The following is a 53,510-nucleotide window of genomic DNA, read 5'->3' on the forward strand; positions in this document are numbered from 1 at the left end:
TCCAACAGATAACATCTCAAGAGATGACAATAAACTGAACAAAAATGTCCTCTGAGCAATTTCCTAAAACCCTGAAAAAGTCATTCTTAGTGAACTTCTTCTACAATGAACTACAGAGAGAAAAATAAAGCTAGAACAGGCAAAATGAAAAACTCAAATCATAATTATAATTATGATTCATTTTCACATTGATTAACACCGGTTACCAGAGCTATTTAATTTTCACCTCATGTCCTTAAATCTGGGGTTTAAAAAGCCACTACTAATGAGGCAGTTATGAAAAATATATAAAAAAAGACCTGTTGGGTAAAATTTGAAGAACTGATAATGCATCTTAACCAATGAAGGAATCTTCCAGACTGATTTAAAATGCCAAAAGTAATCAATGAAAAAAGGGGTTGTGATACAGTGGAGGGGTGGAGTGGTGAGAGTGCAGACGGGGTGAACAGAGACATCAAGAGGAGGGGTTGGGTTTATGAGTGGGTGTGGGGGTGGTAGAGCTACAAATAGTTGCACTCAGTGGCTAGCATTTCTTCACTTAGTTTTCTTCCCAGTTGCCCAGTGGGACAGTTGGGTCTCAGCACCTCAAGCGGTTCCATCAAATCCACAACTCAACCAACAACTAAACCAGCCATGAGCAAGTCCTACGCCTCCTCAGCCCAGAGTGCTTCCTCGTACCGTCGCACCTTTGGCTCTGGTGTTGGGTCAACACCATTGTCATCGATGTTCTCCTCCTCTCTAGGAGGAGCCCACAGCTCCGCTTCCAGCCGTATGTCTAGCAGAGTCTACGAAGTCAAGAGCACCGGCATTCCCTCTTATTCCAGCTTTCAAGTTGTCTTCTGGGGCCGGGCTCGGCTCCTCCACGGCCATGCGCACTTATGCCGGGGAGAAGCTCGACTTCAACCTTGCAGATGCCATGAACCAAGACTTCCTCAACACAAGGACCAATGAGAAGGCCGAGCTTCAGCACCTCAATGACCGCTTTGCTAGCTACATTGAGAAGGTGCGTTTCCTGGAGCAGCAGAATGCCGCGCTGACAGTGGAGATCGAGAAGCTCAGGGGCCGCGAGGGGCCTGGGCGTGTGGCTGAGCTGTATGAGGAGGAAATGAGGGAGCTGAGGAGGCAGATAGAGGCCCTCACCAACCAGCGTGCCAGAGTGGAGGTGGAGAGAGACAACCTGGCCGATGACCTGCAGAAACTTAAGCTCAGGTAAGCTTGGATAAATGGGACTGGGCCAATATGTAGATAAACATCTTCATGAACAAATGATGAGTAAAGAAAAAAAATATATAAAAAACTGACTCATGTAATATGGCTTTAATAAAAGTGAGCTACTGGAAACACATGCACTCACATGTAGGAGTACACAGGAATCTCATGTTAAGTCTAAAAGCCAAACACGAATGGAATAGTTTGAATGAACTGAAACATGGGGGATTTGAGCTTTTCTGCTTAAAGACAAGCTCATTCTGTTACATTTAAAAAAAAAATCATGTGATACAATAAATATTTGTGACCCCACCCCCCACCCCCACCCTCTGGAAGGTGCTATCTCACATGCTGGCAACAGACCAAACCTCTATCAGATGGAACAGAAGGAGAAAATCGGAAGACGGGAAAGCAGAAGGGGGGGAGGAGACTTTAAAACGCTTTATCCAGTGTGTTAAAAATAAAACAAACAAGTGGGATCAAGTACAACTCATTGATTTCTAAAGAGTGTCTCTCCTCTTTTGGGAAAAATGAAAACAACAAAGTAACAAAGGAGAGATTTGAGAATAGGAATGCTTCAGTAATTGTTACAGTCCAATGGCTTTTTACAAAGGTGTTTTATAATTTATTCACGAGAGACACAGCAGAAGAAAATTGAGAGAGAGAGAGAGAGAGAGATCTGCAGGTTCATAGGAATAGAGTTGAGACTCACAGACAGACAGATTAAGTTTCAGCTCGACAGAAAGCAGTCAGACATGAGAGAAGTAGACAGATAAAAATAAGTGAATACACACGCCCTGTTTGTCTGGTAAGTTTAAAGAAGAATAAATCTAAAAAAGAGAAAAAATTTCAAAAGCCAGTCCACCAGATACACATTTCTTCTATGTGCACTGCATATGTGACAGAACGTGAGCATGAGAGAGAGAGAAAAGCACGGGGAGCTGCAGTGTGGGTGTATCTCTGAATAATCTATTTGGAGCGACTAAATCAGCTCTGTGAAATTCTGTCACTGCGAGATGCTGCATGCAGCATCACTTAAATAAAATGTATATCAAAAGACAGGCTCAAACACACACAGCTCTCTGACTCTTCGCTCTCTGTGTATCAGGCCTGCTTAAATGGTTGCCTGAAGCGTTCAGTGAAACTTGTTAAAGCACCAGCTGCTCCTTCTGATATCACATGGAAAGAGCCTGCAAACAGTTGCAACGCATGCACGCTGACATTCTCATTGAACATTCTCACTGAACGTTTCCATGGACGATGACATGATTCAAATCTGCAAAAAATTGCCAATAGCATCTGCTGTGTGTATCTGTGTGGGTAATGATTATGTGTGAGGTGCATGACGGCATTTTTTTCTGCATTTTCCAGTTGTTCAAAGTGCATGGCGAAATGCTAATTCTGGAAACTGCACCAGGACAGGCCTGTGTTGCTCTCACACTGTTACCCTTCTGATTCTGACAGTGTGACAGCTGCAACACAGCTTTAGGACTCAAAGAGCAAGTGCAGAAGTGTGTGTGGACATGGATACAAATAAAAGCTTGAACTTTGATGTTTCATTGTCTATGCCGGTTCTATTCTCATGAATTTACTGACAGACGAAAAGAGCAGAAAGGCTGGAGGACCGAGAGGTGGTAACTAGTTTATCTGTCTAGTAAGTGGTCCCCGGGGGGAAAAGCTGTTCACTCAAACAGTTTGTCTTCACTTTTGTTTCAACTTTCCGCTTTCTTTTTCGCTCTTTTCCTTTTTGTATGTTGCTGTCATTCTGGCAGACTGCAAGAAGAGATTCACCAGAAGGAAGAAGCTGAGAACAACCTGTCTGCTTTCAGAGCTGTAAGTCTTCTATTTCCTTAAATCACTCCTCAAAAGCTCAGTCATTTTCTCTTCAGTCCAAAACAGAGAAACTTTGCACCAGTCTCCCTTGGTTGAGCAGTCATTTTTCTCCTTTAATTTTCTTCTTATTTTAATATTTTTTTAATCTGTTGGTTATTGGTCATTTTCTTTTTTGCCATTCTCTCCTCTTATCTAGGATGTGGACAGTGCCACTCTCGCTAGGCTGGACCTGGAGAGACGTATTGAGAGTCTGCAAGAAGAGATTGCCTTCCTCAAGAAGATTCATGAAGAGGTTTGCTGATTTACCAGTTTTGGTTGGCTGGCTTCACACAATTAGGCGGTGGGAGGGTTGCGTCTGGAATGGCATCTGGCATAAAATCCGATCCATTCGCTGTAGCAACCACTTGGGAAATAAGAGAGCAGTAAAAGCCACCCATCCTCTCTATATCTATTATGTGTGTCACTAGGATGGTGTATAGTGTATCATATAACACCTGTGTGTGTTACTATACTGTGCTGTGATATTAGGTCTGAGTCTCCACAGGCATGCAGCTCTTCATGAGATCAAAGATATCATAATTAAACCCACCTAAAGAAAACTACTGATGTTAAAGCACAGATATTGTTCCCATCCACACAGATTCATGTCTGTAGGAAAATTTAACAATCATTTAATTATTACAGGGCAACAGAAAGATCTAACCTTATTCACTTACAGATGTCAAATGATATTCTGAGCCACACACTCAGACACATGTCTGCACAGCTGAAGTCCCTTCTTCTCATTTTGTCTTCTTTGCTTGAACTTTGACCTGCCAGAAATGCCAAAGTGCTGATTGGTCAAAAGACTATGTCAGCTGTTGTGTGACAGAGAAAAAGAGGGTGTGCCTGTGAACAGATGAAAAGCTATTTATAACTTTCAGTTAGATCAGACAACAACTGAGTGCAATCCAGGCTGGTTAATTTAAAAAAAAAAAACCTGTTGCTAACAGAATGCATCAATTGACAGCCGGGTGAATTTGTAATTTGACATGTTACATTTCTATATGTAAATATTCTGATCTGACATGTTATCACATGTTCAATTATTTTTAACTTGTCAACTGAAGTAGCAGAAATTGTTTAAATGTCCCGATAGCTACTCACATGTTTGCTTATTCATCATTTTGGAACGAGTGGATTTTGACTTTTTCTGGACTCCTTGCAGGAAATCCGTGAGCTGCAGAGCCAGATTCAGGACACTCAGGTGCAGATCCAGATGGATATGTCTAAGCCCGACCTCACTGCTGCTCTGAGAGACATCCGCATGCAGTACGAAGCCATTGCTGCCAAAAACATTGCAGAGGCTGAAGAATGGTACAAGTCTAAGGTAGAGTGGAGGCATGCACATGTAAAATGCAGACAGTATTTCTTAGCTGTTGCACTGTTAATCCTCCTGTCCTCTGTCTTCAGGTGTCTGATCTGAACCAGGCTGTGAACAAGAACAATGATGCACTGCGTCAGGCCAAGCAGGAGACCATGGAATTCAGACACCAGATCCAGTCCTACACCTGCGAGATTGACTCACTGAAGGGCACTGTGAGTATTTGTAGCACTCTTTCTGACTTTATCTTTTTGCTTCTTATTTTAAATTTCTTCTTTCTGATTGATATCATCTTTACATTTCCTTGATAACCATATTTTCAGCCATAAACAGCCATAAACATCTGTTTCTGTTAGGTGCGTTTACTCTCTTTTAAGCTTCTTATCCTTTATTTTCAAGGACTTCATGTCTCTGCTTCTTTTCAGAATGAGTCTCTGCTGCGCCAGATGAGAGACATGGAAGATCGCACGGCCCGCGAGGCTACTGGTTACCAAGATACCATTACACGGCTCGAGGAAGATATTGCTAAGATGAAAGTAATATGCTTAGATATGTCATGCAGAGCTTTTACATTTTACACTGGGTAATAGAAGTAGCAGGATTTTGTGTTTGGTGAGAACTATATTTTAAGCACTTCTTACACACTGATTTCAAGGATGATATGGCCCGCCACCTGAGGGAGTACCAGGACCTCCTCAATGTGAAGATGGCCCTCGATATTGAAATTGCCACCTACCGCAAGCTGCTGGAAGGAGAGGAGAGCAGGTGTGTTTCTGTTCTAAAACTACCTTAATTTTTTGTGATTTTGCATTTATGTCGTACTCATTACCGATTTGTTATGCTCCTCTTTCTGTAGAATCACTACCACCATACCTGTCCAGTCTGCTTATTCTTCCATTGGATTCAGAGGTATGAGAAGTTGCGCCCTTTATTCCTGTCACGCATAAATACCATTAAAATCTATTGGGCGTTCCAGATGAGTCAATAAGGGGGGATGATAAAAGGTCTAATTATAGGCTGTGACTGTATATGGTAGCTGCTATTTTAAGGGCATTACATATAGTGTCTTTGCAGTGACACATTCTGACCACTGTGTGGGGATATATGACTAAAACCTTCATGGCTCTGTGGTTAATGGAGGCAAGAATTAACCGTCATTAATAATCATATGACTTAGCCTCTTCATTTAATGGGTTAACAGTAAGAAGATGCAATTAGTCTCTGTCAGTACCTCCCATCTGAGCACTTTGTGGCAGCTTAAAATTCACACAAGAATGTTGTGTGGATGTTCCATTAATGTTAAAGCCATGTGAAATTGTTCGAAGCTCATTAAACTCATTAAACTAATATCAGTGACTAAATTATCTCAGTGTAGCTGCAGAAAGAATTAAAGCAGTTTATGAAAGAGCTGCATGTGTGAATTTGTTCCTACAGAGACCAGTCCTGAGTCCCAGCATCAGCGCTCATCAGAGGTTCACTCCAAGAAGACTGTTCTCATCAAGACCATTGAGACCCGCGATGGAGAGGTTTGAGCTCACACGTACACGCACACACAGGCATACACACAAATATAATATACCCTAACGAACTATAAAAGAACTAGTAAATTATAACTTGTATTTTTTTCAACCAAACCCTTCTGATTTATTATATTCTCATCCAGATTAAATATTCTATGAGCCAGGGTGCTAATGCCTCATGTGTAAGTCTGGTTTCAGTATCACACCTGCCTTTTGATTATCTGCTCACATCAGCGGGTTGAAACAAGCTACCAGATTTAATAAGAATAATTTCCTTCTTGCATTTATATCGATCACAACCACTACATTTTCATAACTGTCTACACATAAAAGTGTGGCAACACAGTAGCAAAGCTGTTTTAGCTTCTATTCTCTTCGTTATCCCTGAAATCTTGTAGTTTGAATCAATCCGGGTACAGACACTTTCATGAAAGTTACAGCACCGGCTTCCCTGAGCAAGCACCTTCACTGTCAGCGCTCCAGTTGGTCCCAGCACAGTCCTTCACCTTAAGCATAACACCTGCACTGAATGTTAAGCTTAAGTAGAACTTTATTGTCAGACTACCTCGGCAGATGGGATGTTTTCTCATACCGTTTATGCAGACATTTCGCATAGCGAAAATAGATTGTTTCCCTTTCGTATCAATTTACGGTGTTCCCTTTTTTTTCCTTCCACAGGTTGTCAGTGAGTCGACACAGCACCAGCAAGACATCATGTAAACAAGAAGAAAAAACGTTACGTAAAAAAAATAATAGCACCAATTATGAAATCTTTTCCTACTAGAATTACGATGATTAATAAGCTGTGCCTACTTTTAGATACAAAATGCAGTGTCATGGAAGTGAAATTTAACCACTATACATCCGTACATAAATTACTTTAAGCGTCACAGGAAAGATGCAGTAGGCACAATGCCTTTAGCCTTGTTTTAAATGAAGGGCATTCCAGGATGTTTTTCTTTATTTGTGTTACTTTTCACTGCAAACAAAAATAACTTGCATCTATCTTGTCTGCAAAAATATTTTAGTGGTAAGAGTAATGTTTCAAATGAATACAGCTCATACTGCCGAATTATCCCATCATCCACTGTAACAATCAATGGCAGATCAATTTGACTGAAGCACTGCAGTCAGATAAATTTCACTGTGTGTATTCCAGGATTTTTACATGTGTATGCACATCGATTGATTAAGATAGGCTATCTCTGTATACTGATTCAAGGAAAGTGAGATGTTGGTTTTAGACTTGAAAGGGAAACATCTATTGAAAAGGGAACTCAGTTGTGTTTTGACCTTTGAGCTTTCCAGCATGTGCTACATGTCTGATGGTATGTGTATGAGTAACCATGGTATCCTCTTTCGCTCTGACAAAAACTCAAATAAAAGATTTCACTTGCTGGGCAGAAAGTTTATTCAAATTCTGTAACTCATATTTCTAGGCATTAGCATTCCTCAGACAGCATGCGTGCATTTTCATCCAATTCTTTATGAACTTTCTCTTCCTACTGCATGCATCAACTGATGTGGCCCGTTTTAGCTTTCCAAAAGATACTAGCTCCCCCAGCCAAGTGTAACACTCTTCTGTCAACATTTAATTTTCTTCTATACACAAAACACGAGTTGTGGCTTTCTTGAATTTATCAGTAACCAGTCTGATCTTGGTGCAGGGAAAACGAAACAATGGCACATTAACGAGCGGCCCTTGGTCATTCTTTGTCTCCAGCAGAAAGCAGATTAGCAGAGCAACAAGAATTACAGTCTGTGCAGTTTGTTTCTAAAGCCACTGGACTGAAAATGTCATCAGAGATAAAAATTTGTGTGGGTGGAGGAGAGAAAAGGGAAACACAGAAACAATAAATGAGCCTGCAAGAAAGAGCAAGACGGGGAGAAAAGAAAAACAGAGGACAAATGTAATGAAAAGGTTATTCTGAGACAGAGACACAGGGAAGATCTAGAAAGAGATAATTACGCTGAATAACATAAAGAAGCAAGTATGTGACTGCTACTCCAGTAATTAGTGGAGCCATGACGGTGTGCTCTCATCACTGAATCAACAGAAAGGGCAAACTGCTCCTGTGTTCTTTTCCCTCTAAATAAAGTTGCCTCACTTCTGTGAACTCTCCTCTACCAGCTTGTGAGACTACTTTGTTTTTTTGTTTTTTTTTTACAGGGAAGCAAAAAGCTTCAAGCATTGCTGCACTTCTTATTTCTTGATTAGTTTTGCAGTTGTATTTGTCGTTACATAACTGCTGCAGTTTGTTATGAAGCTACACTGCTAATGTACACTGTAAAAAAAAAAACTGTCAAATTTACGGTAAAATACCGGCAGCTGTGGTAGCCAGGAATATACCGTGAAAAAATGTGAATCTGTAAAAGACAATACGGTATACTGGTTTTGTAACCCTAAATTTTAAGGTAGACAACGATTATTTTACCAAAATCATGATAGAAAAAAACAAATATATTTGTCAATTATACAGCAATTTAATGTAAAAATGCAACTTTCCATAGCTTTTACGGATATTTGCAGTAAAAAAAGGTTATGATATAATAATATTTACAGTAATTTGTTGTTAATTTAACAGTAATAGGATAGACCCTATTATTGTAAATAAATGTAAAAATAACAGAAATATGTTAAACCATTAAAACCTTTGACAGTAAAAAACACAGTGAAATTGTATAACAAATTACAGCATTTTATTTTGACCAGATACATTTTACGGTAAATTCCTGGCAACCACAGCTGCCGTGCTAAAAATACAGTACAATATGAGGAACATAATGGTTTACCGTACATTTTACATTTGCAACCGCTAAATATAGAAAAACCTAAAGATGCTCATATATAGCCAAGGTAGTGAATATTACTGATAAACAATGAGAAAATTTGACATACTATTTGAAAACAGAATAAACATATCATTTTCTCTATTCCTACAAAACAGCATAGATCTTGAGAATACAGCATGTGTCCATATATATGGCTGGTAATCCATGGAGGAATGAATAAACATGAAACAAAATATTACCTGCCCCTGACCTATCAACAGTACTCACTGGGTCCTGCCTTGGTGAAGGAAAGGACTCAGTGGAGTTTCTAATGCTGTCGAAGATACAAGCTCTGCAGGAGTACTTCAATGTCCATCAGGAGTTCACTTTGGACTGGCAGGATCCCTCTGCAGCAAAAAAATGGACAAAGTTTGATCAGTGCTTGAGCAAAATGCACAGAAATGAACAAAACGTGCTGCCAAAAACAGATCTAATGATAAATGATTTCTTAAGTGTAAAATATACAGTTCTTAAAGGATAGCTATTGTCAAAATGCAACCTGGGCTGTTTTTTTTTACTGTAAACGAGACAAACATATATCTAAAAGCATAATTACGACAAACAAGCCGCTTTTTGAGATTGACCGTGATTTTGTTTTGTGGTCAATAGCCAGTGAATGGGAATACTAGGGGCCAGGGCATAAATTTGGCGCATCAAAATCGATACAGTAAAAAAAAAAACAGCCCAGGTTGCGTTTTGGCAATAGTTATCCTTTGAATCTACTTATGTAAAAGTGATACATAGACAACGCAGCCCTAATCACAATCATAATTTGTTGGAAAACGTATTAAGTTTCCTATTGATTTATCATAGAACTTGAAGTTAATGGCTGAATGCATGGTGATGAGACCTATCATTCAATCTACATTTTATAGCGTATGAAACTGCTCACCTGGACATGAACCTGAGCTCGGCTGATTAAGATTAGTGTCTCCTGTCCATCTTTCTTTAGCAAAACTTGAATAATACCACTGCTTACCTCTTATTGAATCTTTGGGTGCAGACTTAATTGAAGAGCCTCGTATAAACAGGCAGGGTGTGATGTTTAGGGAAACCAAAGAATACAGGCGCCATCATTTCTGCCAGAAGTCTCATGGGGTGCATTTCTTGTGGACTGGCTAGATACCTTCTGCATTCAGAAAGAAAACAAGAAGGGCATACACCATAAACAATAATAACTGACAAAATAATGAGACAAGAAATTAAAGTAACAAAATAAGTGCAAATCAAGTTTCCTGTGTTGCAGTGTAGCTGAATGTTTTTCAACAATTTGATTTACGGTAAAACACATACCAAATATTTCCAGCCAAGGTTTGTTTCAATCTTCAGCATGTTTTTCCTGCCATTGTCTTGAAACTGTTTCATCTGTCCTCTCATTTGATGCTGTTTACAAAAACAAAACAGCAATATTGTAAAGGAAAAAGGAAAATGAATTTAATGGAAAAAAAAAAAGGAAAAAGATTATGACCTGAAATCTCACCATTTCCTGAGAGTCACAGGTCCTTTGAGTATCCTTATGGTTTCTGCTCAAATTCAGTGTCTGAAAAGGGCAGGAACAAAACAAACCTTTTTAAACATAATAAAGACAAAATAAGATTTAGAGACAGACAACAAAGAAATGTGTATAATATCTTCTTGAATCCGTTTACTTTACTAACCTTGAAAGAGACTCTTGGGTCTTAGCTGTGCCACCACCCTTAAACCTTAAAACACATGCATCAGAAAACCACTGCAACAGAATTTCAGATGTCCTTCACTGACATTTTTATTGTCTTGAACATATTTTGACCTCCACACACTTGCTGCTAGTCAAATATATTGCTTTAAACAAATAAAGGCAAAACAAGCATCTAAAGCTTCTCCTGGCATTATGAAAAAGAAAGCCAAAACTGCTTAAGGTCTACACTTATAGTCAACTAACAAATGTATATTAACCATTTTCAGGAAAACATGAATTTGAACAAGCACATAAGCTTGCGACATCACTTTTGCAGAAACGTACAGTTACAAAATGCTATAATAACAAGTAAAGTCAAGTAATGTTTGCAACAGACATTGCTGTTTAAAGTTCAATGTTAACAGTTCAGTGCAACACTTAACTTGTTTGCTAATTAGGGCAATACAAAATTCAAATAGTTTAAACTCTGTTGTATAGAATATAGAACATCTCTGAAACATCAAAAGTACAGTTCTCAGTAACAATCCCCAGTTAGAGGATTGTTTAAAGATATATGGTCAAAACCTCTGAAAAGCATGCCTGTGATAACAGAAATCAGGTAAGAGCACAGTACTCAATATCAGCTGGGATAACTGAAAACATAAACAACACAGTAGTTCCCAGTCAAGGTACAGTTAAACTGACTGTACCGATCTGTTCAAAATGTCTTTAAACGGTCTCTCGCCACTGTGATCAGAGAGATCGGCGATGAGGGTGAGTACTCTTGGGTTCACATGCAGTGTCTTCTTCTTAGTTTTTTCAACTTTTGTTCCCTCTCTGGGTTAATGTTGAAGAAACACCTTGATAAACACAATAATCCATAATAAAACACTATACAATGAAAAAAAAAAAAAAAGGGAAAGGCAAGGGAAAAGTAAAAGAATTACCTCTGAAGAAATTCAAGTGTGGAGCCAAGTTCCAGGGATAGTGGATGTTCAGGCAGTAGTAGCTACCAAGCATCAGACAGATTGCAGAGATGAAGTCAGTTATTTGGTCATTTACAACTTTGTGGTCAATGCTGAGCATGAACAGTCTCGATGCAAAGCAGGAGGATCCTTGGAATGAAATACAAGTGTAAAAGAATTAACTGTAAAACCCCTTTACCATTCAAATGTGTCTTAAAATAGTGAAAGTGCAGACATTTAATATAGCATAACACTGTACTGATTTTCAACTCACCACAAACAATGATACATGGTGTCACAGGCAGGCTTTCCACTTGGACTTCTTTTGCCAGACATGTTTCATCAACATAGTGGAAGAGGGTCTCCTCTTTTTCATCAAAATAGGAGAGGAGGAGGAGCATCATATCTTTCACGTCTTCTGAGCAGCCCTTCAGCTGTCCCCTCTGCATTCGAAGCTTTATGACAGCCTCCAAGACACGCTTGCTCTTGTCTGCACAAGTGGTTTTCAGAAAGTCCAGAAGCCGTTTTCCTTCTTTTCCAGACTGGTGAGGAAAGTCTCTTTCAGCGGTACCCCAGTAAGTTCTTCAAAATGGACTGTCATTCCAATCGCCTGAAACAAAAAAGGCCACTCTTCTTTGAGGGTTTGCATGTCTGCTCCGCTGTTTATTGCTTTGCGCTGAGAGTAGTAGGTGCATTTCATTAGAGTTTTTACTTCTTCATGACTGAAGCTTGTCTGTTCAATGAGAATCTTCATACGTTCCTTCTTCTCCTGCTGGGTTTCCAGTGTCTCACTGACTGGCAAAACTTCATGTCCCACTTTATGCAGCCATATGTGTCTTGAACAGATGCTCACTTTTCAGGTGTCACTTCATCGGTGTCATCTGATCCTCCCTGTTTGCGCTTCTGTAACACTGGTAAAGTAGACCTCTTCACATTTTCAATTCGTGCCTGAATCTGTTTTACCAAAGAGTGGTACCCCTGTCCTACCACATCCCCCTCTATGACATCCTGCAGTGACTTGGGATACATCGCAACCAGTTTTTTTGCAATTTCAGTCGAGGCTCTTCTACTTGGAGAGGCACAGGCTTTCATCATCTCCTTCACAATGATGCGGATCATCTCCCTCCGCAGTCGAGGCTTTGGTCTTTTCTCTCTCTGAAGACACTGGATCAAGTCTTCTGGAAAATCTTCACTTGAATTTAAAGTTATCTACCCAGTCTAGAGAATATATTGGACTGGGTGAGGGGAGGCAGAAAATGAGGAGCAAGAAGATGGAGACGATATGCTGGCCTGGCTTGAAATTTCCATATTTGGTGCTGTAAAACAATATCACAAACAATAGATTAATTGTACTTTTTGGACCTTGGCAAAGCATAATAGAAAAAAACAGAAAGCCCTTCATGGCTATTGTGCAATGAAATCATAATACTTACTGGTTTGTTTCAGGCAGCCAGCAGTTTTCTTGCCTGAACTGGTCTCAGGACAGAGTTCAGATCAGTCTCACTGATGAACTGCAAGTCCTCAGATGTCTCCACTCCTAATGATTGTAGTGCCTCCAGTACAATTTCAAGGATTGAGACAGACAGGTCCGGCAGCACCTTAGTAATGGAACTTCTTATGCTGTCCCCCATTTCCGAGATGTCTGATAAAAGAATGTAAATAAAGGTCAATATACACCAAGTGGTACCTTTGGTCTTAAAATATGAAGCTGATCTTGCTTGATACTACACTTTTATACAGTGTTTCGTAAGTACCAAACTAACAGCACCATTATTGTGACAGCACACTGTGTTTCAATGGAACCATTTGGTACCCATACTTCATGTAAGATGTTAATGGATAGAAATCAATTAAGTCAATGATGTTCACACACTGCATCTTTTCTTTTCCTTTCTCACTGAGTGCAGATGATACTGAGAATGGTATTCTGTCACGTGCAAAGACACCAGAAAATAAACACTGTCATTCTTAATCAAAATGAGAACTACTTCACCAAACTCAACAGAGTCAGAGCCCCTGTGACAAGGAAGTGTCCTTTCTTGTACTGTGTTCCCTTGTACATCATTTCTACTGTGACCTTTGTATTGGTTTCATTTAAGTCAAACATTTGAACTGCTTCTTGAATGGCTTTACTGTACAGCACTGAGTAAAATGGAGAACCATCTTTGACTTTCAAGACAGACTGACACAATGACCCTGCTGCAAGATAGGCTTGAAACATCTGATGTCTTTCAGAGTGTATGGCAGAGGTTTTTGAAGTTTTTCAGATTTCTGGCACACCTCTTGAAATAACTGTGCTTACTTTCAAAGCGCATTGTCCATAATCTTATCAGTGGGCCAAATTTCAGAATCAGTGCTGGGTAATGGCGTAGAAAATGGTGTTTTGGTCTCAGGTTGCATTCTGGGAACAGAGCTTTTCTTGACTCTAAATATTCTTGAATAAGAATATCAAGATATGCTACCTGAGCCACTGAAATTTTCTGAGCACACACCATGTCTACAATATCTTTCAGCTGCAGAGTTAAGTTCCACACATCATCTGTGGGGTCTGTCACTATGTCACCAACTATGAGAGGCAGCAATCGGAGGAAGTTCCAGTTCTGTATAGCCTGTCCTGAGAGTTTAGCTGCTTGAGGACTGACCTCAGATGGCTTTGTAGAAGCATCAGAGGCATGGTAACTAAACTGTTTGATGCGTCGGTTCAGAGTGGAGTAAGTGAACCATGCTTTTGTCTTTATGAAGTATTTCAGATACAGTGCCACATCGTAAGCCAAAACTCCCTCAAAGATATCATGACCTAGACATGGTGGCAAGCCTGGCATACAAACGTTGAAGTATTTCAGTGAATTGAACACTGACCTGAACTTCACTCCTTCGACGTCTGGTGTGTTGTCAATCTGGAGGCGATCAACAGCAGAGTTGTAGTTCTCTTTGGTACGTTCTGGTCCACACAGATTTGGGTCAGCACCCTGAAATTCAGATTTCGTTATCAGGCAGTACCTGCAGAAGTACTTTGAAGAACTAAAGTTTTCAGTGAAGCCACCAATACAGTGAGAGCCCAGATTATCACCAGCAATGCAAAACAAAGTTCCTTTGACTCTAGTTTCATCTGATGCAACAATCCCACTGTCCTCCAATTTTTCAAGTCTGCCAGTAATTCAGAGAACACATTAGCATGACCAAACTCTTTAAAATCTTTCTCCCTGCACAGTAAGACAAGAGACATGTGATCTGTGTCTGAGCGTACATGAAGTGGCAAGTTTGCCACTGATGCATATACAGCTAATACCTTGTGTTTTGTCCTTGCAGAGCCTAAAGGGTTAACAACTTCAAAGGCATCCTGGTAGAGTACTAGCTTGAGACATGATGGGTTTTGACCAAAAAAATCATTTGATTTAAACAGCTTACTATCACTTATGTCACACAGAACATCAGCAGGAGGCTCAGTAGAGGGCTCTTCTGATTTCTGCCACAGATCAGACTCTAGCAGACATCTCAAAGTCTCTCTTAAAGGCACATAATAGGCAAACCTATCTTTTCTGTTTTCATCTCTCCCTAAAAATATTTTCTTTGGTTCCACATAGTTGAAGGCTTTTTTAAAGGTCTGAGCTCTGGAGTGCACTGTCCTCAATGGCCCGGTATGACATGCAGAAAAAAGATCATAGCTTTTGACAGACTCGCAGACTTTGTTGATGTCCTCCTCTGATAATGATGTGTCATCTTTTAACAGTGATGCAAGTTTACCCAAACTGTATGTCTGTCCCAACTCATGTATGTTCTGCATTTCCTCCACAATGTTTGTATGGTTGAAGCAGGCAGTAGAAACTGACCCTGCAATTTTAAGTAGAATAGTAAAACGTTTCTCAGAAAAAAGATCACAGAATTCAGGGGTATTTCCATGTTATCTTCATCTGTAATAGACTGTGCAGCAGGCTCGGAAATCAAGGGTACAAAGTCATCTGATGTGGTTGGAACAGATGATGATTGACATGCAGACTCTCTATATAAATTACCAATGCTGCTGTCTGAAAACTCTCTGTGTTTACGTGACATGTGAGCAGTAAAAATTTAACTCTAAAGGTATTTGTGCATCCTCTTACTGGACAAGTGACCACGTGTCCTTCCACAATATGGCTTTCAGATGAGCTATTAACTCTTTGGAGTTCTGACACTGACGTTGACACATCGCCATTGCACATGCAAACGAAGAAACCACCGCCACACCAGTGACATGGGTGGGGCAGAGTGTCTTCGGTAAAATGAGCCTTAAACGAGCCATACCTGGTGTATGTCTGCTTGCAGCCTGCTTCAATACACCGAAAGAAACAACGTGGCTCATTCCGATGCAGTTTACAATGAAGCATGTAGCCCCTTGATGACTGAACTACCTTACCACAGAAATTACAGGTTAACATAACTTCATGTACTTTGGTAATTCCTCCCTAGCGAATTAAGCACGCCAAACACAGAAACTAATCCAGAGCAATGTTTCCCATGCGACAGTAATGCTAACTCAACTCACAAATGCTAACTAAATTCACAACCTCACTCATAAAAAAAAAAACGAACTGCTAAAATTATCTATAAACGCTGGGTTGGTGGATTTTTATAACAGAGATAACTTGAAGTTGCATGTACTCACCTCACCTCTAATTGTACAGGATGCTGTGGTCCAAGCCGCAATAAATGGTGCTAATATAAAAGTTCAAAACTGTGTCCGTTAGCAAGCCAACTTGAGTCTCTTGCATGAAAAAAGAGAGCAGCGCGCCGCGCTATTGGTCATTTTCAGGTGACGTCATCCCGCAATGTAATGTCGCTCTTTGTTTCTTTAGGAGTTTCAATTTGATCAGAAGTCATGTCTGCAGACCGCTGCAGCCACGTCTTGCCTTGCGTCCCCTTTTTGGTGAAATGGTTCGCTTATACTGCACAATGTTGCTACAGAATTTTTTTCTCTGCAATTCGAACGTAAAAAGTCTGTACACAGTTTACCAGCAGTTTAGCTACCAATCAACAGCGATCAAACAAATTCGAAATTTAAGGCACCCACTTATGGTCTGATAATATGGCGTGAACACAACAACATAAAGTTGTTTTAAAATAATAATTAAAAAGATTATTGAAATCAATTTTATTCACAACCATGAACTTTATTTTTAACATCTTCTTTTGCTGTTGATTTTTTTTATCAGAAGGTTAACAATGATATACTGCAGGCCTAACTTTTAATCAGTATATCAGTATCTGAATTAAAAAAAAAAAAAAAAATACTATCAATTTTATTGTCTTTCACTGCTGATATTTGCTATTTGCTTTTTTTTTTTTTTAAGGTATTTACTGGTTGTATTATTACAGTGGACCCTATTTTAATATCTTGCTTCTGTAAAATGAATGGTTTTGTTTGCAAAATCCACAGCTTTATACTGTGAATTGCAATGTGCACAACCCCAAAACATGTAGTTTTACTCAAATAATACCGTAAAATCTAAGTTTTTCAGACATTTTCAACATTACAATATTTAATTGTAAATGTATGCATATTTATTTGTTTTCACAGACAATATTTATAATTTCAACATTTTATTACAGTAAAAACAAAGTTTTATCCAGTCTCAAAATTAACGGTTATTCAATCTATTTAATACAGTAAAAGGAAGTTTTTGGTTTTACGCCCATTACCGTTGGAATTTGAGTGTTTTGCTGTATATTTTACTGACTTTTGTTACAGTGTAGCCTGAAACCTATACTGTCAGAGCACATGAGAATGCAACTGACTGGAAATCCAGATGCTTGTTTTTTTTCCCATCATTTATGTTAATGATTCTTAAGCAGCTCTTTATCACGGCCAACACCTGCAGAGTAAAAATGATATTTTGAAGCTGGTATCTGGGTGTTTAAGAAATAATTTTTCTCTTTACTTTGCACAAATACAAGTCCTCTCTAAAAGACTTGAGCCATCCTGCTCATCTTCACATTTTGCTTCCAAGGAGCCAGACTTTCTTGCAATTTCTTTCAAAGACCTTAAAAATGTCTTTTTGAAGGTCTTGCAAAGTTTTGGCTTTTTACACTCATTTTCAAGGCAGTTCCTGTGCATGACCGTTATCAGAGGATTGCAGCTTTTTTGTTTTGTTTGTATGTTAGTTAAGCCACATAACATTGACCAATGAATTATGCAAATATTTAAAAAGGCATCTAACTGAAAGGATGAACCATTGTTGTGGCTACTTTGTTACTTGTAGCCTGTTGCAAAAAACATATACTCTTTTTTCGGTTGAATATATGAAACAAAAAACTGAAGATAACGCAGTTTAACAGGCATAATATAGTATTTTTACACCAGCAAGGTGATTCTTTAAGTGCATATCTCAGCATGATGTGGAGTCTGTCCTCAAAAAAAATCTGAGGAAAACTGAATCAGAGGAGGACAAAAGAAGTATCAGGTCGTAAAAATCTACAGCAGATAAACGGTGTCTGAAAGTCACGTCCTTGAGAAAAGAAATCCAGCAAAGACCTGACAAGTGGATCAGGACCTTCAGTTGATCCATCTACTGTTAACTGACGCCTCATCAGAAATGGTCTCAGTGTGAAGAGTGGCTGTCAAGAAGCTATTCTTTAGAAAGAGGAAAAGGGAAAGAAGGGTGAGGTGTTCCAAATTACACAAAAACCAAATACAGCCAAGGCCAAAGCAGAAATCTGGGGAAATAATCCTGAAGACTATTTCAAGAAATGATAAAAAAGCTTGACTAAGAGAGGTCAGGCTGAGCTGGAGAATAAAAGTAATCAAATATTGACTTTCAAGCTCATTAGAATTGCACAAACTCTGTTTTTGCATGTTTCACTCATTTTCCTAGCAACATATAATAGTAGGTGGTGGGTTAGTGGGTGGCTCAAGACTTTTGCACATCACTGCCTCATCAATAAATATGAAAAAAATATGTAAGAGAATCATCACCTACTGACATATGTGTACAAGCACCAGTTCTGAAACAGGTAAATATCTGTCGATTTATTCTAGGGACTTTGCCGTCTAATTCTAAACTAAACTTATGTAATGCATGTATTTGTGGGAGTGTCAGAGAGAGAGAGATTCAACAAAAAAAGTATTTGATATTTGTGCTCCAACACTTGTGCACACACAAATGACAATGTAAAGAAAACAAGACCACTGAATTATAGAATCACAATGTTTATCATATGTTAGGTCCATAGAAATCCATGCTTAATAACATAATGATAGTAATAATAATAATAATAATGATAATAATAATAATAATAATAATAATAATAATCAGGTGATTTTTACATATTTAAATTGGATGATATGAAAAGGACGAGTCAGAGTCCAGGCTCGTTTTCTTTGCTAAATTTGAACATGAAACACTGAAACACCTGAATGAGAAGTGTATCCACCGCTCAGCCAAATCAAAGCAAACTGGACAGACAGCAGAATCACAATATAACAGGTCTACTCCAGAAAGTAATAGCCTGCATAAATTACATACATGACTGTGGTGCAAACATGAAAATGGAGCCAAACATTTGTACATTTAAAAATTATTTACAGGTCAATATCTACAATCAAAGGTTTTCTCAAAAGAAATATTATATAATAGGCAATCAAAGAAAATATTAGAAATAAGAAAAACAACAACATAAAAGAAAAAGTCAGTGAAAGAATTATTCATTTTCGTCCCCAAATTACAAGCAAGAGGAGGGGCAATGTTTAGTTTAGAATTACACTACAATAAAAACACAAAAGCAGATCAAAGCAGGACTGAAGTTTCGGCATAAAACCAAAAATAACACTTGTACTGCCACAACTGTGAAACAACATTTAATAACAGTAAACAGCAGGTCTGATGTAATAGGCATAATGCATGTGAAAAAGAGGTTAATGCTTCAAATGCCTTTCAAAGCCCTTTACAGACAGAAGAGAACTGGAGATAGAGAGAGAGAGTTTTTTTGTTTTACCTACATCAGCCTGGGACCAGAAAACTAAAGTGTAAATGTCAGAGCTGTGACATGACAACAGCACAATAGAAACATATACACAATGATCAACATGCAGTAATGGGCTTTTCATAAAAATCCCTGGTCCTCGGGTCTAAAAGTACTGTATATTTTGCTGAATCCAGGCACTAACTTACATACCTCAAGTTTTATTTTAGAATTTATGTGCAGTGGGATTGTTTAGTTTTCTTAAACCTCAGAAATAAGAATCTATAATAAAACAATAGTTTAACAAAATTTCCTTTCATACTACCGAGTCTTCCATTTGGTGCTTTTTATAGTAATATTCAACCTAAGTAGGAATTGCAACATTGCTAGCAATAGTGTTCATGGTCTACAGTGTTTTGTTTCCAGAGAGCTTTAATTAAAAAGCAAAAAAAAAAAAAACCCAAAACAAAACAACTTTCTCCTTCTGTACTTAAACATCTCGCATTCAGAGTCCTTCTCCTGTCTCAGTGTTTAGTATAACAATATTAATGTAGGAACTCATTTCAATTTCAAAGCGAGAAACACACAAATGCATGTACACATGAACCATATGCACACACATAGATAGAAAAGCCAGAAAAAAAGGTCCAGAAGTAAACATCAGAGGGCGCCACTTGCAGGTGCATTTATCTTCACATTTTTCTCATCTTAAAAAAAGATGTTGCCTCTTTTTTTAATCACTTAACACTTCACTCAAACATTTGCATACCATTTTTCACTAACTGGTAAAGAAGAGAGAATTTAATGTATGCACAACATGCTGCGCATACATTCCAACGAATCCCCCCTCTCCTTGGCCAGTATTTGGTATGTTCCATCAATTGCCACAGGGCTCATGTGTCCACTCACACACACAAAAATACACTATTTTTTAACATTTTTACTGTTGCCTATTATTCTCAGACTTCATTACATCAATCAAATTCCAGAATGATTAATATCAGGCAGCAGTTATCGGTCTTTAACAGAAGCTTTGTGGAAAAGAGCAAAAAGGGACACAAGAGCACTGTTAATAAATAAAATCACATCGCTTACAGAAATGTTTAATGGAGAGAGGAAAGAAGAGCAGACAGATGAGTATCCTGTTCAGGTCTGTAGTTGGAATGGCTGGCAATAGAATAGAGGATACAAGGAAAGTGATGAGATGTAAAAACAGTCTCCTTGAAAATCACAACAGCGCAGGGAATGACACTTAATTGACAACAGAAATAACACAAACATTGTCTTTGGTGTAAACCGTTTAATCCAGTTCACACCTAAACTTGTCTCTTTCTGCATGTTGAAGCAGTACAGGCCTTGTGCTGCCACGTTTGAATTTACAAGCTGTCAGTGAAGATAAAATGCAGACTTCATGAATGACCTTTTAAATCAGAAGAGCTCCCTTTGAGTTTCAGTGTTTGCTGTGATTTTTTTATGTTGCTTTTCAGTCATTTTTCACAGCAGACGCTTCCTTAAGTCAAAATGTTTAATCCTTTAATTACCTTTGGAGTAAAGTGTTCTTTTACTTTAACTTGATGAAAGCCAAGTGATGCAATTTTTCTCTAGCATGATGTGGTGCTCCTGTGGAGTGCGCACTCTCACTAGGAATTACTTTGTATGGCTTGAACCAACCAGTATAAATCTTCGTATCAAATGTTCAACAGAGACAGTTTAATTAACTATGCATAAGAGAGTTTCACTTGTTTCCAGTGTTTTTCAGGTAAGTACAATTACAGAGAAGCCAAATATAACATATGATGACTCATAATTCTTGCACTTTCGACAAAGAAAAATCGCTGTTTTTAGACATTAAAAGGAAAAACAGACCAAATAAATACTTCAATGAGTCTGACAGGAGAAAAGCAGTGTGGGTCACACCACCTCTGGAGCACTTTGAGCTCCTGTTGGCTTAATAGGCAGTTGATTGGGTTGGCACGGTTAGGTTAGGTTAGGTTTCCTATCCTTATCAGTGAGTCTTGAAGTAGCCTGTGATGGTGCGTGTGTGTGTGTGTGTGTGTGTGTGTGGATCTGTGCAATTAACTGCCTCAGATGCGAACTGGGGGTCCACTGGGTGCTGTAAGGGGCACCTGAGAGCCGCAGTCATAGTCAAGTTCAGCCATCCGAGACCGGCTCATCATTCTACTGTGGGAGTACGCCCGTCTGTCTGTCTGTCTGTCCCTGAAACTCCTGATGTAACTCTGTGAACAGACAGGAAATAAAGGGCTGCGGTGGGTATATGGCATATGTAAATGCAGCAAGACACAAAAGCTTACACTCATGTACAATATTTCTTCAATGAAAAGTCTGACATGTGACACTTTTATCCCTGTTCAGTTTTCTTCTGAAGTCCCATTGACGAGGATCATTACCCCTTATCTTAACATTAAATATGAACCTGAAGCCTGCAGACGCTTAGTTTAGCCAGACATTATAGGGAGAGGACACTTAGTGAATCTTAAATAGAAATGTGTGGGAGAGTTCTGAAATGCTAAAGCTGGCAGTTGGGAAGAAATATAAGCCAGTCGTGTTGAGTGGCACATGTTTAGCTGAGTTTCACAACAGCAGGATTAGTATAGTTGTGTGTCTACTTTTCATTGTCCCAGTTTACCATTATTGTAGCAAAAATGTAGTTAAGTATACATATTTTTTTTTTAATTTGCAAGGCTTACTTCGTTACTTTGGCATGATCACTGAAGGAACTGTGTGCATGCTTAACAGAAGTACAGCTAAATAAATTCCTGGAGGTATCGGCAAAAATGGCTGTCAAACTGTATGACTTGCCCTCTGGCAGTAGTTCAGCACAGAGAGAATAAAGAGGTAGCCTGTTCTAAATGCAAAAGAATGATGAATATGTATCTATGAAACCAGTGAACACAAAGTTTTACATTTGATTTTGCTGTGCAGTTCATTTGTACAAAAATAAAACAGTTTCTGCATTTCCTACACTTCTTTGTCCTGAACTTGTCACTTAACTGTGCAGAGTGGAACACTGATGTCATTCGACTCAATTTAAAACTGTGACTTGAATGTAGAATTTTATGTAAAATCTAATTTCAGAGAGCCCGAAGAACACAAACATTTTAATGACCTGGACTGAGGATGTTCAGATTTTCATCTAATTACCTTGTTAAGAATAGATACAGTATTATAGCTTACCGGAGACAGCACATCTCCATCAAAGCGCCTTTTGGAGTTGGCTTTGCGGTGGTAGCCAGGCTCAGTCTGAGGAGGAGGAGGAGGGACTTTAGGAGGCTGAGAGCTCTGAGTTTGGTGATGAGGGTGAGATGCTGCTGGGTGGTGGTACTGCTGGTGGTTGTGATGGGAATGAGTCTTCTGCTTGTGCCCTGCTTTCTGGCTCTGTCTCTTTTTCTTCTTTTTGTTTTCCTTCTCCTTTTTCAGCCTCTCTTCTCTCTGTCGAATCCGCATGAGCTGGACCTTTCGCTGCTGTCGACTTAAAACCACTAGAGTCAAAGAAAAAAAGTTTTGATAATTAGTGGTAAGGAGAAGAAAATTAGAACCATAGATAATGAAGAGGGAGTGACTTCAGGATAAAGAGAAAACAGCAAAGCTTTTATAGAGAAACTAACTTTAGGTTACTTGTGTAACCCCAGTTTTCGGAGTTGCATGAGTGAGACATCTTGCTGTGGGATGCAGCACCTCTTCTCGCTTCAGCCAGCAAGAAGGATTATTTGGTGAAACATCTCACTTATGCTACTGTGAGAACAGAGGTTACATAAATAACCCAAAGTTTTCATTCCTAACATTGATTTTGATATCTCACTATGGGATATGGAGACCTTTTGTACTGCCAGACAAGCTTATCTCAAGCAAGCACCAGCAATCAGCAAGTAGCCCCCTTATAGAAGTGAAGACCTACAGCTTGGTACTGTTTGGGCTACACTTTCCAGTGTGTAGAACCAGACAAAAGTAAAGTGTACGCACAGATGTCTTGGAATGACACCCCCTTAATCAGGGCCTAGCTAGCCTATCTTTCAGGTGTTTGAATGTTGACTGCATAGTGGCGCAAGCTACTTAAGGGTGGGTGGTTCTGCCTGACACGGTCACTGCCATTACCAGCCAATCAAGACTGACTTAATGAGATAAATCCTTTTGAGGAATACGAGGGAGGCCCATCCCACAGTGAGACATTGAAACAATTGCTAAGAAAGAGAAGCGATTAAGTCAAGTGAATAGACATATTCAAAATTACTAAGGTAAGAAATACAAGAAATTGCCTTTAATCAGGCAAGAGCTTGTACACATATTTTAAATAGCTTTAAATGCAGATGATAAACTTTTCTCAAGGTTTATTTTGAATGGAGGCTATAAAAATAAAAAAAAGTAAAAATACTGATGCCAATTTGCTCATTTCCTTTATTCTGTTCAGTCTGTTGGCAGACAAATCATTTTCCTCTCTGCATGTACTTATACTGAGCTGTTCAGTCTCCTGACATATTGTGAGTGGGTGAGTGTGTTATTTTTGCACCCTGCCCAGAAAAGGATGCCCATAAACCATCCTGCTTCTCCGTCCATTACACATAGGAGTATTTTTGAGCATGGGTGTTTGTAGGCATTTCCATTCAGTGGTTAGATATACACTACAGAATATCAGGGATCTGTGTAATATTTATTATCTGAGCTTCAGTATTTATCCATTACAGATGTACTGTACTGGTCACAGCTGCCTTATGTGTGCGTGTGTAAGTGTAAGTGTAAGTGTTCAGAGGTCTATTGTTGTTTCTTCATGCAGGGGGACAACAGGGCACCATCTGGCAAGGAAACTGCTTAATAATACCCCCCTTTATTCCTTGGATCACCCCACGTCAGGCCCCTCTGGCCACATGCTTCTGTATGTGTGTGTGTGTTGAGGGGGGTTCCACTATTTTAAAAAGGTGCTTTGGAGTTTAGGTTCAAATAACAAAAAAATGCTTTGGGGTTAGTGTTGAGAGGCTATGTCAGTGACAGTGCATATTCAATTAGTATCTACACAGAGGGGCAAAAAACCCCTGAAAAAAACAGACGAGACAAGTCAAACATATGCGAGCTAATTCATTCATGGCCCTGTTCTGCACACTATTCAGTCAGCTGACAGATGATTTTCCTCACAGCTCCACTTGGGTGCCCAGCTTACCCATTGTGCCCCAGTTTATTATCCTCACTCTGCCCTTCCCCCAGTACACCTGCTTCCTCTTTACTTCTCTCTCTTCTCTCCTCTACACAATTTCTCATCCTTTGTTTACTGCCAGCAGAGTATCTTTTAGCAGATAAAGAGTAATTGAAAAAAGTTAATTCAAGATCACATGCTGTGGATGTTAAGTAATGCAAATAATGGTGGGACTTTTCATTACAGCTCAGTAATAATGTGGTCACTTCCACACATGTTTTAAGAATAATTATCATATTACTTGAAGTTTGCTTTAATAGGATATTAACCCTTTAAAGCCCAGTGTGTCATATTTGATACATGTGTTTTTGTGAGTTTTTGAGACTTCAGCATCATCAGAGTGACTTTTTTTTTTTACCTCAAAAAATGATATAAATTGCATGAAACTACCACATGTGCTTCCACATGATTAAGCCACAGTATTTATGTTGTTACCATGAAACAAAGAAGACTGCAGAGGGCATAAGGTTGGATACATTCCAGTGTTATAACATGATTATAGCATTCTTATATCTTTAAGAATGTTAATTTATTATTCTAAACATAAAAAAAATCAAGCATCCAAATATTAGCATTTTATTGCTAGCAGGCTATTACATATGATGTTATACTACAATACTATGGTACTATTACTAATTTGTTTGCCTTATTGGTATTTGTTTGTTTCTACTGTGTTACCTAGTTTTTGGTGCCTTGTTACCCAATTGCATACATTCCACTGTAACCATATTCAGTGTAACCACTGTTGATACAATATCACTTGGTTATTGTTTGGATGTTACTTTGGCAATTTATTGGTAATAAGATGCTATTCCATATTGTTACTTCTTTATTATTGCACAGTTACCACACTATTAGAAAGCTGTTATAGAAGATGATCCCCAGTTTGTATGTTGAAGAGGTTCTTATTCATTGTGGCTGACACCAATTTTATATTTGTCGAAATCTGGGGCCCTTTTTGCCAATCATATTACTGGGTTTCAACATAAACTTTAACCCATTTATTCACATTAGTGTTTATTGAAACTGAACTATGCATGACCCTGATTCCTTCCAGTGATTCCAAATTTTTCGGACTTATGTAACTCTCTGTTGCCCTGTCAACCTATACACAGAAGATCATCTTCTTTGGACATTGGTTTTTGTTTTGAAGATTTAATTTGTACTGTATTTTTTTAATAATTTACTAATAAAATAATTTGGGTTTTTTTTTTTTTATATAATTGTTGGTGTTGTGTGTTTGCTTTCTGGTTTTGTGCATTTTCTAATTTCTATCTCTGCAAAAATTTTATTGTTTTAATCTTATTTACTTCACCAAGTGCATTATGTGACTTAGAACTGGGTCTTATAAATAAACATTTTTGTCTTTCTGTTTACCTGTTTTTTATAGAAAGCTCCCCAGTTGTTGTCACATTTTATTGATTGGTGGAGAGACAACAACCCGATCATGAAAAATGCTTTGCCATGCACTGGGTGATAGAGATCAATTCAGGCATCAAAATTCCAGAACATTTGTTTACAGGATATGCTGACAGAGTGCATTCCAGTTTGCTTACATTAAAATTATTCAAAACAACAGAATAAATAAATACTATACAAGTATAATGCATCTATCTTTTTACCTGCTTGTACATCAGTATCTATAGCAATAATAAATATTACTAATTGTTTAACAATGATAATAATAATAATAATAATGATAGAATTTTATTTATTTTTTTTATTTTATTTTATGTGCAACACTGTGGGGCAATCAGTTCTTTTTTCTATCTCTTTCCCTCACAATTCACAGTTATAATTAGTTTACTTGACCAAGGCATAATCTCTGAGATAGACCCTCTGTTCTGGAAGCTTGTTTGTCTTTCTGTTTACCTGTTTTTTATGCAAAGCTGCTAGGACACATTTTGTGAAATGTGGTGGAGAGGTAAAGCACGGTCAAAGAAAGAATCCATTAACCTGCACTGCTGTATACATGTGTGTTTCTTTAAAATTTAGTTGAATGAGTTCAGAGGAGCCAGTGAGGTTCTAATCCGCAGTGTTTCTGTCTCTGCCCTTGTCTGTTTGGGTTATTTTTTTGTTCAAAATTCACAGAATAAATAAGGACTATACAAGTATAATGCATCTATCTTTTTACCTGCTTGTACATCAGTATCTATAGCAGTAAACCATATTTGTGTTTGTTTAACAACGTGGAAGAATGGTCATCATGTCATGGTCTGGTTTTATATTATTTCTTCACAAGAAACACTGTGTGCCCGTAATCTGTTTTTTTCCTCATCAGGTCTATTTTCACAATAGCACAGTTTGTCAGACCAGTGGCCTTGACAAAATCTATATTGCAACAAGTTTCAAAGAAGATAGATTGCCATGTTTCTCCTGTCATCAACTAGACACGGTTAAGTACTTAAATCAAACATTTTTGCTCAGAAATTTCAGCATTTTACAAACAGTCTGGAACATGTGACTTGTTTGTTTATCTTGGCACTAAATTGACAGACTGAAGTTACTGAATTTTAGGTAGTGAATGAGGTTCTAATCACTGTGTTTATGTTAGCCCTTGTCACTTTGGGTAATTATTGTTTGTTTCTGTTACCTATTGTGTTGAGGACATGTATGTGGAATAAGATTCTGTGTTGTGGCTGCTGTTTGAAAGTTGGGAAAAGCTTGTGTTGAAAGTGTAACACAAACTTGTGCAAAAACCAGTGATCGGTATATTCAGAATCCAGGTGGAAACATGAGGAACAGAGGTGATGCCCGCGCACTCATATGTTCATCATCCTCATTCATGACAAGTGAAGTACTATAACTGGTTTTCAAAAATACTGGCCTACAAAATCTAACTTCAACTTGTTTCAAAGAAGAAAGATTGACAAGTTTCTCCTATCATTAACTAGTATTAAAATAATAATAAAAAAAAATCTCTTTAGAGGACATTTCTACCAGCTATGTATTTATTTTATTTTTAATGACTATTTGTTTTCTTGCCAAGTAAATTGACAGACTCATGTCATAATTTTATCACAATGAATGCTGTTTACTCAACACAAACTTTATTTCAATTTAATTCACTAATTCATCTCTTACTCTGTTACAGCTGTTATCCTGGAGCACAATCAGAGAAAAACAAAGGGAATAAAAAAATTGTTCTATTTGCATTTGCCTACATTGCAGATGGGTGGTTTTGCCTCCACACTAAACAGGAAAAATGAGTGCAGTCTGGGGTTAAAGTGTGATTCAGCAGGTGTGGAAACCCCAAAATCGACTGTAGTGGTTCAGCATGCGGAAAAGAATCACAGTAATGTCTATGGTAAGCTTAATATATTTAGTTTATGGCTGTGATTAGCTGACCTGTGTTGCTGGTTTTTGAGGATTTAGCCAGCTAAATTCAGAAAGATATAAGCAAATGTTTAATGAGGCACCTTGACTGATTTTCATGATGTAGCCTAACACTGACCATGAACACCACAGCTACCCTACCCGAGTCCACCGTAGCGCAGAAAACTAACAATGTAGTCTGCACTAAACTGTCCAGCATTTTTCATGGAATCTTTGAATAACTCAAAGTTATCATACTCAAAGTTATTTGCAAGACATTTTAAAATATAAAAACACAATTTCATGCCATGTATAGATTCATCTGTTCAAAAAAAACCTGACTTGAATGACAACATTACATGTACGTTTGAAATCACAAGTTTATCAAAGAAACACTGAGTAATTCTTAAATTTAAAAAAAAACCTCTCTTCTTCTTCTTCTCCTGTTCTGCTTTTCTCTCTCTGTGAAATGCAGATGATATACCTTTAGCCAACAGACACATCTTGTAACAAACTGCACAGAAAAACTTTGGCTGTTTCCTGATATTTGCTGAACTGTAAGAAATGACCCTGCACTTAAAAATGTTGCTCCCTTTATACTCACTCCTCTTCTGCAGCACTAGCTAGGTGCTGAAGTACTGCAACCACAATCTTCAGTACCAAAAACAGCTTTTCAAATCATTCCAGGATTTTTTAACCCCAGAAGGGCTGTAAATGCATAAATTAAGTTTATTCCTCTTTCGTCTGTTTGTGTGTGATAAGCACCGGTGATTGATGCACCAATGGGAGTGCCTTTAGGATTGTGTTCCCTCCTTTCAGGTTCAAATCATTTTGAAAGTGTGCTGTGACGCGGAACAATTACTTACATCAAATGTCTAAAACCTAAATTAACAAGCCTGTATTTAAAATCTAGGGAGTAAAAAGTGGAGATGTTTGTGTTTAAAAGTGTGGAGTAAAGTTAAAGTACAGGTACCTGAAAATTCTGCTTAAGTAGAGTAACAAAATATGTTTACTTTGTTACTTCCCACCTTGGGAAATAGTAGCAGATCAAACCAAGTGTGTTGTGACATGACGAGCATAACATTCTCAGATAAATACATTTTCATTAATTTGCACTTTAAAATTTGGTTTATTTCACACAACACACGTGACACAGCAGAGGACTGTGACGTTACACACCATGAGACTCACTAATCCATGATGGGATTAGACCAACACTCCACGTGCATTAATGTGCCAGATTTGACAGCACGTCATTGGGTGTCTAGCACACTTAAAACTGACTGAGTCAGGGGGTGACTCAAATATCTTGTGCAAATACGCATGAAGGCGCATGAAGAAATCCATGATACTGATACACAGATGTCTGCCACTGTCGTCCCTCTGGACAAAGATAAGGCTCTTGTGATTTGAGCACAAGCTCAATTTGTAGACTTTGCTTCTGCTACAATGCAAGCTTGTGTGCTAACGCAGTGCACACGCACTGAGACGGAAGCTGTTTCGACAGGGTCATGCCCTGTGAGTGTCCTTTGTGGAGGACATACAATTGTTGTGTCTGCCTGATGTTATCCATGTGCTAAATATAAAATAACAGAGTTAGCAGAGATGTTGCTTCAGCTGCACTGTCGTAAGGCAGAGGAAAAAAACCTAACCCTTGACCCAACAAGGTGTCAAACAAGAATCTGTCACTGAAATAAATGCACGTCCGTCTTCTCCAGTGATAAGATGGTGCACATAAGTCACTCACTGTTCACTAAAGTCAGTCCTGGAGGGTGCTATTAATAGAGGCAGTATCTTAAGAGAGATTTCAGCTATCAGGTAAAGCAGGAGGTTTCCCAGAGCAATTAGAACCAGTGGTAAATCCTACTGAGGTGTCCACAACAGATGTTAGTTGCCTGATACCTATCAGAAAGCACTTAACCAAATAATGCAGAAACTGCCCTCCTCCTAATGCTTTCTCGCATTTTAAAAGTTAACAGATGGAGTTAGTTTCTTATTTACCAACATCTGGAGGTCTGTATGAGGTCTGAGATTGTCTTCATGACAAGCAGATAATTTGCCTGTGTACCAGGTAGCAGAAAGAAGCAAGGGCATAAGGGAGCAGACCTCTTTCCAGGCATTCCCATTATGGCCCACTGCTACTGATGGATAATTGCACTTTCAGCTGTGACAGTGCAAGAAAACTGCCATGGCACCAGGGCTTGGGTACTATGATGAGCTTGTGGGTTTTGTAGCCACCAGAATGACAACTAGATTCTCCTTCTGACTGTGCTAGAAAAAAGAAACCAGGTGAACTGGGGAAAATGGGTAAATGGGAAATCTGAGCCATGACTAGTGAGAGAAGGCAACATCCAGTGAAGGGTTGTCTTATATGTTCACAGAGATCTGCATTACTCTTTTATTTCATGGTGAACAAATCCACTTCTTCCTTCTCAAATTTGTCCAAAAACATCTACACAATGTATAGAACTCAAATTCCCTTTAATGTGTGAGAGACATCAAGTCTCCTGCGTGGATCTGTACTTCCATGATGCGAACCACTCTGATGAACAGCGTGAGATTTTGAGACTGCAGCAGCAGGCTACTGGCTATTTCAAACAAGCCTACTGTGTGTGCAATGCACACTGCTGCCATCATGTTGTCTGTTCATACTACAATATGTCTGGTTTTTCAGTAGAGGGGATCTAAGTATTTTAAAACTCTAACATCTGTAGACAGCTACTGAAAGTTTTCGTGGAGAGAATGATACTTCCAACAATTTCACCATGTAGAAATTGTTTCTCCATTTTTGCTGGTGATAACATGCTGTGACAATGGACAGTATAAAAATTATTATTATTTAACCTACTGCCTCATCACCCCCAACTGGTCGCAATAGATAGCTGCCCTTCCTTGGGCCTGGTTCTCTGAAGGTTCCTTCCTGTTAAAAAGGTTTTTTTTTTCTTCCCACTGTTGCCGTATGCTTGCTCAAAGGTGGTCATTTGGTTGTTGTGGTTTGTCTCTATTGTTGTAGTGTCTTTAGCTTATAATATAAAGTCCTTTTAGGTGACTGTTGTTGTGATTTGGTGCTATATAAATAAAAAAGCTTTGAGGACAATAAAATGAATAACAAGCTTAAACTTGGCCAAAAATTCCTCTCTGGCAAGATGCAAAAAACCACAAACATTGAAATAGGTTCTCAGTCTGCTCTGGTGAGTTTAGTTGTGTATAAAGCAATAATACTCACCCTCTGTGTGAGAAAATCCCTCTGCAGTGACTTTCCACTGAATCAGCACTCCGAGGAGTGCCAGGACAGGCCACACCCCCAAGATCACCCATGTAAACCAGCACACTGGCTTCTTGGGATCCACCTGCAAAAAATACAGTTCCAGTGTCAGTTATATCCTTAACTGCTGATCAGTTAAAGAATTTATCTTCTCCATTTCCTCCCAATTTTAATGATTTTTTTTCTTGCCAAGTGAAGTGCCTGAGCACAGACGGTGTGCAGATTCAGTGCAGATCTTTAAGCCAGCTGAGGCAATTATTTGATATATGCTCTATAAATATAATTGAGTTGACCTGGCAAGGCCTTTATAGACATTCCACACTTGAAGAAAAGTATTTGTAGTCCTGTTTCTACTAACATAAAGAACACACCCTTTTTCAAAATATGTTTTACATATTCTTTTAGTCTGACACACATATCACTGGAATATGTGTTTCAGAATATGGACTATGTCAGAATTACATATTCCATAACAGACAAGGTTTTTTTAATAACTTTTATAACTTTCTCACAAACATGTACTCAGAAAGATGCACAGAAGCATACCTTGATGTGCTTACCTTGAGTCTCTCATAAACGTAGTGTACCAAAGCGAACAGCTCTATAAAATAATCCACGGTTACGGTTATGATGGCAGAGCCAAATGTGGCAGTGGAGAGGGTGACAAAGCAGCGCTGCCACTGTAGTGTGAGGACAGCAAATAGTGTCCCAGAACCCAAGAGAATACCCAGAGGAACCCACACTGTTCTGGGGTGGTAGAACTCCTCCATGACCTAAGAGAGACAGGAAAAGTGTTTGCTTTGTTGTATGTGAATCAGTTTGGGATCATAATCTAAATACTATTTCAGAGTTAAGAAAAAAAAAACTACAATTGTGCAATTTTACAAAACCTACATTTCCTCAAAACTCACTGCAGAAGTGGCTTGTGGACAAATATAGACCTATAAATTTTGGTGCTGAGATTCCACTGAAACAACTGGGCACATTTTCATGAAACTGATTAAATCAGCTGAATCATGGGAAAAGTAACCCAGTTGATTTTAGTGTGGATTGTTCCAGGAAAATATCTAAACATGTATGATGGGTTTGTTGACAATGTCAAGTTTTCATGTATAGTTTATTTTACAAAAAAATTTCAGATACATAGTAATGGCATGCAGTACATTTATACACCTTTACTCTATAGATGACTAAAACTGCTTTCTGGTCCTTATCTTCAGTGTTATTGGTAAATGGCCTGTATTTGTATAGCGCTTTTTCTATCCCCAATACCCCAAAGCGCTTTTACACAGAGTGATCCACCCATTCACACATATTCACACACTGGTGATGGCAATAATTGTAGCCACAGCCACACTGACAGAGGCGATGCCGGACACTGGTGCCACCGGCCCTCTGACCACCACCAGTAGGCAATGGGTGAAGTGTCTTGCCCAAGGACAGGACCGAGACTGTCCACCAAATACACATATGATTTAATAATTTGGCTTTCACACCAGCAGACCCAGCAATAGGCAAATTACCACCAGTGATGCAACTCCAACCAGCAGACCCAGCAGCAGGCCCACCATAAACAGCCCCACACTGCGAACCAGCATCGTCACCAGACCACACAGGGTCCCGATGCCCAGGCCGATGCCCACGGACGCCTCCACACTCAGCTGAGTGTCCATCACCCTCTCCTTGTAGCATAGCATGAAGATGACCACAGAGCCAAACATTAGGCCTGTTAGAAACAACACGGCCTTGAAGCATCGATAGCCTGGAGGACAGATGGAAAATAAACCAATGTGAAGATATGACCAGCATACAAATGCATAAAATCTACACACAAGCCTGAGGGAAAAAAACACAGAATTTAAACACATCAAAGTGACAAGATGAGACACAAAAGAGCAACAGTACAGTTCAGCTTCATTTTGAAACTATGGCGCAAGTCTAGTGCACATCAGTGAAGCGTGAGCAATCTGAAAACAGCAGCAGTAGAGGTCCAGAGATGCCAAAGGATACTGTCATGAAGGAGATGTCTAAATTTAAACTAACTACATTTTTTAAACTTGTGTTAGTAATAATAACAAAAATAACGGTTAACTGTTATTAATAAAGAATAATAACACAGGTCTGCAACCAAAAAATTGCATAGGATTTTTTGATTGTTTCTTATAGATTTTTACTCAATGAAACCAGGAAAAATAATTTTAAAAGTCCATCTCGTCAGGTTTTCTTGCAAAACTCATGTTTTTAGTTTAATTAAGTGTACAATTCCCTTTTTTAAACTGAAATCTGGTATCCTATACTTGAGTCAAAAAACCATGTCCAATTATGATGTCAGAAAAATTAGGCATAGTTAATTGTAATAAAATACTGATTTTTTCATCGCTGTTGTGCTTTTTTTTTTTTAAATGTAAAGTTCTCATGTTTTGCAAAAAAAAAAAAAAAACTGTAGATGATTGAGGGAAATGGACATCATTTTTGGATTCAGCGCCCTAAAAAACATAAAATTTACCAAAAATATCCCATGCAGCTGAATTTTTTTTGTATGAAAACCCTTTTGATTCTTCTTTATTTGAACATGAACTTACATCAATGTGTTATCTGTCTTCATCATTGGCCACATTTACTGAAAAATCCAAAAGCTATAGACTATTTCAAAGAACATTGGTTTAGTGAGACATAAACATTTACAGTTGCTGATGGGATGGATGATCCCATGACTGTAGCAAACCAAAATTACATTTTTAATGGAACAGTGAAAAGCATTAGTGTATATCAGCAGTAAGTGCCACAGGTATTTGTTTCCCGATTTAACATTTTGCTTTGGTTCTGTAATTACACTGCACTGTTTTCTCCATTCAGCCCAGTGATTAACTATACACTGTTTGTGGTTTTGCAAATGGCTCTTGAAATTAAAAGGATCTTATCGTATTTCATTTGAAAAGATAAAATATGCCAGGAAGAAAGCATAATGAACTGAGAAAAAAAATAATGATAAACAGCAACCACGCTATGGTGGGCAAGAAAGAGAGAGGCACTTCGGTGAGGAGCGATAAACTCGCTCTGTAAACATTTATGAAATTGCTTTAAAATATGATAATCATCATATTACTAAAGGTCATCCACATTCATTAGTCAGCAGGCTCGCTGAACAGAACAGCTGCTCTCCTAGTTTTCCCTTTTTTTCACCTTTCCCCCATATGTTCCCTCTTGTCCTTCTTGGCTTTCTTTCCATCTTAAAGTGTTTTAACTCAATGAAAACAAAGAAAAAATACTCTGAAAGATTAAAGGCTCATCTTATCAATAGTTTAAATCTCCTTGTCCTTGCTTCTATGTTTATTAATGTTTGTGTCCCCCTTTATGTCGACTCAGTAGCTCCGTCTCTCTGACTGGGCTCTGTCTCGAGGGGACCCAACGTCAGATTGTTATCTTTGTGTAATCAGGCATTGCACAGCTGAGCCAAACAATGCTCCTCTTCTCATCCAAACCACCGTCCGTGCTCACCCCCTTGTGACCATACCTCATTTATTTGACACACTTCTTATAGCTTCCTTTATTCCTTCCCCTCTGTCGTGTGTGTTTTCCTAGATACCATTCGCTTGCTGTGTGCAGTGAAAGCCACTGTATTCATCACAGCTGTTTGCACTTCTTCTGTTACAGAATGCCTCAAGGAGTACAAGTCCTGACATGGAGTAATTCAAGCATTTCCATAACATCTACAGCTAGCAGAAAATGTGTTTGGTCAGCAGCTGTCACAAATCCGCAACAATATTCTTTCATATTCGATGGTCCCCATAAATCAGCAAACGAATACTAAAATAAATTGTTTTTCCTTTACTTCTGCTATCTTTTCCTCTTCTTTCCCTTCATTAGCCTTCTATCCTTCCAACAGTTCTGCTGCTGCACTCTTTTCCCATCCCTCCCACTCCCTTCATTCCTCTCCTTTGCTCTCCCTACTTTTCCTCCATCAAACCCTCCCATCTGTTCACGCATGTCTTTCGACCTTTTTCTCTGCTTCATCCATCTTGTTCCAATAACATCACTCATCATTTCCGCCACAACTTTGTAATCCTGACTCAAATAAATGACAGCTAACCCTTTCTTCCTAAGACGTTGGAGGTAAACTAAATTCTGCAGTACCAAGAGGACTTTATCAGCAGGGAGAATCAATCTTCCTGCTGATAACGGTTTTCTTCATATTGTTCAAATGTGACTGCGGGGTTTCCAAGAAACATCAACAATATGCTCTGCATCTCATTTGCAGAAGAGTGATTATAGCTCCGAGAGTGACAATGCATGGAGTCAAACAGAGAGACTAACAGACACCCTAGGACTGAGGAGCTAAAGTATTTGAAGTAAAATTACACCGTTGTGTATTTGATGTCTTTTATTTCTTGCTGTTGATTTTTTGGCAGCATATAAGAAACAGTTTTTGGAGACACCTTCGATCACAGCCAGCAACATGCAGCATAATAACCGTATACACTTTTATCCTAATAGTGTGCCATATGCAAAAATTTTGAAATAAGGACATCACATTTTGGATTCTTACTAAATGAATGTGACATTTTTCAGAAAAAAAGAGTGACGACTTCTGCAGCAGTTCTTTATACACATTTCACCATCCACTTAAAGTGCAAAGGTTTTGAGCTAGTCTTCAGGAAAAGTTCTCCAGGCTTCTTGAAGGACATTCAAAGTTCTTCTCTGGATACTGACTGCCTTTTGTTCCACTCTTTGTCAAAATGATCCCACACTGATTAAGTAACAAGTTGCTTTACCTGTAGATGCAACACCAGTTCATCCCCTGAGTTAGGTACCTTTTTTATGTTTGAAAGATTCATTGGTCAGTCTTAAGTTTAAAAAAATAGATGTAAATGAATAAAAAGGTACATGGAATGGACTAAAAAACAGACATTTTTCAATTAAAAACTTTAAAAGACCTTTAGAAAGCCTAATGAACTATTGCTCGAGGCCACTTCAAAAACAATACAATAAAGTCTGGGTCCTTGTCAGAAAATATAAAGAAATGATGGGCGAATTGAGACTTTTAATCTTACAGCACTGCTGTAAGATTGCGAAACAAGGATCACAATGCAATTTGTTTTCACATTTCTTTCAAATTGAACTGTGTAACTATGTAACCAGTAAGGAGTTATGTTTACGATTAGTGGTTCAGCTTAGGTTTATCAGAAGAGTCATTTGTCAAAAAAAAAAAACACCAAAGAAGTGCTGTGAAAACACTGTGCTGCTTCAGTCTGCTCTTGCAATATCTTTGAATAACAGTGTGCTATACCTTTTTTTTAAATAAAAGAAACATTATGTGGTGTATGCTTTCAAATTTGTTAAAATAAAGTTCCCAGGTAGCCTGACTCACGCTAGTGTATTACTGGTGTATACAGTGGATGTTAATGCTTTTTATGTGCTCTCAATCCCTCCTTGTGCTTTTGCATGCAACAAGCCTTCTCAGAGGTTCAACATATTCAACATACATCAATATTCATCCAAAAAACAGCGTACAGGTTGTTCTGGGGCTCTTGCAGGTTGGGGCAGCTGCTCCCTGATTACACCTGACATCTCCAATCGACTGCAAGATTAATCCAGACAAGGCTTCTCTGCTTAAAATCCTATAGGTCCGCCTACAGCACCAAAACTTTATTTACCATCCTAGTGGCAACAATCAAATGCAGATCAGGCGCATAATAATATTTTTTTCTTTTAAGCATGAAATATGGCTCAATACACATGATTTACGAAAGTTTGTGTTCTGCAAACTTTCGTAAATCATATAATTTGCTCCAAATTATTCAGGTTAAAAAGGGGAAAAACTCCTAAAAATACAAATGTAATGAGACCTGCCACAAAAATAAACATGCCTCTGCTTTTCAGTCACTAAATTGCCACTGTGTGTTTCCTGTAAATACTGACAGCAGTTTTTCTTTTGTTTATTTGTTTTTTCATTGTCAAAAGAGATTTTCCACTGGCTTACAAGCAGACCATTTGTAAATCTGACTCCAATTTCATGTGTTTTCTTTGACTGGATATTGACCATACAAGACTATAAACAGTAGCAAAAGAAAAGAAAACCTAAATCATTTCAAGGATTTCATACCAGAAAACATATCCATGTCGGACAAATTCTTTGTTTCACCGACAGCTTAAATACACACCCGTGAATTTGTGGAATTACTCTTTTATGTGTGGTGTGTTTTCATTTGTCTGTAAACAAAAGACTGTATGCAAAAGTAAAATTACCTCTCCTATGGAAGAAAGAAATCATTGCGGTAAGGTTGATGGATATCACATCACATCAATATCAATAAATGCATAAGAAAAGCGTCTTCTCAGGCTTTTTTAATTCTGTAAAGTACAGAAAAATCCCAGTTTAGTAGGCTTTGCATTTGATCTTATGTGTATTCATTCCTACAGGCCGTGCTAAACCATCATTAACTTGCAGAAAGCCAAGAAGATGAAAATTTCCGGCACTTAAATGAAAAAAATTGCTGCAAGTGAGTATTTCTCACATTAATCATTCCTTTAGACAAACAGGGAGATCGCTTTACCCTGATTATTTATTGATTACACATTCCTGTAATGACTTTGCATCCAAACTAATTAGGGTGACCCCTCACTTATGATCCAATAAAATGCAGTCTCTCTCTCTCTCTCTGAGCACAAAACTAAGCCTCAATAAGGACTTCGTTCTTTAATGAATGGACCTGTGCATACAGTATGAGTCCAGACATTTGAAGACACAGAGAAGATTAAAAAAACACACAACAGGAGGTCCGCTGCCTTTTTGGCATGGCGCTTTTTATTAATTGCAAAACTTTGTGCAAGTTTCAAAAAATCAGTATGCCTACAACTTTTAGTTAAAAGAAAGAGAAACATGACTTAGAATAAGAAGCGGAATGACAGCATGTTTTAGTATGTCTGATCGTGATCGCTTTAATATCTCGATTTTACTTGAGCTCAGTCTATGCTGTGTGTTCGCCATGTTTTAGTGCAATTCATTCACCAAAGTGAAGCGAAAACACACACCCACTAAAGTCACAGTAGTCTTTGCTGCTGTATAAGAGCTCAATATTGACTCACAGAGTCAGAAACACGAAAACTACACTGTAGTGCCCTTAAATCAATAATATACATAGACCAGCAGAGCAGAATGAACTGAAAATGATGAGTAGGGATTTCATGGGATTTTGGCACCATGCTTTAGCAATTTTTTAATCAACGTTTGTACATAAAAATAAATTGACTTGCAACGTTTCCATTGTTATTACTGCTGCTGGCAGATGGCCACACAGAAGGGCTCTACTCTGTATGCAAGAGAGTTGCTTTGAGGTAACTTAAAATTAGAGCATAATGGATGAAAGAAAGTCATATATTGATCTTGGATACATTTTAAGATGATTCGGTCTTTATAATATTGGAGGTATACTTTGACATTTCCAGCAATTTGTGACCCCGCTGTATTTTTTCTCTCTTTTTTTCCATAAACTAATGTAATTGGCTGTTCAAAGTGCTTCATATTTAAGATACAAATTGCTATTAAAATTTTCATTAATGTTGATTTCTTTCTTTCTTTTTCTTTCTTTTTTTTCAGTTAATCACTTACCAAAGAAGCAATAGATGATTCCAAAGAGGCAGCACATGGAGCAGACCACAGAGGGCACAATCTCATATCTCCTCTCAATCTCTTGGTCACACCTCAGCCCCACCTCAGCCAAGCCAAACAGCTGGCTTGTGGAAGTCATGGTGGATAAAGTGGGGTCTAAAGGAGAGAAGAGGGTAGGGGGAAGGGATGGAGGGGGTTTGTAGGAATTTCTGGATCAGTGGGCCTCACCCATGGAGATGTGTCTAAGGGCGGGACAGAAAAAAAGAATGATGGAAAGAGAGGGCAGGAGTGAGAAGGGATGAGGAAAAGAAAGAGAATTATTATTGATTGTTCATTTTAAGTACTCAGCTCTGAGTGCTGACTATACACTAAGCATGCTCCATATTTCTGGAAAAAAAGAAACATCTCAGCACAACCATGAGTACTGCTGCAGATAAAATGCAATTCAGCCACTATCATTCACTTGGCTGTACAGTATAGAGGTGCAACATATTGCTGCCAACAGTTTGGAAGTTCGACCAGTTGCAGGAGCTATACAACACACACACACATATTCTAGTTGTTGCCATGGAAAAAACAACAGAATGAATTTGCATAAATTTGCATGCCGTGGGAAATTTGCGACACAAGTAAGAGGCTGTTTGTAGACCTCTTATTTGTACCCCAGAGCTAAGGTTTACGAAACGATTAATGTAAAACCCCCTTAATAATTTCACATCAGTGCTTTTGCCTGCACTCTGCCACTGATCTGTTCACTCACTGAAATATTACATTAACTCTTCTCTAAAACCATTCATTCTGTAAACACTCATTTCACATGACCTAAGAGAACAAATATTCCTTGTTTTTTTTTTTTTAACAAATACTCCGTGTTGTAACTTTTTCAAATATTCTGCTGGGCTTTTAAATAATTTACCTAAGTTAAGAAGCAGGAGAATATCCTGTAACACCTAAAACTAAAATTTGTATTTTAAATAACCAAATTTATGATTTAATGGAAATAAAGATTTTTGGTAGATTTAGGTATATATTTCTCTGACATAGAAAAACAAGTTGATAATTCATTAAGTCCATACTTCAGTATAGCAATATAGTGTTGAATAGAATAGAATAGAATAGAAAGCTTGTGTTGTGACTGTACTGAGTGAATCCAGAATATAATGACAATATTAGGAGGACTACTCCTGATTAAATAAAGTAATAAACACATATAAATAGATATATAAAAGAAATAAGCATAATTCATATGTGAGTATAGAAAAGCATAGATTTTGGGGGACAAAAAATAATGCACAATTAAGTATAGATAACTAAATCCAAAGTTCAAAGACTAATGTAAAAGCAAGGTTATATTGTACTAGTAAATCAGTGTTACTGCTATGTATATTACCATGTATATAGTGGTTATCACTGTTGCCTCACAGGACAAAGGTCCTGGGCTTTTAATACTTTCTGTGTGGACTCTGCATGTTCCTTCCCACAGTCCAAAGACACAGTTAGGTTAACTGGTGATTCTAAATTGGCTCTAGATGTGAATATGAGTGTGAATGGCTGTCTATCTGTTTGTGTTAGCCCCGCTACAGACTGACAAGCCGTCCCCTTCTCTCCTGTTGTCATAGCTGGGATAGGCGAGGTGGATAAGCAGAAGAAGATGGGTGGCTATGTGTAATTGACTTTAATTTGTAAATACACAGGGTAGGTGATGCATTGGATGCTCTTAATATTATGTTATGAGAAGCTATTAAGTTCACAGTTTGCTTTCTAGGAGATGTGCTTTTGCATAATGTACCATATTCTAGTGCTGATAACACCGTCTCCTTGATAACTTCATCCTTAATGAATCTTCTTTGTGCCACAAAAACACACAGGGAGATCAGTTCCATCTGGTGTCAAATACACGCTGTTCAGAAACTCCTTTGTCATATGTTTCTTCAAGCGATTCCAGGCTTTTGTAGGATTAAAATGTGCATGACTTCCACTTTGGTCTTTTTAGAAGCATTTCTGCTATCAGGTGGTAAACTGATCAAAGTTAGTTATGTTTCACAGACTTTGAGCGAAGTTAGCTGAGGCGAATGTCAGTCAATTACAGTGTCAAACTCTGGTCTGACATAATAGCATACAGAACATTCCAGTTTCAGAAATAATAACACAGTAACACTGAGGCATTTTCTAAAAGTCCATTTCAAATCAATTTTGAAAAGAAAGGAAAAAGAAACATACAGTTGCAGTGTAAAGCATGGGATTCATGGATCATTGACTCGCGCTGTTACCCAAACACCCACATAGAGCTCCACACTTATTCAGGCACCAAACCCCAATGGTTTAATTTCCAGCTGAGACCCAAATTAAGACCTACTAAGACACACTCAACTGTGGATACATTTAAAGGAAGCATTATTGGACTATTTTACTGTGTATTGTCATTATTTCACGAAAGGATGGCTGCAGTAGTTTATCAAGCTGTTCAAACACTTTCTAAAGCAATTCAGGCACTTTCTAAAGCTCTTCTTCACACAGATTTTTGCTTTTCAACTGTTTCCACTGACCATATGTGATTTCATGTCATCTTGGTCAGAATCTGTAAATCTTAAGCTTAAAAAATGTTGAAAGACTTAAAAATAATACACTGTCATACATTAAAATGTAAATCGTGTACAAATGGGAACTATTTGTTCTACATTTTCTGTACTGGTGAAACTCCATTACACTGCACATCAGTGTAATGGAGTCTGCTCTCTTTATAGTCTCCTAGGGATGCATGCTAAATTTGAAGTTCTGTTACTCTGGATCCTTCACCTTTTTAAGGCATTATCCTTCAGGTCAACTCTCCTGTCATATCCAAGCATGGACGACATACTCACACACTCTCTGCCGATCCTGGCTCTATATTTAAAAGAATGCACACATGTATGCAAATATAACCTGGGCACATACACATTCATATTACGCCTGATTACACAGGAAAAGTAAGCCTGTGCTCTTTAGTAGTGAATTACCGGGTGATGATGATGCACTGTGGCAAGCAGACACAACTACATGCACGCACAAGGTGATGTTTGGCATCTTAACACCTCTGGAGTGCACAGTCGGCCTGCTTTTTGACATTTTACGCTATGACATGATGTATTGTAGAAAAGAAAAAAAAATACTTCACAAGAAATGAAAATGGAATAAAATTTCAATCTGGATTAAATGTTACTTGTAAATATTAAGTCTCACCGCCTGCAGTGAAAATAAGATAAAGAGCATATTAGCCCTTCATCTTGTGGCTCGCTAGAGCAGGAAGAATTCAGTGGTAAGCGGATGTCAGTCTGACATGTAGTCTTATTGAACAGAACAAGAATAAGAACACACCATCAGCAGTGAAAAAAGCAACATTCTTGTTCAATAAGCAACTGCATAACTATGATGGAAGGAGGAAAAGGGTGAGCCAAGTGAAAAGGCAAAAATCTGCAGTAAAGCTCATGCATATATACACACTGGCACTGTAATGGAATCTTAATGTAAAACGTAGAAACTAAAGGATGGTGAGGTTCATAAAGTTAAGGAAAAGCTTCTAGAAAGTTATCTGGTTGGCCACATTCTAAGGTTTAAAGTCCAAAATATGTAATAGCATGCATGCTCAATACTGCAAACTTGAAATAATTAAGCAGGGGCATATTGCTGCCAATGCTGCACAAGCCTATAAATTATTCAAAACAGGAAATGTTTAGGAAAGCTTAATCTTGACTTTTCATTCTATTCAGTTGTTAAAAGAGAAATATTTACCCTATTTCTTGCTAACAAATCGTTAAAAAAATCATGACATCCCGAGCTTCAGTTTCAAACCAAAAGAAAAACTGTACTGTTTTACATTCTGTGCAGAGTTGGTAAAAAAAAAAAAAAACCTGAGAAGCAAATGGAAGACTTCCACTTCATAATTGCCTCCACTCCAGTGGTGAAACAGATTGTGAATGCTGCAGCTTAGTTACACCACAGGCTCTCTGAGTCAGGAGGAAGACCCAACTGAGTATTCATGACAATGGACTCTACCGCAATGCCAAAAAGAATAAGAACATAGTGAAATCTAAAGCTGTCCTTTACTTCTTATTCTGAATCAGACCGCTGTCTACAATCCTAACTACATAAAACATTGTTGTTTTTGTGCATTTGGTGATTGTTTGCTCTTTATCACATTTGCCAAAAATCTGATAAAGTAAAACTGATTAGTTTGTCAGGCCTGTGTGGAATTCAATTCTTCTCCTTGCATGCATCCAATATTACAGATGGAGACAAAAATGAAGTACTTTGCTGCTCAAAGACACATAAATTCTTGGATGACATGGTGGGTTGCTTAGATACACATTGGTTGCTAACATGCATGCTAAGCCTGGACTGGTGACACCCCCACAGTCACAAGGAGACATCAGGGAGATACTGTCGCACAACTAGTCAGATTCCAATGAGTTTTAAAAATGTCTGCATCTAATGATTATTCACAAAGCTCACACAGATCAAAACAGATAGAAAAGTTTGAGTACCATCCTTTTATCCAAAGCACTGTTCTAATGTTTAATTTCATATCAGGCTGGTAAATTACATAAATCTTCCATTAACACAACAGCAATCATCCAGCAACCATCCAGTTTCACCCTCAGGTCTGTTTCACTGGGTGATGACTTAGTCCATTAACATTCAGCAGTGACCTGTTGCCCTGCACCAGCAGAGAAATAGTTGATTAGAAAATAGCCCACCAATAAGGTCAGAATGGGGAAGAGTAAAAACAGCATATTATGCAACAATGTCACGTCCTGTCTGTTGCTATAACAACCAGCAGCGGTACAAGCACCCCGCAAATGGGACAGGGAGCTCGTCTCCAAGGGAATGAGCATGTTAAGAGCCAATCAGTGATGGTTTCTTTGAGGCTCCTGGCAACAGAAAGTCCCGACCTTTGACCCTATTCAGCTCCTCTTTAGAATTCACCCACATAGTAGGACATCCTCTGAACCCAATGCTAGATCAACAGGAGTGTATTATGGCCTCAACAGCCATTTCCTTGAAGCTCCATATGAGAACATGTTTACCTCTGGTACTGACATAGATCGAGAGGTGATGTAATATCCTGTCTATTGATCACTCTGTTCACAAGAAATACTTCAACAACCAAAAATTATGAATGGATATAAAATACTGCTTGGATATTACCCATGGGACTTCTGCAACCTTCAGCTTTTCACCCTGAACCTCAGGCCAATGTAACTGAGTTTGACCAGTGCTTTTGTTTACTACAGAGAATAGAATGGGGTTTCTCTGTATTATTGTAGGGTCTTTATCTTACAATATAAAGCTTCTTGAGGCGACTGTTGTTGTTGCCCTAATACATCAGCAATAAAGCTGACACATGTGGCAGATCTTATTTATCACTTAGCATTGTGTTTAGTCTTTTAGGATAATGGAGAAAACCAATAAAAAATGAGGATATAGATCAGACAGATCATAATACTGCACAGAGAGGTTTTGCATGTAAAGTCTAAAGAGAAACCAAACAAACCTTTTTAGACACAGGATCTGTGACATTGATTTTATCCGAGTTCATTAAGTGAGTTCATTTTTTACTTCAGCGTACCTCACATGTACTCATTCAACCACATTATGGTGGCGGAAAGGGAGAAGGTAAGCATGCCATGTTTACTTTATAGATGTGACTGGACTGAAGAGTAAAGAGGAGCTTTGTATTTTGCTGAGTCTGTACAATTTTACCAAGTTTGAAAGTCAATATTTGGTATAGCCAGTATTATTCTCTAACACTCCTAGGCAAAGCTTCTTGTAATTTCTTACAAGAAATTAATTCGTCCTCAGGAATAGTTCTCCAGGCTTCTTGAAGGCTCTTTTTCGGATGTCGGCTGACTTTTGTTCCGTTTTCTGTCAAAACAATCCCACGGTGCTTTAATAATGTTGAGGTCCGGGCTCTGGGGATCCAATCCATAGCTGATATTGTTTCACTGTGTGTTTTTCTATCCAGGTATGCTTTTACTGCATTGACAATTTGAACCAAAAAATTTAGATAAGGATTCTTTACTCCATAAGAGCAGTTGTTACTAATTTTGAGTTTAGATCGTGTGAAATTTGGCATACTTTTGCATTTTCTCTCACTGTTTCCCTTCCATAAGAATGACTTCTTAACAGTCACCCTTCTACCGAGGCCATTTCTGATGAAGCTTTGGGTCATGTGTCAAGTATATGCTGAAATCTTCCTCTTTCTTAACAACATGCCTTTCAGATACATCTGATATAGACAGTTTGTTGGCCTTCCACTTCTTCTCTAAGGACACACTGCACACTGTGCCAAGCTTCGCCAAGTTTTCAGCTAACAGCTCTTTCAGAATCGTCTTGTTGGTGCACAAATGCTATTTTCTGCCTGTCAAACCTTGTTATCTTTGGCATTCAATAAAATAAATGGGAACAAATTATGTTTTTGTAACAGGCGGCTAGTAACAAGGTGTCTAAAGGTACAATTTAAAATAGATTCTTTGCTAAGTTTTCTGTGTAGACAAAACACAGGTTCATCCCTTTACTGAGGTGCGTTTTTTATTGCTTGAACGATTTCTAAGGTCAGTGCTCAGGGGCATATAAAAAAAAGTCCACGAATTGACTGAGAATTAGTGAAAAAGCAATGTCCAAAGAAAAACTTTGAGAGACTTTTGAAAGAAAGCCTGGGGAACTGTTGCTCAAGACAACTTTAAAATGACAAGAAAGTCTGTCTCCCTGGTAGCAAAATATAATTACTTTTTGCACAACACTTTAATGCGCAGGTTTTCTTACTACAACACGGAGAAACAAATGTTTGTTCAGTCTAAAAAAAATCTGTTTCTTTTTAGTGACCTAAGTTACTCACATTGCACGACAGTTAAACATAAAAGCCAGCTCAATCTAAATGTTTAGTTGTTAACCTTAAAGGAAAGCTTCTGTTTAAAAAAGAAGCCCTAAATCAAACCAGAGAACCCCTTGACACAATACACATGATGATTTGCTCCACTATATCCTTGCTTGCATTCCTCTGTCAGACTGAAAATAACAGGCCAATAATGTTAGGACACATATCAAAACCACTGGCAGCGTAATAACCTTTCTGCTTGTTGATGCGCTCCCTGCTGGAGTTCTGCTACTGTTCCTCTTTCCTCCAAATGAGATGATAGTCTAAGGTCACAGATCAAATCTGAACACTGCTGGCACTGTAATAAGTGTTTTATGATTTGTTCTGCTACATGCCAGCTTGTATCTCTGGCCCCAAAAACTGTGCAAGCTATTTACAGTGAGGTGTGACTTCACTTCTGTGAGTGTGTTGACTTTTCAGTTCTCGAGATCTTTGATGCAGAAACAGTATTCAAGCTTTAAAAGAAACATTTTATATAAAAAAGCTCAAGCAAAAATATTTCACACCTGTACATTATCAAATCAAAAACAAAGTATATAAGTACAGTAAATACTGTAAAACCCGTATTGTGTAGAAATTCAGAGGAACTGCGTAGTTTGTTTCAGCCTCTGCCGCCGACATGAGAGTGTGTGAGTGTTTGCAAGTGTAAAGCTTTTTCTCCCTAAACCTGCTGCTAGATAAATTATATTTTCTAATCTTCTGTAGATATGGGCAAACTGACAGGGAGAAAAAGATGAAGGGTTTGAAATAGTTTGTGTCTGTGTGTGTTTCTAGTTTTGTGTGTATATGCGCGTCAGCATGAATATTTCAGAGGCCCCTAACTGAGCGCTGGCGACGGAGCATCACCAGAACGAGGACACGCTGCTCTTCAGGGTTGGGGATTGCAAAGGCCGGACAGAGAAAGAGAGAGGGAGAGGGAGGGGGGAAATTACACAGAGAAAAAGCGCAACATAAAACAGCAAGCACACACACACACACACACACACACACACACACACACACACACACACACACCAAATTTCAAGAACAAGAATATGTTTGGAGGTGGGAACAACTGTGAAATTCATCCTATTATCAGATGTGTTTATGGGAGACTTCAGTGTTAAAAAGGAAAACAGTGGATATAACTTAAAGAAAAAGAAAGAAACAAATCCAGGCTTTCCAACAACACATCCGGCCTATGCCAAGGAAATATAGCAAACAATATGTATGGTTAAGGCTGTGGAGAATAAGGGATTCATGTTGGCAAAATGCACAGTGTATTTACAAAACAACAGTGAGCAAATATGTTTTGCATTATGCTCATTAATATTAGAAAAACAGCCCCTTTTTACATCCAGGCACGCAGACGACTTTTGTTTCATTTGTCGAGGGTTTAAAATATTTGCCTCTGAGATCTTTGACTCAACTCCAAAAAACACTGCTGTCATTACTCTGGATAATAAAAAGACCACACTGTGAAAATATTCACTGTAACTACTTCCTACAGGGAAAAAAGAATTCTAGAAAACTCTTGACAGTGTGTTGTAAAAAGACTGTCGAGAGTACAAAGGAACAACCTGTTTCTGTAAAGTGATGATACTGTTAAATTTTTTAAAATGTTGCTTTCTGGTGTTACAGCTCAGACATGCATAGACTGGTATTGTGCTTGACAGCGAAAATCTTCAAATGCAAAACGTATTTTGATAAGAGGGGCACCTATATATACTTTATATTTATTATTAATAATATGTGGTCCTTTAACTATTACAGATATTTTGTAATTTATTGTATATTTAATTGGTCCTTTAAATCATAAATCATAAAGTATTCTGATTTTGATTCTAATGACTCTGATGCTAAAAATCACAGCTAACCAAACTGTGTGCCTTAAATGTGCCTTTAAAATGTGATATATTGCTGTGTGAGTGTTTACATGCATAATTGTCCTCCGTAACGCTGATGTGACTGACAGGTTAATGTTGTGCATGTCGCCTGTGTAGTCAAACCTTTTGTTTCAGAAGGTTTACCTGCAGGTGTGTTACAGTAAATGGGAATGAGGCTCAGTGAGCTGTAGTTCAGTAGGGTAAAGCGGGATGAAGATTTAGTCTGGTTAGTTTACGGTAAACCTTCCTAACAATATTAAAGGTATTACTGACATATCAAGCTTGCTCCCTGGTGAGGTTAACAAGATACTACAGAGGATCACCGGACAGTGGAGAAAGTAGATCAGATATGGTGAACATTTTAGATGTTGATAAGGTCAAATATTGATGGACTTTTACATTATTATTGAAGGTTAAACTGGTGTAGTTATTTTACTGGCATATTGGAGAACTCAAAGTAAACACTTCTTGATCTACCGCTCATAGAGCCATGGGTACATTAATTACGTCTCAAAACATAACAATCTTTGTTTACAGGCTGACATAAATTGATCAGCCACATTAAAACCATCTGCTTAATTCTATGTGTGTCTCCCTCATGCAATCAAAATATCTCTGACCCATCAGGGAATAAACAGAGGGTCTCCGTGGGTGTCCTGTTGTGTCTGGCACAGGAGTGTTGGCAAAAGATAATTTGAGTCTGTAGGTTGGCTGGGTGGGGCCTCCACGGATCACGGTTATTACGTGATCTGACTGAAATCTGTGAGTCTGGAAGCCGAGCCAGTGCTTGAGGCTCTTTGCCGAGTTCCTCGAGTTGTTCCTGAACAGGTTTTGCATTGTGGCTGTCGTGCTGGTGGAGGGATCAGACGCTGTCGTCGCCACAATGCAACAGTGTTTAGGTGGGTGGCAAATGTCAAAAGTATTATCCACATGAATGTCATGAAAGAAAGCTTCCCAGCAGAATGCTGCACTGTAACGAGATAATCAGTGTTATTCACTCCACTTGTCAATGGTTTTAATGTGGGTGAATATTTGCATATTTGCACACACCTAGGTAAGACTTTCAAGCTGTCTGCTATTCTTTTAATCTCATATTTTCCTGTGTGACTATTTATATTATTTTGATTCAGAAAAACAGCCACGTCATGGTTACTATTTATCCGCATCTTCACACTTCTGTTCTGTGTTTAGTGAAAAGAGAAAGGGACAGCGTTCGTGTGCATGTGACAGGATGACTGTTTCCATCTAGTCCATCTGTCACCAAAAAGACTACTACTGTGTGTGTGTGTATGTGCGTTTGTGTGTGTGTCTATGTGTGTGAGGAATCTGGCTAGTTTGTGAAAGACATATAGCATTATGCTCCAGTCTAACACCTGCTCTCATTAAAGAGTGCTGCAGAAAAAAAGAGACACTGAAATTACAGTTATTCAACTCACCTCTGACATGAAAGGTAAAATTATTGCTGTTCAACCATTATGAGAGCATAGTGGTCTTTATTTCAATGAGGAGGTTAGCAGCAATGTGACAGCTTTGTCAGCGCCGTCTTTAAAGAAAAGGCAGTACGTGTGCGTTGGTGACCTTTGTCATGCAGAGCTGGGCGTTACACTGTGATTATAAGGTATGACAATGATGTGCCAATTGCACTAGTTCCTACAGTGGTAATGACAAAGTGCTGAGCTGCTCTTTGATATCACCAGGACATTTCTCAATGGCTTGAGGGTTGCTGTAGCCTGCTAGGAACATTTAACCTGACCACTGATAACATAGCATAATCCACACATCAGATGTGACACTATCTCCCACCAGCATTACTGCCACTTGCATCTATCTGCATCTCGGCAACGCGTACAACATCTGCCTGATTCTCCACAGATAACAGTTAGACAAGTTGCCTGGTGAAACAGTTAAAAGATAAGGAAAGGGGGAGCAGAGAGGGAAAATGAAAAGAGAAAGGCACTGCGGCTAAAACCAGCCACAATCAGAGTCAAAGAGTCAAAAACACTCCACGGACACATATACATGCATACATGCATGCCCATTTTAAATTGTATGTACAAAGTGCATGTGAATGTGTGAAGTTCTTTGAACCTTTAGACATGTTCAGTGCTTGAATATAGTCATTAGATTATTTGACCTAATCTTTTATTTTTATTCTTTTATCAAGGAGAGACACTTTGTGTGTTTTCACCACATTTGGTGTATTGTTGATGATAGTTGGCGAGACCTTAATTTCAGTTTCAAAGACTTTCTCTGGCATATTCGTAGTGGCCACGAGTGGCCTGGGATAAAACTGATCTCATGAACTGTTGCTGCATTTCACTCCTTAACAGAAATCACAAGCACTTCAGCTCAAATGTCCGAATATTTATCAATGATCGAGCTCTCTCTCTCTCTCTCTCTCTCACTCTCCGTATATATATGGACTTTCCTGTTCTGGGCTCTATCCATTATATTAACTTTATTTAATCAATTATAGGGACTATTTTACATAACCATCATCTTGTCATTGCATTAATTATCATTTCATCCAAGCATTTATTGAAGCTGCTGGCATTATGTTATAATTTATATTATAGGGGTTATCATAATCAAATATTAACATGTTTATTACAGGTGCAGTATAACTACTTTAAAATGATTGAGTTAAATATATATATATCATAACTCATATGCTGAGTATATTGTTACAGTAAAATAGTAGCTGAGCAAAGGCCTGAATGTATTCAGCTTCTTGTGGTATTTGAGTTTGCTTAGTTACAGGTGACGGAAGGATGTCCAGTCCATGGTGACCTCGAAGGCCTTAGGTCATCACTATATTCGGAAGAGTATGCCACAAGGAGGAACCTCTATGTTGCAGTTAATTCTTAAAATACATGAATGTTCTGTACATGCAAATTATGTGCTTGCATGAGAACGCAAGGGGCGTTACAATACCCTGATGTTATAAAAGCAATCTAGAGTGTTTTTGGGTAGAGATGTACAACTGTTTTGCAGTTTGCACCTCTCCACGCCATGCAGCATTCATTAAAATCAATTGTTTGAATGACCTCTTCTGGACCATCATTGTTTTACTCTCGTCCTCAATTTCGAACCCGTAACAGGACCTCAGAGAGTTCTAATTTATTTCCATCCATCAATCCATTTACGTTTAAACTACATCATGGACAACATGTTTAGCTAAAAGAAATTCCCTTTACAAAGCTTAAAAATGTCTCATTACCATAGTAAATATGGCAAATAAGAAAGTAAAATGTTGTTCTAAAAGAACAGTCATAACAAAGTACAGCTCATTCAGTGAACAGTGCATTGGTATTGCTAGAAGAAATTAACGACACAATTTCCTATTTACTTCTGTTCTAGCGAAAACAAAACTCAAGGCTATTTCAATGCCAATTTGAGTTGCATCATTTTACTATTAAACTTTTTTGTAACAAAAACAAGGATTTAAATAGCTTTCATTGCTTGCTTATCTTCCTCGCCTTCACCCAGATCTCCCCTTTTCTCATTCATTTCCCTTGCCTTTTTTAATATTTGATTGTTTTGTTTTTTTCTAAAGTACACGCATAAATAAAAAAACAGCGTTGGCTGGGATTATTTGGTTGCTGAGGTTTAAATGCATTAGAGTGATCTGTATGTGAGCTGTGAAGCATTCTCCTCACACTCCTGCTTTCTCCCTTTGAGCTACAAGTCTATTGAAATGTCTGAGTGACCTATAAACCCCTAAAACACAAAGGCAACAAAATGCGTTCTTCATTTTAGATGTAATATCATAGTTTCTACCCAACCAGTATACCATCTATCTACTTTGGACCTTGCACGTGTACTACAGGCAGCCTTACAGATCTTAGGAGTGAGCGTGCATTTATATTACTTATGTTGTGTGCATATAAATCTGTTGTGGGGACCTCCTCCCTTTGGCGACACAGAGAAAGTCCCTGTAAAGTTAATCATTAAGTGTGTGCGTGCGCATGTCTGAAGCATGTGTGTGTGTTTGGTGTCTGAGTGTGTCTGTATGCTAGCGGCCTCAGCATTGATCCCTGTGTAAGCCTTGGTCATCGCTTGTGGCCTGAAGGTGAGGTGACAGGGGAGTAAAGAGGCTTTCATCAGATTACAGCTCATTCTCTGTCTTTCACCATCTCTCTTTCCAGCATCATTTGTCTTACTGCTGCTTTCAACTACTTTGCTCCTTCTCTCTCTCTTTCTCTCCTGCCGAACACAAGACCTACTTTAAGCCACAGCGTTAAAATTCCTCTTCAATCCCTCATGGATTCATTTGTCTTTGCCCAAATGTCCCAAATGAGCTGATGTATGACTACATATCACAATGCACGCTAACAATCCACAAAAAGGAGAATTTGCACTGCAATGCCTTTTCACATATATTTATGCAAACTCTTAGTCTTCTAAGAGTCCATCAGGTCAACCCGTTTGACTCTCAGTGTTTAACTGCAAAATATAGACATTCCCATTGTAAATGTAGTCTTAAAATACTGGGTTATGAGATGAAACCAGAAAGCTATTGATACCAAAATCCTTGTCCCTTCCTTACATATTAAGATTAAAAATTAAGATATCTGTTAATAGCAACTGACAAACAGTCTTTTTCCTGTTTACACATCAGTTAGACATTGAGTCACATTTGCATAAACAGCCATATTATAGGTTACTTAAAGTCCAAACACCAATTTCCTTTGAGTTTTGATTTGTCTTTGTCTGCCAATTGATGATGGGCACACAGTGCATTTATCTTAAGTTAATTGTTGAAAACAGCTGCCAACAGTTGCAAAGTGGCTGGCGAGATTGGCAAGACTGAACCGAAACAGTAACAATGTGCCAAAGCAATTTACAAGAAAACACTGCAGAGCCAGGTGATCATTCACAAAACCCCTTTTTTTCATTGCTGATGTAAAACCCAAGTGACAGTATCCACTATATACACATACAGACATTGTGAATAAATGCATTTAATTGAAAACTAGTGTGGTGATGTGAGCACACAACTGTAGTCTGTGGCACACAGTTTCTCTGTAGAAAGCCTTGTCTTCTATCTCTCACTGATTCTATTAGCTGGGCTCCTCACACTTCAGTCTCTCTGTAGACCCGTCCTGAATAACTGCATTCAGTTGCAGCACTACTTTCCCTTTACTCTGTTTGTCACCATTTACATTGATAACACCACGTGTGACAAAATGTCCAACGGCCTCACACATTCTGTGACCAGACTTTAATTTTCAAAAAATATAAGCTCTGGTCAAATACACATACAGTCCTGAATGATGTGCATCTGCATGCACATATATATACAGTTTTTGAAATTCTGTGTGCAGCTACCACATAAATAGTGGCAGATGCAGAGACATGTCTACTTAGATGGTATTAGAAGACCCTTCCAGCTACAAACCAACATGACAGCCAAACACACACACACACACATAAAATGCCACACTGCCCGGGGGCTCTTACATGCTCTGAGTCAGATCTGGTTGGAAATAAAGGCTCTCAACCTGACACTGCCAGCATTATACAGATGGCATATTGATCTCCATACATTTTTTTTTCATTAAGTGCTCATATCATTTAAATGGTACCCACACCGTGCACTGGTGAGCTGAATGACTCAAATACACATGTGGTGATTACTTTGAAGCAGCATGTGGAAACTGCAGCGTGAAGCACAACAGTGGCGTGCATTAATGGGATTAGGACTGACTTTAACCTTTCTCTTCCTTCTGCACTTACACGCCTTATCCTGGCTCTTTTAACTCTCCGCCTCTTCCTTTGTTTGCACCATCTCTTTCTTCCTGAAATCACTTGCTCTTATTTCACTGCAGTTTTGACAGACAGCGTCCTTCTTCACTCTTTCCTCGTTAACTCTCTTTAACCCTGTACACATCCTATTAGCTGAATAACAAATATCTCTGAGGCTGCCTGTTGCAGGCTAGCGCTGTCAGACTGAGGGGTCCCTGCAGACTTTTTGTGCTCAGTTTTGAATCTGAGACTTCTTGGCTCATGCTGCACTTACATAA

At 38.4% G+C, this 53,510-nt stretch overlaps 3 protein-coding genes and 1 long non-coding RNA gene across 4 annotated transcripts; 1 reads left to right on the top strand and 3 right to left on the bottom strand.

The window, feature by feature from the left end:
• The first annotated feature begins 633 nt into the window (after window positions 1-633).
• desma (desmin a) lies at window positions 634-8,052 on the top strand. Its single transcript, XM_031730433.2, is given in 11 exon segments — window positions 634-825; window positions 827-1,209; window positions 2,982-3,042; window positions 3,239-3,334; window positions 4,250-4,411; window positions 4,495-4,620; window positions 4,831-4,941; window positions 5,061-5,170; window positions 5,262-5,314; window positions 5,840-5,931; window positions 6,604-8,052. Coding segments are annotated over 11 exon segments (1,428 nt in total). The 3' UTR covers window positions 6,646-8,052.
• Window positions 8,053-10,126: 2,074 nt separating this feature from the next.
• On the bottom strand, window positions 10,127-10,629 carry LOC120433485. Its single transcript, XR_005608598.1, has 3 exons — window positions 10,416-10,629; window positions 10,238-10,297; window positions 10,127-10,140 (listed from the first exon to the last, which is right to left on the bottom strand). It is a non-coding gene; the product is annotated as an uncharacterized LOC120433485 (long non-coding RNA).
• Window positions 10,630-11,029: 400 nt separating this feature from the next.
• Window positions 11,030-12,408, bottom strand: LOC120433673. Its single transcript, XM_039600357.1, has 4 exons — window positions 12,233-12,408; window positions 11,654-11,937; window positions 11,362-11,529; window positions 11,030-11,067 (listed from the first exon to the last, which is right to left on the bottom strand). The coding sequence occupies exons 1-4, from the start codon at window positions 12,406-12,408 to the stop codon at window positions 11,030-11,032; spliced, it is 666 nt and encodes a 221-aa protein (XP_039456291.1).
• A 6,181-nt stretch (window positions 12,409-18,589) lies between these two features.
• tmem198a (transmembrane protein 198a) lies at window positions 18,590-38,845 on the bottom strand. Its single transcript, XM_039600358.1, has 6 exons — window positions 38,707-38,845; window positions 32,621-32,859; window positions 31,658-31,870; window positions 31,059-31,182; window positions 22,510-22,814; window positions 18,590-21,551 (listed from the first exon to the last, which is right to left on the bottom strand). The coding sequence occupies exons 1-6, from the start codon at window positions 38,843-38,845 to the stop codon at window positions 21,399-21,401; spliced, it is 1,173 nt and encodes a 390-aa protein (XP_039456292.1). The 3' UTR covers window positions 18,590-21,398.
• Window positions 38,846-53,510: the final 14,665 nt, after the last annotated feature.

The sequence above is a fragment of the Oreochromis aureus genome, linkage group 16 (genome assembly GCF_013358895.1).
Source record: "Oreochromis aureus strain Israel breed Guangdong linkage group 16, ZZ_aureus, whole genome shotgun sequence".
In the NCBI taxonomy this organism is placed as follows: Eukaryota; Metazoa; Chordata; class Actinopteri; order Cichliformes; family Cichlidae; genus Oreochromis; species Oreochromis aureus.

Bases quoted from the DNA above. Each gene is read 5' to 3' on its own strand.
- LOC120433673 (XM_039600357.1), bottom strand. From the start codon at position 12,408: ATGTATCCCAAGTCACTGCAGGATGTCATAGAGGGGGATGTGGTAGGA. The intron at 11,938-12,232 runs GTGAGCATCTGT...TACCGCTGAAAG, and splicing joins GATGAAGTGACACCTGAAAA to AGACTTTCCTCACCAGTCTG. The intron at 11,530-11,653 runs GTGAGTTGAAAA...TTTCATTCCAAG, and splicing joins ACCATGTATCATTGTTTGTG to GATCCTCCTGCTTTGCATCG.
- tmem198a (XM_039600358.1), bottom strand. From the start codon at position 38,845: ATGACTTCCACAAGCCAGCTGTTTGGCTTGGCTGAGGTGGGGCTGAGG. The intron at 32,860-38,706 runs GTAAGTGATTAA...TCTGTCCTCCAG, and splicing joins AATCATCTATTGCTTCTTTG to GCTATCGATGCTTCAAGGCC. The intron at 31,871-32,620 runs GTAATTTGCCTA...TGTCTCTCTTAG, and splicing joins TTGGAGTTGCATCACTGGTG to GTCATGGAGGAGTTCTACCA.